The following is a 66,479-nucleotide window of genomic DNA, read 5'->3' as shown; positions in this document are numbered from 1 at the left end:
TGACTAAAATAAAGCGAGATAGTAGTTATTATTTTTTTTTCATCAGACTAAATACATAATATTATGGTGAAGTGCAAACAAAGAAATTATTTTTGATTTTTAAAAAACTACTTAATTATTTAAATGTTTTTAAGAAAGTCATATTATTATGAGCAAGCAAAGCCCATAAGTTAAAAATAATGGAACTTATATAATGTATGTAACTGCTTTCTGTTAATCGTTCTAGGTTATATTGAAAGGAAATCTGTACGTCGCACATATTTATCTAAGATTGTAGAGCCATTTGGTATTTTTTTGGAAGAAGGCAAGATGAAAAATAGCTAACGCCCTCACCGGGAATCGAACTACGTACCTCTGTAATACCAGCCCAGCATGCAGAACCACTACACCACGAAGACACGCTAGGAAGGCGGGAGAAATACCTTATACACTCCCCCTCTTAAAGGGCGACTGGGGATTTTAGAGAACCCAATCGCCAAATTCCGGGTATAGAGAATCTTCATTCAACACGTGTTTTTAGTTCGAGCGCCACTGTAGAGACATTAGGTTATTTGGAAAAGCTGGAGAGATGAAAAATTAGCAACCGCCTTCGCCGGAAATTAAACCACAGTTCTCTGAAATACCGGCTCAGTGTGCTGACCACTACACCAGGAAGGCATGCTAAGAAGACGGGAGAAATACCTTTTAAAGGGCGACTGGGGATTTTAGGGGACCCAAACGCCAAATCCTTGGTGTGGAGATTCATCATCCCCAACCCTTTTAGTTCGGGCTCCACTGTAGAGACATTAGGAAGCAAGAGAGATTGAAAAATTCTAGTGTTTGAATCATCTTTTATTGAATAAAATAGCATTACAAATTTTCATGCAAACAATTACTGGGCATTTTCGTGGTTTTCCCCATGTGTAACGTGTATACGAGCCAGTTTCCCTTAGAAAGTCCTCCACGAAGGCATCCCTTCTCTTAGGAAGATAGCCCTTGAGGCTTTGCCATAATCACACACACACACACGCACATGCAAACAATTAATTAAATGCTTATTAATTGCTATAAATCATAAAAATAAAAAATAAAATAATGTAGGAAACTTTATTCTATCCAGAAATATGATGAATATGAACTTACTGTCTAGAGGCTTGAAATGACGAATGCATTTATAGAAAACTCGAATATTTAATGGAAACACGTAAAGCTGCTACAAACCACAAGGTGATTGCATATGTGGTAGGAAATAGATAAGGTTATTTACAGATGAAATAGAGAAAACCGTCCTCTATATATATATACACGTCTTTAAATGCCGTCATCGTCGTCACGCTTTACTAACGCCCTTCTGCGAATGATTGCGCAGTTCACTCTGTCTAAAGTGCGCAGTTCACTCTGTCCAAAGTGCGCAGTTCACTTGGGATCCAAAGGTCCTTTCTCTATGGCTTGGCCATCTACTCGAGGACTCATTCCCATAATAATGAAATTTAAATTAGGGCGAAACATTTTTGTTACGCTTAAAGCACTCTAAGCACTTATAACTTCAGTTTAAAAAAGAAATAAGCCGAAGCCTCATAGAAAGCTGCGTGGCAAAAGTCTGAGAATTGGCTGTTCTTTTGGAATAATAATACTTGATAGAAAGTGCGGATGACAAATGCTCTGGCAGGATAAATTATCAAATTCCTCAATGGGTTCACAGCAGTGCCAACCAATAACACATCTTCGATTATCCTGAAAACTTAACTTTATTAAAGCAGTTTTCTTTAAGTGACAGATATTTGTTCTTCAAGCTTTTATCGGGAATGATTGCGTCAGCTCGTCATTTAACCGTCACATCCCTGGGAGCATTGTTCATTGTGCGGTGCAAAAGGTAGACGGATATTGTGTCCTTCCGAAGGAGGTAGACCACACACAAACATCCAAACCTTATTCGAACTGGCACTCTGGAATTAACACAAGCAGTTAGTCTTTGTTAACCACTTTATTATCTGGAGCAGAGTTTCTCGAACTGTAGCCTGTAAACCTTAAGAGATCTTCGAGGTCTGCCTCTGGGGTCCTTCTAGATTTCCAAGAAGCCAAAAATAAAATCCAAATAAATTTCATGTGCCACACTATGGGTTAAAATGTTAGAGTGGGGAAATCATACCCGGCAATCATCTACCAACCTTTTCTTCCAAGACTGATATTTTATTCAATTTTTTATCGGTTACTCTGCCTACAGATTTCCCACTCTAGTCGTAGCGACAGAATAGGGATTTAGAACACGTAATGACTATCATGCTTCTTCACATCCTTTAGCTGAACATCTGATGCCACATCTGTAGCCCGCTGAAACTATCTCAATTTATCATAATGCACAGGAGTACCAAATCTTTTTCTTATGTAATTACGACTTCCTTTATAGACCTGGAAACGCACTGAAATGTTAAGTACACCATTAAACTCCACTTTTTGCTTGTCTGTCTGTTCAACAGTATTATAATTGTTTGAAATTCATTTTATTTGATGGATGGACATCAGTAGTTTTTGCTGTTACATAGTGCTGATGATACATATCGCATAATCTGTGTGGGATTAAAATATTATTATCAGTCATGCTAGGGCTATTGAAAGAACGTCTAGCTTGTACTGGTAGCTGTTCTATGAAAAAGTACTCTAGCTAATAGGATATATTGAGATTTGAATTTACTTGGTGTGCACATGAGATTGAACCGAAGCCTCAGTGCGTTCATTGGTATAATTTGTAAACAATTTACTATCTGTTTCTTAATAAATCCTTTGAGCATTGAACGGCACTTAGAAAACGCATAATATTTATAACCTATAAATTTTATTATTTTAAAACTGCAATGGAAATTAAGTTCTTCTTCTTTGAAATCACTTCTATTGCGTTAAATGATCTGCTGCCATGTCCGTTAATGCTGTTTGATGGGATATTATTAGCTGTAATGCGGGGAGTTATTAGTTACATTTTAATTAGAATTTCAATTACATATTTTCTTTATATTTAGGAATATGTGTTTTATTTAATTGAAGAGTTGAGCTTCTGAACTATGAAACGTAGATTAGTGTTTTTAGCATTCTAATGGATGGTGCAGCTTTGCAGTATGTTGTGACTGTTTTAGAATTCTTAAGATTCCAGTTAAAATCTTTCAACGTTAATTAATGAATTATTAAACTTCTACTAATAACGTTATTCTGCTAAGAAGGGTATTTATATATATTTATTTTGATCTAATTTTCAGGGAAATTGGAGAATTTCGTCACTTAATACTGCTATGATATCTTTTTAATACTTTGTTTTTTATTAATAAAAAGTAAAAATCAACCATCTTTGTAACTTATTTTACGCTTCTTCTGACAGAAAAATATAGATATTGGACAAATATCAAGTTCTTCAGCACAGGCGTAAATTGTACTGCCATATATAATTCGCACGACTCGGACATTTTCATTTAAGCGTAGCAAAAATAAGCAGTATTTTAATTTTTTATATTTTCATTACTGCTATTTTAGTATTTTTAATTAATGGTCTGTATAACATTGCATTTTAAATATGTCTCATTTTATAACTGGTAAACTGATATAATTTTGCAGTTAATAATCATAATTATAAATTAAAGTATTTAAGGATGTCAGTTGGTTTTTCTTTTTAACCACGAAACTAAATTGTCAAATACTTATATGTTGATTATAGTCCCAATACAGAACATTTTACATTTCTTTAAGAGTTACGTTTTGTGGAACGTTTGTCAAAACAATTGTTAACATTTTTAATAGCTGTTAATGACAAATTAATGATTTTCTGTCCTTTCCGCAAGCATATCATGGTTTTCAGTGGTAGTACGTATTCCAAAATTGTCTGTAAATGTGTTTCTCTGCAGCGTCGATCCTTTCGTAGTGAAACTGACAGTTTGCTATCACATCTCTTATAAAGGAAACTAGACGCAGAAATAATTAAAAATCAGTCGAAATTTCGAGTTTTTTTCTTTTGCACTTATAAACAATCAGACATAACACATAAAAACCGTATTGAAATCTAGTTTTTAAAGAAGTTATAAGCATTTAAAGGACATAAAACAGCACAACCAAACACCTTTAAATTTCGGAGAAACTGTAAACAGATATATGTTAACAGGTATTTACCGGTTTTATAATGTGTACATATGTAATGATTTTAAAATGCGTAGATGAAAACAGAGGAACTTTTAACAGCTTAGATGTTGCGTAGGTGACTGAGAAGACCGTAGTGGCAAAGTGTAAAGCATGATGACGCAATTTAGCACAACGTATCTTGAAAAATCACTATCTTTATTTTTTCCACGCATGTCAAATCATCCTTTTTCAGACAAGATGTTTCCTAATTATATTTAAATACATAAATTGCATTTTGAATTAGAACGTCATCTTAGGTAAGTAAGCAGCAGCAGCATGGTTTAAAAGCGTCTTGCCAGCAGCAGAGCTATGCGGATAAAGGGAAGAGTATCATAGAACTTTAGAGAAAGAAGGGTGGGAGTCGGAAAAGTTTCAGTTCAGAGTTTTGGTTTACAATTAATTTGATTGGAGAAGAGGCATCTGCAATAAAACATCACGTAAGATAGAAAAATCTGGAACCTGTGAGAACCTTTAGGGGCAGATCACCAAATTTAGAATGTTAATTTTGAGGTTGCCAATTATTTTTTTTTTTTGAAACAGCTATCATATTTTGTTATATCTTACATATATATACATATATATATAATATATATACTTATAAGTCTTTATTATTCAGGTGCGGATGTCAGTACTACTAAATGTTGAATTTAAATTTGGAGGTGAAAATGCTATAAGTACAGAACTAGAGTAAGCAATCTCTCTCTGTTTAGTCATTGCAGAAAAGTGTGATCAACATGGCTTGAACGAAAGCGAAAAATAGAAATTTATATGCTTGTAAAGAAGTGCCAAAAAGTATTGCAAAGCACTGGAAGACACAGGGGTTGGACAAAAATATGGAAACACCTTTAAAAAAACATGTTTCTTTGCTTAATATGGTGTAGGAAACCCGTTGGCATCCAAAACAGCTTGCAGTCTTCTCGGAATGGATAAATACAGTTACTGTATGTTTGCCAAGGGAATATTATACCATTCTACCACAAAACGGTGGCAAGTTCAGATAACGATGTTGGCGGTGGATAACGAGAACGCACTTTCCGTTCCAATGTAGACCACAAAGGTTAGATAATATTCAGGTCTGGTGACTGTGGTGGCCAGGGGAGATGGGACAACTCATCCTCGTGCTCAGAAACCCAGTCCTGGACAATGTGAGCTGTGTGAACAGGGGCTTTGTCGTCTTGGAAGACACCATCACCATCGGGGAACAAAGTTTGTACCATGGGATGAACTTGATCGGCCAAAATGTTCACATAAGTCTTGGCAGTCATGTGCCCTGACACAGTTATCATGGGGCTAGCAGAGAACCACGATATGGCTGCCCAAACCATAACAGAACCACCGCCATGTTTCACTCTTGGCAACAAGCAGTCTGTATTATAGGCTTCAGATGGCGTTCTCCAGACGTAAACTCAGCCAAAAGTGGGAAACAATGTGAAAGAAGACTCGTCAGACCATATTACTCGCTTCCACTGCTCTATAGTCCAGGCTTTATGACTTAAACACCACCTTTTCCTGTTACAGGCATTAGCATCACTGATGAGTGGCTTCTCAATTACAGCACGGCCAGCAATTCCCTGTTTATGAAGCTCCCTTCTAATTGTTTTGGTACTCATAGGGTTCGGTAACACAACATTCATTTCAGCAGTAACTTTTGCAGCTGCGGTCTTCTTATTTTTCGTCACAATTGCCCTTAATGATCGTCTGTCACGATCACTCAGGACACACTTTCGTCCGCGTTGTGATTTAGCAGATGATGTTTTTCCGCTTTTCAAATATGCGGAATAAAACTTCGATACAGTACCTCTTGAAACACTAAACACCTCGGCCACCTTCCTTAAGGAAGCACCTACCATACGTGCTCCAACAATTTACCCACGTTCGAAGTCTGTTAACTCTGACATAATGCAATGACAACCTCACATAACAGTACTCCGACAACAACTGAACTGTTTAGCACATTTACGAAGTTGTATAGGTGGCGTCAGTAGTCAAAAACGCCAGCGCCACCTACATATTTCATTAAAATCAATCCTTCTTTTCAAACATGCATTTCACAAGGTGTTTCCATATTTTTGTCCATCCACTGTAGCTTGAATGTAACAGATGAAGGTAAACATGTAAACACATGGTGTAATGAATTTTGAAAATTTCACTGGATGTAATCAATGAAGTAAATTGTTTCTAATCTTTCACATGATAGTTTATACATTATTATTTCTGCAATATTTATTATTATGAGATTAAAATATTTAAGTTATACAAAAATGATATCTATTGTTTACAAATTTCTACGTAAAAATAATTTCTGTGCTCCATGCGACTCATATCAAAATGCTCCATGCGTCTTATTTTTTGCTAAAAATGAATTATATTTGGAAAACACTATCTTGTTATTTGCTACAGTAAGTATGCGTATGCGTTTTTAGATAGAAATTTATTAACAAGTTTAATAAAAACTAAATCTTTTTTCCAAACTATGCTTGAGTTCCTAAAAATAATTTTAAAATGTTATTATCTATCAGATTCAATAATGGATAAATGAATATTTTTGTGATGACGTTTTAAGTAATTTAATAAAAAAGTTAAAATAAAATACTGAAAATTAAAAAGCAATGAGAATTTAAATTTTTTATTAAAAAAAATTAGTTATCTGTTTGAAAATTTTTAATTTAAATTAAATTCAAATTGTGTGCATATATTTGAAAACTGAAGTAATATATTTTTTAAATAACTTGTATAAAAGTGAAATCTTAAAAATAATTTTTAAAGTCCACTGTTTTCGTAACCGAAAATGTCTAATTTTTTCATCATCATAATTTGGCTAGACATTAATAGAACAGTAAATACTTTTTGTTTTTGATAAATAATTATTTACAATATATCAATTCAATACTGACAAATGACTTGAGCACAATTATCTTCATTCGATTTGTTTGCAGAAAAGTAATACCGATTATAATGTTTCACGTATTAACTTGTGTTTGTAGACATCGTAAATGAAGTCTTTGGTAACAACGTACGAGATTTACTGACTGAGCAAGAATTATAATTAGTTGTTCAGCAAGACAGAATTTACTCAACAGCTGTTCGTGTATAGAGAGAAAATTTAACTTCTTGATAATTTTTAAACAGCTTTCAAAGCAAAATTACCTTAAACTTCTAAATAACTTATTAGGGAAGCTACAATTTCTGTACGCACTTTAGAAACTGCTAAAGTGCCATTTACAAGTGATTTTGTTTAAATGAAAAAATTGAATTAAAATCTACCAATAAAACTTCACAACGGGATTATTTGCTTTTCTCAACCCCATAGACGTCGCAAAATCTTCAGAACAGTTGAAATCTAATATAAGCAGTTCTATCAAACCCCCGCCACTAAGCATTCATTAAATGTGTTAAGAATAACACAATCTAAGGAATTACAGGTACGTTGCCCAAAAATGATCATATCCTCAAATTGAAATAAAATTGAATTTAATGAGCAACTAAAAGCATTTGTACTTCTGCGCATTCCCAGAAGATATACAATTATGGTAGTTATCTTTGGAATATCTGTCACTACAGTGGCAGAAGGTTTCACTCTTTTACGTGTTTACTCCTAGAATACCTGATGATATAAATACTGAGTTCTACAATATTTAATATCAAGGGCGTGTATTCATGGGCATAAAATCTGGTATATTTATTTTTTATTAAGAATTTTGTCTCATCATAAAGTTTTATTCATCAAAATTCGTATAATATAAAGCTAGGTGTTTCTAAATCATAAAGTTACGCGCTGATTTTAAATATATTTCTAAATATATGTAATCATATAATTCTAAATGCTTCTAATCTGGATAGTTATGTGTTAATTCTAAGCAATAGTTACTAAATTAGCATCACTCACATTTAGTAAAATTATGATGAGATAAACTTTTTAACTATAACTTTACATTATTCATAAAACTGAGCGACATTTTGTAACATCCATTTACTGTCTTTGAGTGTTAACAGTGGATGTGCGGTTTGATACTGAAATAAACTATTTTTTTTTCAAGTAGCTTTCCCATGAAGTGTCGTTATTTTGATTGTGTTCTATTTCTTATTCGATAAGCTTTTCACTGATAATATAATCTTATAAACTAATAACTTACATTATTTTCCACATATTTAATCATAACTGCTTCCACATATTTAATCGTTGATTTTCTATTTATTTAAGTAATTAATTTTAATAGTCTATTTAAGTTTCTGTATTTAAGAATAAAATACTCAGTAGCCCATTTTCTGACTTTTTAAAATTTTGCAGCCATAGTTATGTTTCTGTTTCAGGAGATGCAAATAATAAACTATTCCAGATATTAACATTGTTAATTGATTAAATACTTCACTACTGCATAATTTAAATTAGGAACCCAAACATTTTGGAGCATTATTTTTCATAGGATTGATAAGCAACCCTTCCCAAGCAAAGATTGCATATATTATTTTTAAAGTAAAATTATGCTTTCTTTACCTGCTTAATAAACTTCATAAAAATGGTATTATTTGAAAGACATTTTACTTATTACTATAATGTTTTTGTCTGCATTATATATTTCTATTCTAAGATTAAATCAAGAGAAGATTTTCAGAACCTTTTGCTGTATAATTAATAAAAATTATCACTTTCCATTTCTTTAGCGGACACCTAGAACTTTCATAATAAATTTAATTTAAATACTTGTTAAAAATAAGTCTCATTCATTTTAGCAATTGAGAACAAAGAGCACTGTTATCCCATAAAACTCTTCGCAACATTTTAATCATATTTTCGTTTATCAACTCTTGAATCTTTAATTTATAATAAAAAGTTTATTTTACCTCCCCGTATTCAGACATTTTAAGTGTATTTCAAAAATCAGCTTTTTTAAATATGTGTTCCTGGATTTATTTTCCATATAAATAGGACATCTACTTTTGGTTAATTCGTTATTAACTTTTTTTAGATCCAAGTTCCTGGATTTATTTTTCATATAAATAGGACATCAACGTTTGGTTGGTTGGTTGTTTTTTAATTAGTAGTTTATAGTTATATATGATTATCAGAACATATAATCAACCAACCAAGAATACTTCAAGGGGAGTTTGCATTAGTTAGGTATTTGATTTATGTTTCTAACGTCACACTAACTTTTTTTAAAGTTAAAGTATTTCTCCCGCCTTCTTGGCATGCCTTCGTAGTGTGGTAGTCTGCACCCTGAACGCGTACCCAGAAGTCCATGGTTCGATTCCCGGCGAAGGCGTTGCTCATTTTTCGTCTTGCCAGTTTCCAAAAATTACGTAATGTCTCTACAGTGGCGCCCAAACTAAAAGGCTGTTGGATGATGATTCTCCACAACCAGAATTTGGCGATTGGGTCCTCTAAAAACCCCAATCGCTCTATAAAAAGGGGAAGCATATAAGGTATTTATACCGCCTTCTTGGCATGCTTCGTGGTGTAGTAGTCTGCACGCTGAGCGCGTATCCAGAGGTTTGTGGTTCGATTCCCGGCGAAGGCGTTGCTAATTTTTCATCTTGCCTGCTTCCACAAAAACCTAATGTCTCTACATACATACGTTTTATTTATTACTAAAATTATTCTGCTTCATTATTTGTTATTTTACTCTGTCTTACTCTCCTCATTTTGGTGTGTTTTGGAAAACAGATGTTAAGTTTACCAAAAATCGGTTACTTAATGTATCTAAAACGCGTGTTTTCAGTTTCGAAAAATTAAGTACTCTATCATATCAAACTAAATCTTATCTAAATTCTAGAACCTTAACTCCCCTTTCTTCAGATCCTTGAAATTCCTAGAGTATTTCTTGACTGGAGTCCTTCTTTTAGAAATTCCTGAAAGTAGACAATCATGAAATATTACCTTGTCTTCTCCATGGAACCTATTCAATGAATAAAGCAGGAATTCTGGGAACGATAGGTAACATTTTATTTACTTCATTTTCAGAATAGACCTAAACTGTATTTTCTATGAAATGATCTTTTTATAATTCATGATGAGACTCCACCTCTTAACTGAAGAATGTGTAGGATTATTCGCACCTAATGAACAAAGTCTCAATCAACCAGAATCCAAGACCCAATCAGCAAGTACGAGTGGCAAACATTTGAATTCAGTGTCCCATATCTAAAGTACTTTTTACTCCAGCGGGGAAATGCTGTTTGATCCTAAGATTCAAATATAAATTATGTCGCTGGATGGCACCTCGGGATATGTTTTTAAAGAGCTTTTTATTTTTTTTTCTAATTTGTTTACAGTTTATTATTGCATTTTTCATAGAAAATAACATTTATGTATTTGAAACAAAGTTTGCGCAAAATTTATGTATTTGAAACAAAGTTATATTTACTCTTTCGGGTTCAGATTGTTTGTATACTTTGAAAGCTAATATGTATGAATCAAAAACTTGGGTTGAAATAAATTCTTTAGCATAGAATTTATGTGATTCGATTGTTATTCATATTCTGAGAAGGTTAGTTTATTACCTACTTTACTTTAATTCATGCCTGTTCAATTGAAATCTATTGAGTTTAATTAAATTCCAAGCAAGTTAAATTCATTTGATATTTAAATTTTATTACAGTCCACTGATAATATTTAGGATATTTTAATCCATTATCAGCAATGGGATAAGAGCTTTATTTACAAAAGGGCAATATCAGCAATGGGTAGATGCCTCAAGTCTGTAGGGTCAAGAAACTTTCTAATCCTTCTATGTTATTTAAATGTAAAATTTGTGCGTGTTTTAAAATTCGAGGCTATAAAAATGTACAATTAAAAGTTCATGCAAAATTCTAAGATTAATATTTTAGTTTTCAGTACATATTTTTGTTTAACTTACTAAAAAGGAAAATTGCTGAGCTATTAGGTTGTTTTAAGAAACACTTTTATCAGTTAAATCTATTACGCCGAAAATTAATTAGAGAATTTGCTCTTTGAAAGGGGTTTTGTTACTGACTTCCAGTTCTTAAATCGGATCGTGCATATGATAATTTCGTGTAAAGCATGTAATGTAAAATGGCTCATAATTATGTTACACATGAAAAGAACAATGGAAATACAACAGAAATTTGTATCAGAGTTCAGAATGGTTTACATTGCGGTCTGGTTCATTCGGCAAATGCGGACTACATTATTATTAAAAATGTTTTAAAATAAGCATTTATTTCAATTAAATAGTTATGCTTTTTTGAAGACAGATTGATTTAATATAAGCAATACGTTAAGAAATCGTATGTTTTTCCGAATGCTACATTTTGAAAACGGCTATTTGCAAAACCTCATGAAAGATGAGTAAAAAAATTTTGATCTGTTCGGATTGCGAAATTTGCCGCCAGCGAAGATCATAGCAAAGCAAAGTAAAACAAAGCATAGAAACGTAACGATAAACATAGCGCAGTCGTAAGAAAATTTTAGAAAGCATAGGTAAAGACAATTCTGATGACAATTATAAGAAACTATACACGTATTCTAGAGTAAATTCTATTCTTTATAATCAGTCTTATTACCGTGTTCATGGTGTAATACAATGTGTTCATTATTCTAATATTATTTCGATGAGTAATACATGCTGCATTATTTTGATAAATTAATTTTACATAATTCAGCTTTTCTTGCTACCTCTTTAGTGTTTAATATTAGCATTATTTTGCCTTTTTAAGCACTCATAGTTTTCATTTTCCCCATTTTTGCTTATTAGCATAACGTGTTCATTATTTTCTTCGGAATATTTCATGATGTTGGAAAAGTATCAGTCCAACAATATTACTCACGGCACAGTGAATTAAAAGTGTTAAAGATATTTTCTTAAAACCACCAAAGATTTCTTTTTTGCATTTGTCGCAGCAAAACATTTTTTGTTTAACGCCAGTCCTTGGCTTAGAATATTTTTAATGCATAAATATATAAACAAATCCCCATACCATTCTTTCTTCCTAAGGCTTATGTCTCTCATGATATCCGTATTAATGCAATACAGACCTACCTCCCTTTTTGGTTGCAATCGGCTGCACTAAAAGTACATAAATATGCATATATACCCCCTCCGTTATTCGGCTCCGTTAGCTCAGTCTTTTCTTATTCTTATGTGTTGGTAAATTGTGCATTTTTTGCTTTAAAAATGATTGAATTATGTTGTTCTTATCTGACGGTTAAGGTTTTTATGTGTTTAGTTAATCTGCATGTAATATTTGTAGAATAATCAACAGTGTGAAACTTGTTTAAATTGACTAAACCTAATCTTTTTACCATATGAGCCATGTTTGTTTACACTTAAAACTTAGTAGAATAGTGAATGAAGTCTGTGTCTGTACCTTCAATGTCTTTTCACTGAGTGGAACCAAAAGTAAACTTTCAGTTTTGTGCACCGAAAAATATGCTTTCTTGTACGAAGTCTGCGAAAAAAAAAAAAAAAAAAAAAAAAAAATCACAGCAACCTTTTTGGACACGGACATATTCAGTGCAAAAGAAATTAAATCAACAGACTTTTACTTCACCTCTAAAAGTAAGCTTTAAAATTATCGAAATGTTATTTCTATTGAAGACATCTGATGGATTATTGCTTTATCTACTTAAAACTGTTAAGAAAAAATTGTGAAACTTTATGAATTGTTATAATGTTGAATTTCTACAATTTAAATAAACTTTCTAGTTTTATTGTTAAATGTATTCGTATGTAATCTAGAACGTTGTAAACGCCTTAAGCTTTAGATAAATATTTTATTTATTGTGATTACCATATACAGTTATGTAGTATGAATATAAATATGACAATATCTTCCTTCAGTCTCTTTAAATGTCAGCGCCATAAAATTCAGCAGTATTCGTTATGAATACTAATTTATTGTGTATATAATTGTTTATATGTGATTTAAACAACGCAAACAACAAGCTTTAAACAACGCAATTGATTCAAAGCTATAAAGAGAAATAAATATGACGGTTTCAGAAGTTGCACGTACTTTATTTCAAAGATTACAATGGTATTTTATGATTTCATCAAAATACTTCATTCCAACAGGGTATTATTGCCTTTTATGAAATATGTAATGAATAACATGAAATAATATAATTGATTTCATGGAATCATGTTATCTTCTTTCTTCTTCCGCGAAACCTATGGAAAAAGAAATAAAAATTTTAATACCTGTGCCTAGAAGTTGAATTAAAATAAAACCTGCAATCTACTGCTTACTTTAAAAATCTTTCCATCATTCCTTAACTTTTACAGTTCATTTTGTCATATAAAATTCGCAATCGGATAAATTTGATATTAATATGAAAAAATGTAATGTTTTTTAATAAATTGTATTATGAAACCTCAATTATGACAGTAAAAGATGTTAATTTATGCGCAGCAAACCGAAGCAATATCGTACTGAATATTTAAAAAAAGTTTAAAAACATAACAGTGTCATTTAATTACTGTTTTGGAAGATTCTATATAGAGATAAACGGATATTCATCTAATTAGTAACTTTTAACATAATTTGAATGGATATTAAATATGGAAAATCCTTTCCTAACATGTCCGCTCTAACAGTTTTATTTTAGATGTTAAATAGGATGTTAATGTAAATTTGAAGAGACATTTTTCAGAACAGTTTATAGCATTTATGTGCTGTCGCACACAGATAAAGCTGCAAGCATATTTAATCTTTTCATGTGTTGAAAAAAAAGTTTGATATAAAGTATAAAATTAATTCTTTCAAGACAAGAGACATAAAATCATTAGTTAATTAGATGCAGAAGTTAAAAAATATAATCAGAAATTATGCAAATGTAATGTTTTTTTAACTAATTTTTGTTTGAACTAATTTTCATTATGATGAAGATAAAGATTTTATCACAACAGACCTTTCCTCACTTAGATAGTAGAAGCTGAGTTAATACGATTTTTAGTATGGTGATTTCTTTTCTTATTCGTTTTCTAATAAAGCAGATTGAGGCAAAGGAATTTATTTTTCTTCACCTGGCAAGAAACATAATAGCAATTACTTTCGTTCGGAGGGATCCTGTGAAAAATCATTCCAATTTCATTTTAGGTGATTCCAGCATGCATCTGCCAACGAAGTTAATTATATAGCTGATGTAGTCAAAATATATGAGTAGATTAATATATTTAAAATATAATTTATTTAACCCCGTGCGTTTAAAAAATTTCAAGATAATGATGTTGTTAGAATAAATTAGTGTCACATTTACATAATGAAGCTTGGCAGCGCCAAAAACAAACGAGAGTCAAATGATATATTGGCGAGAGAGGGTTCTACCTATGGGTGTTTTATGCAGAAGTCTTAAAAGATTTTGTTACTCCCGCACTTGAGCTTCATTCGTTTTTCCGCTATGTTACCTTCTTTTTTGAAATATACTCTTAATATTATTGCCTAACAGGTAAGCCTGAAGTTGTTTAAACCTTATTAATGAATCTCTTGTAATTTCATTTTTCAGCACTTCAATTTAAATGTTTGTGAAAACTGTTAACTTTGATTTGTGTTCTACTTAAGTTATGCAAATTCTTTAACTTGCTAAATAAAGATTTTATAGTCATTCTAACTTATGAATCTTTTAGAAAGCTGTGCTAAATAGAGGGCAGTGAACTTAAACGCTTCAACTGTGTTAAATGCACGACACATCAGATGTCCAGTTTTCTCATGTGTATTTAAATCAAACATTAAGATTAAACATTCAAATATCCTTTAGTAAATATTAAAATTATTCCGTTGAAAGTGAACCTGCGTTGTATAGCATAGTATATCAGTCCTATATACAAACTTTCAACGTTCGGAGTTGTTTTTGAGTTATGCTAGATATGTACGTACATATGTTGTACAAACGCCACGGAAAATTCTCTTTAGAGTTCATTTTAAAGCAGTTTTATAATTTTTTTGGAGGAAAGAGTCTTTTATTCTGTCCTTACGTACAGCTGTCACGCAAAAACATCGTTAAATTGCATTCGATAGCGGTCAAAATGAATATTTTCATTGAAATATGCTGCCTGAAACGTTTCGCGATTACAATACTTCCTTTTTACTTCGTACAAAGAAGTAAAAAAAGGGGAATTGAGTAAGTATGGTATGTAGAAAAATAAATTTACTGTAGGAGGTTTAAACAGGTGATAGTTCTGAGAAAAACATTCCTTTATTAAGTACGGAGCCATATTATTATTGAATTATCTTTGGGCTGAGCATGAAATGAAATAAAGATAGACTGTCTGCTAGGCTTATTATTTCTTAGGAGTCATTCTGCCTCACGAAATTTGTCTTTAGTGCGGAGGAGAATAAAATTATGAAATTTGCCTTTCTTCGGGCCAAGTAAGATGAAAATACTGTGCATAATTTTAATAGCGGTGTGCTTGCAATTGGTTATGAAAAATGTGGTACACCTTACATTTAACCAGTGTGAGATATAAGATTATGCGAGGTGTTTTTTGTGTCAGAATTAAGTTTTAATTAATAATTAGGGAAAACGTTAAGGAAGAAAGATCTTGGCAAAAGGAAGAGGAGTGGGACAGAGAAAGGAGCGATGTGAGAGGAAGGAAAAGTTTAAGTGAGGAGTTTTGAGGAAGTGTAGAAAAATGAAGAAGAAATAAACAAAAATGTGTAAGATAGGAAGAAATACAAACGGTAGACTGATATAAAAGCGTGTAAGTTATAGAGGATAGAGCCGTCGGATCTCTGTCCCCCATTATTTACACACTTATTGCTGAGATGAACTGCAAAATAGGCGAGATATAGGAAAACGTACTGAATATGGTTCGGCCTTGTGTATAATGGCTGAATTTAATTATTTAATACACACTCAAGACTTTTCCATGTGTTTAAACAGAACAGGAGGGAAAAGCGCTGATGCAGACTACGTTTATTAACAAAAGCAGGGAAACATTAATGAGCGACGTATCCCCCCCCCAAAAAAAATGATGATCAGCTGAAGTGAATAGTTACTAAATGTGCGCTGAAATGCTGTCCGAGACTGTTATTTAGGGTGTAGTGACGAGAAAGAAAGCGATAATTGCCAAATCCCAGTCTTTATAAGACGTTGAGTTTAGTTTCCGTCTACGGGTTGAAAGTGTAACGATCTTTGTAATATTCAGGATTTGTTTCCTTCGAATGCCACTCTCCGGGGGACTACATTTCGACCACTTTTGGAACTGATAAACTTTGGTGTGCTTTGACGTAGGGAACTATCTGATTAGTGTGCTGTTTTCGTATGCTACCAATCAGGATTATTTCTCGATCGGAACTGCGATCTCATAACCAAGAATTTTAAATGTAGCTATAAAGTACTTGTTGAAGATTGCCTATATAAATATTCCTCAGCTCCTATTAGCATTAAATGAATGTGTAATCATTAAAGACGAATTCTCATTTAGACTAGACAATTCCTTTTATGTGTCTATTACGATTTCACATAGTTCATCCTGTCTTCATTGGTATGCCTTGTATTGGACTTAACCTTATTTCAATAATTTTATGTCTTGCTTTATAGTGACCTATGTTTTATGGAAAACCTAAATAAATATTAAAAATGAATATTTGCAAATTTTACGCTTATGTTCTTTATCTCTTTACGGCTTCAGAATTCAGAATTGTTTTATCTCATTAAAACTTAAGGGTTTACAAAACGTTTTTCTATATAGCAGAAAATTTCTTTTTTCTATAGGTTTGTTTTCTTGTCTTCTTTTTCTATGCGTCTGTTTGTATTTAACTCGAATGTTAAATACATTTTGCCATTTCTACAAGCTTTGAAAATAAATATTTTAAACTATTTTTACTTTACATTTTATTTTACATGAGCTTTTAATTTATTTACAATACTTTACATTTTTTGTATTTTATTTATTTAACTTTAAAAAACTGAGAAAAATATAGTGAAGTTATAAGGTATTTCTCCCGCCTTCCTAGCGTGCCTTTGTGGTGTAGTGGTTCTGCAAACTGGGCCGGTATTCCAGAGGTCCGCGGTTCGATGCCCGGTGAAAACGTTTGCTCATTTTTCACCTTTCCTGCTTCCAATTAACCTAATGATTCTACAAAATTACTCCTCATATTAATAAAGGAAAGCAAGTTCTTTATTAAAATCTCTGAGTTGATATATGAGTTTTTGTCAGTATTACGTTGATATTCTAAAAATCCTTAATTTTTTATGCTTATACTCTTGCATTAGTGCATTCAATCAAATACCACTGAAAGGTCATTGTTGAAATTATTACTAACGTGTACCTTAAAGAATTCAATTTAATCGGTATTCAGTTCCAATTTTGATGTATGTAATGTTACTCGAAAAAAAGATGTTATTTAAATGTAATGTGTGCTGTAACTGACTAGAATAGCAATTTCTATCTCATAATTTCATAAAATATTAGATAAATTAAATAATAAATTAGAAATATTAGATAAAAATTGGGCTAATAATATAATTGCTTTATGAATAAACGTAAACGTACTTGTTCTTAGCTCACAGCTTATAAATTCAAGCCTTTTATAGATTTTGCACTTATGATGAAGAAATTTTGTATGAAAACATATAGATCAAATTAAACAATATAGTTTTTATCATCCTTTATTAAGATCATCTTTAGCATTACAGTAAAAATTTCAATGTAACTGGTCTCAAATATTTAATGCATATTTATTACATGGAAATAGACAAGCATTGGCTCTTAATCAGCTGAATAAAAGGAAAAAAAACTTATGACTATGCTGTTATTTTATCTTATGTTTTATTCACAAGCAAGTTCCAATCATCGATACGTCTTCCATGAAAACGTTTTAATCCAAAAATGCAAAACTGCTCTTAGAAAATGTGAAATGAGTTATATGATTTCTTTGGATTCATCGTCTTCCGTCTTGCAGCTGAAAGCTGGAAAGAAAAGTACAATCATTAATGGAAATTTTAAGAAACAGAATAATGAAATTTTCAGAAAATTCTTTAATTTAATCCTTGACAAAAGTAATTAAATTTGCAAAGTCATTTTCCAAGAAAAATTAAGAAACAGGTACTTGATAATATTTGATTTTGGTTTCTAGCTTTTACTTGGTTTTACTAAATATAGAATTAAAGTCAAGTATTATTGTGTGTAGTAAATTATCATAATATGAGTCACCAAGATAAAATGAAAAGAGATGATTTACTAATGAAGATTTCAAAGAAAGTTAGGAAAATTTTAAATTAATTTTCAAAAACCATTTTATTCAACTGCACAGAAAAACTGGAAAACAAACTGTAGGTATAATTGCATCCGGAAGCTAAAGATATTAATTGTTTTTTTCCTGTACAGCAAAAAACTAAAAATGTCAATGATAGTGTTTCGCTGCTCCGTTAACACATACTGCATAAAAAGTAGCCGTAAGCTTAGTAAGTGATAATTACTTCTTGATACAATTCAAATTAATGCTAAACATAGAAATCAATTTTTATCTTTCTATTAAATACGCTCCAGCTGTATTCTAAATCATTAAAGCAGATGCAGTTTCATTTTAAAATTTATGTGTTTGAAACACTATATATTATTTACTTGACTACAAATTCTTGTAAAATAGCAATCATTCTTTCATATCTTAATAAGTGTGTGTGTAAGCCTCGAAGGCTATCTGAGTAAAGGGAAGGCTGCCTTCATGGAGGACTTTCTAAGGGGAACTGGCTCGTATACACGATACACATGATAAAAACCACAAAAACGGCCATTCGGCCAGCCCTTTCGCGGGATCCGAACCTCGGACCGAACTACCAGTGTTCAACTATAACAGTGTTTACCGCTCGCCGCTGGCGTGCCCATATTTTAATAAGAAGCGTAAGATATATAAAATCAATTCTTTCCCATTTAGAAAATTTTGATGTGAACAACACATGACTTGCTTGTATGGCCTATTAAATTATGCATATTTTTTGTTGCATTTCATTTTAAACTTATGCCCTCGAGTTTCATTAGAGATAAATTTCTCATTCAATCAATTCACTTCTAACTTCGCGGCAAAGCAAAAATACATAAAAACTTAAAACACCATCATTGAAAATTGTTAAATACAAAAAAAAAAAAAAAAAAAAAAAAAAAAAAAAAAACATGAAATATCAAATACAGTTAAAAACAGTTAAAAAAAATATGCTTAAAAGCAATTCCGCCAGCGAGCGGGAAGAAAGATTTCTCTGCGCACAAAACTGAAAGTTTATTTTTGGTCACACTCTGCAAAACTGCACCGAAGTTGGCACACGAAGTGACTTAATTCACTATTCTTCTAAGAGCACAAATGTAGGCTTCGTTAGGCTTAATAGCATTTTAATAACGTTTAAATAGTTGATAATTCTTCAACTATTGCATACAGATGCCAAAATTCCTTAACCGGAACAAAACAACAACATTATTCAACCAGTTTTAGAGTAAAAATGAACAGTTTACGAACATATAGGAATAAAAAAATAGCTTACCGAACTTAGTGACAGAGTGGGTGTATATTTATTTATACTTATATTTATATACATATGTATATACTTTTAGTGAGGTCGATTGCAATAAAAAAGGATGGTGAAAAACTACGTGTTGTGGGAGTTCCATATACAAAATTTCAATATTCTGAGGTTACTCGTCTTTGAGTTATGAGAGATACATACATATATAAGTATATGTCATATATACATGTATAAGTATAGACATATTTTCAGTGTCACAGACACGGAACTCGCCTCAGACACGGAGTCGAGTTCTCTCCGTATCTGTGAAAATAACAACTAAATCAGGAGAACGTATAAACAGCCTTATTTGTTTAAAGCACTAACCTGAACAGATATACAAATTGTGATTAGAATTAAATTTCCGATACTTACAGGATTTCAGATAACAGAAATCTGATTTTAAAAAGGTAAGTAGTTTGATGCTGGAGATGTACACTGCTCAAAAAAAAAAAAAAAAAAAAAAATGGGACAGTCGTATATCTCCTGATCTACTGGGCCGATTGACAAAATTCAAATTGCGTTCTTCATGTCTCGAAAGCGCGACTTAGGATATATATTAGATTTATATATAGCACTATTCTAACATAGGTATTTTGACACAAAATAGGACTTTTTCTGAAATAATATACCAATTTTTTTCCATATTTCGATTCTACGACTCAAATTACGCCTAAATATGAAATTTTGTAAATTTTGGAGCGACATTTACGGAGAAATTCACAAATTTATGTTGGCACTTTTTTGTCAGTTTGCGCCAAGTATAGTTCACTTGGGGAACTTCTTAATATATGGCAACCTAGTTTCCTTTCCCGTGATAGGAAAAAAAGTCACCTTCGTTCCTTTTTTCCAAATAATATTCTTTATATTACATTTTTAATTATAACTTATTATTTTAAGTAATTTTTTCTTTTTCGAATTTCGTTTTAATTGTTTAAGTTGCACTTTTTTTTTTTTTCCGAATAACTGTTTTAAAAATTTCTATTTACCTATTCGAACTGCGTAAATAAAGGTGCAGCGTTTATTTTTTTTTCAAATAGTTTTCTTTATATATTTTTTCGTCATAGTTATTGTTTTAGGTAATTTTTAAATTTTTATACTTTTATTTTAATTGGTTGTGTTGCATTGTCTCTTCCGATAATTGTTTTAAAATTTTCTATTTATTCCTTCGAATTGAGCATTTTTAATATATTTATTATTATAAATTTTCCAGAATTTGATTTTATTTATTTGAATTGCGTTTCTTTCGGAGGAATACTTTGTAACCCGGACTACGATGCGTTTGAAAACTGCATATATTAAAAGAGAAAATACAGTAAAGCACAATTAACACGCCTTTCAATGTTCCGTTCAGAAAAGATATATATAAAGAAGAGAGATGTATAAACGACATTTTAACTTAGGATGAATTGCATACACTGCTTTAAACAATTTTATCATTGTGCCCATTGCTTTACACAATTTTATCCTACATTTGGCTTCTTAAATATTATTCATATTTTAGTCAAATATTTTATTTTTGAAATCGTAAGAATCAAATATCATAAGATTAAAAAGTTTTAAATTTAAAAAAAAAATACAAATACTAAATTTTACCCAAAAATTTATTTTACTTCTCTTTTTCTTCAGGCATTCTACTTTATTGCTCTACTTCTTGCTCTTTTTCTTTAGGCATTCCGCAACTATATTAAAAAGCATCCAAATTTTCGAAATATCTTGATATTTTTGACAATCATTTTAAATAAAGTTATCGCCTTCCATTTCTTAAATGCCCACAAACGGCCGAGCGGTAAAGTCGCTGAACACTGGTAGTTCACTCCGGGGTTCGAATCCCGGTAAACGGACTGTTTGCATCGGCGTTTTCGTGTATTTTCTCATGTGTACCGTGTATGCCAGCTGGTTTTCCTTAGAAAGTTCTTCACAAAGGCATCCTTCCTTTTAGGCAGATAGCCCTGCTTTGACGTAACTTAATAATCCAATTCAATCCATTTCATCAATATTTGGTCAGAGCCTTTATCAGTCTTTAGAGGCTAAATATTTCGAAGGTATGAGATGAAAGGAAAGACTGGTTTCCTAAACAGGTTTTGGTTTATTTAATTATGACAAAGCACACTAGGGCTATCTGCCTAAGTAGAGGGATGCCTTCGTGGAGGACTTTCTAAAGGAAACTGGCTCGCATACACGTTACACATGGGGAAAACCACGAAAATGCCCATGCAGCCAGCCCGTTCGCGGCGGGATTCGGACCTCGGACAGAACTACCAGCGTTCAGCGACTTTACCGCTCGGCCGCTGTTTCATCAGGAGGGAAAAAAAAAAGTCTTTAGGTGACATCCACATACATCACTGGATAAACTCCTGAATATTCAAATAATTCGAATGAGAAAATCATGGGATTCTCAATTTATGATACGATATGATGTTCTATAACGTAATTTAAATTTATACAACCATATAGTCTAAAACCAGTCGCTTTTCACTTTAATCTGCAATGATATCGTTTTTGTCTTTTCTGTTAACCACAAGCTCAATTGATGGTATTTGCTGGTGTACACGTCCAAGTGTTTTTTCTTTAAACACCTAAATTCTTTGAAATATCCTGAAAGTATATTCAAAAGCGTCCAACTTTTTGAAACATCTTGGTATGTCTGACAGCCAAATTTCCCTGCAAATTTTTGCTTACTTTTCTCCCTAATTTTCTTCTTTCCTTCTACAGTTATTTTCAGTGCACACACAAGAAAATTAAGATTTTTCGATTGCTAGACTTCCATAAATTTTGCATTCTTGGTAATTTTTAAAAATATCAATTACATGAATTGCGTTTCAGCTGAAGACAGCTTTTCATTTTCTAGTCTTTTTAACTATAAATAAAGTTTAAAGCGAAGTCCAAAGGATAAATATTTTAATTAAAAGATTTTTGCTAAATGACAAAGAAATAAAACAGTCCAGCAGGGTTTATTCTGTACCACCGAGTAACCCTATTCTTATATCGGCTGAAACAATCTAAATCATATTAAAGATTATGTTTTTTTATACAATCTATAACTCGAGAGAAAAATTAGCTTCTTAAAACTTTCTTTCTAAGAGAATTAATATAAAAGTTTAAATTTATATATATATTTTTAAAGCTGGGACTTGAACCAAACTGTAAAATTTTTAAAGTTTAATTTACATGGTGGTTATAATTAAAGTTCCAACTTGAAATGGCCATAAAAGGAAAATTACCGTACCAAATGTTATCAAACTTGGGAATCGTGTAAAGGAGGTTACGAGAATTCATTTTCCGCGGAAAATAAAAAAAAGAGTTCAAAAACTCACCACCAGGGAAAAATGGCGCTGTATACAAGATTGATAAATGAAATAAGACACGAAAACATCTGTTTAAAATATGTTTAATATTTTCCGAAACGTGTTACAAAGCATGTTCAATGTAGCGTCCAGCATTTTCCGAAAGCAAGTTAAATCCTGTTACTGCATTCTCAACAGCAGCTCTTAGCATATCAGAAGGAATGTTACGGACATGTCAGTGTATCACATTTTTCATTTCTGCCAAATTGTTTAGATTATCACCACAAACAGTGCTTTTGAGAAAACCCCATAGCTAAAAGTCGCAGAGGTTGAGGACTGGTGGGAAGAGGGAAAGTGTTGGCCCATAAGACGTTTATTCGTGAAATGTTGCCTAAGTAACTGTGCGACACACGTCAGGTGGGGCCCAGCCCTGCATAAAAATCGTAGTATCTAAAATGCCATGTTACTGCAGTTCATGTATCACGAAACATTTTAACATTGACTCTAAGTGAGCTGCAATCACAGTAGTCCAGCTGTCGACTGCTCTTCAGAGAACAATGGTTCAGTTATAACAGCAGCTGTCATTCAACACTAAACGGTGTGGAATGACTGCTAGGCAATCGAATGCAGTAGGAGAATGCAATGGAACTAGATATATAACATGAGGGATTTCTTTGGCACAAATCGATTAAAAGCGTTTTGAATCAGTATCTTTAAGTTTTAGGGCCAAATTCAGGCTTCAAAAATTACAAATTAGCGATCTGTAAGAAAATGATTTCCAGATTGTACAGACTTGTGCGAGTGATTTGCGATCTCACATTTTCTAATCGCTAATTCGTGGTTTTCACGGACGAATTTCTCACTTACACTGATGGCGCACTCAACGTTTATCGAATTTAACGCCTTTAAATGGTAATTTGCTTACTTCAAAGTTTCTTAAGGGTATACAACATATTAAACCCGCGTAACAAAAGGTTAAGTTAGATTCCGACCCATATTTCGTTTAACAATATTGCATACAGCGCCATTTCCCCCCTGGTGGTGAGGTTTCGAACTTCCTTTTTTTTCCCGGAAAATAAATTTCTATGACCTCCTTTACACGATTACCAAGCTTGATAACATTTGATCCAGTAGTTTTCGTTTTATGACCGTTTCAATGTGGAACTTTAATTATAACCACTCCGTATATTATTAAATTTTCATTTGAAGCTATGCGTTATATGTATACTATACGTAAATTTTTCGCTTTTATGGAAAAATAAAGAATCGAAGCAAATATACTTAGGATAATGGACCAAAACTGAAAAAATTTCTCCTTCTAAGTCCTAGTTCCGACAACAATTCCGTCAAAAATTCCGAATTACTTAAGCTGAAGTAAAAGATTTAGTATATATTCACTGTATGTTAGTAAAGTAATCAGAGTGTAATAAAATAGATTATAGAATTTACGCTGATGCAACATTTTGTCTGACTGCACAACATGTAATGGAAGAGAAGGCTTGTAGAGATTTGTTTTTGACATGCCTCTAAAAGTAGATGTCATACTCCTTTTGTATCTTCAATATCAAAAAACTTTCCTTTGAGAGGCAACTTTAGTTTTGGGGAAAGAAAAAAAATCACAAGAAGACAAATTTGAAAAACATGCAGGAAGATTGAGTACACATACTTATTTTCGGAACACAAGCGGTTCTCCGACTGGTTATTGAATAATGAAAAGATGCATTATCATGCAATACAAAACATTTGGAATACGTTGTCTGACTGAAAACGTAAGATTAAAAGTCATCTGCTTAATTCACAGCCATTTACAAGTCAACTATTGGGGCAATTGCAGAATCGTTTTGATCCTGAGCTTCTAAAACAAACCTTATATCACTGGATTTAAACACTTCTTTAATCTTCCGAGAACGTTCCTTCTTTAGCTCATATTCCAAGAATATTAAGTGAATACAATTATTGCAAAAGAAATTGAATATTCATTTGCACTACGGCTTGGTAGTTTATTAACGAGTTAACAAAACTTAAATTCTGCTTTTTATGTCTAAGTATACAACAATATTTTAAATATTTACAAATGAAATATTAAATTGGAGATTTAATTGGAGCCTCACCAGTTGCCTAGCATTTGAAGATTGTTAAATACTAATTGTTTGTTGCGAAGTCTAACCCAAGCTGCATGGTTGGTTTTCGTAGTTTTCTAGGTTCTCTTTACAAAGGTTCTCTATGAAAGCATCTTACCCAAATAGCTCCCATGTTCTTTCTATGTTCAAATAACCAACTAACCTAGTTTAAGCGCGATTTCCAAATGAAGTTACTAGCAAAACCCGAATACTCATTAAAAATCATGTAGCTTGCCAATCGGAAGTAACATGAAAGATACGGCGCCAATACTTGAATTGCTGTTACGGTACGCTGTTTCTAAATTTAGATGGTCATTCCTTAATTAAATAGCCCACCAGCGGCCGAGCGGTAAAGACGCTGAGCACTGGTAGTTCGGTCTGAAGTTCGAATCCCGCGAACGGGCTGGCTGCTTGGGCGTTTTCGTGGTTTTCCCCATGTGTAACGTGTATACGAGCCAGTTTACCTTAGAAAGTCTTCCACGAAGGCATCCCTCCCTTTAGGCTTATAGCCCTCGTGTGCTTTGCCATAATTAAATAATCTAATCCTTAATTAAATATAATTGATTTGTAACTCCTACTAGAGCTGACGGTAAAAATTGAAGTGCAAATAAATAATATCGTGTGTGATCTTGATTAATATAAAATTAAAAATTTTGCATAGAAAAATATTTGCATTCAGAAAGTTTTTTGAAATATTTGCAATTACTTTATAAGAAGGATTATTAATAACCGTAATGATTACTTATTATATTACTGATGATTAGGATTCAGTTCTTGACAATTACATTCTAAATTTGAATTTTAAGGATATAATGAAAATACGCTGCGAACAAAAATACATTTTAGGATAAAAAATGAGTTGGTTTTTTTATGTGTTAAATACTTGTTATGTGTTAAGCTATGTGTTAAAATATATAATGTGTTAAAACTTCTTAAATTCATTTAATAAACATCGTATCCTCGTTGTTAATTGAATCCAGAATGTTGTGTGTCGTTTATATAATTATTCTTACTTGTCCACAAAAGCTGCTGACTTATCCAGCCATTAAGTAGCTGCAGATCATTTCTACATAACCATTGAACTTCCACTAATTCAGTCTCTAGAGGGTTGTATGTTTATATCATAATTTGACTTATATAAATGATTATTCTAAATCTTATGTTTCTATAAAAATATACTGTGCTTTAAAAATATGGATGGTAGTATCTGCCGCTCTTTCAGCCACTTCAAAAGCAACAGTTTGCTTAGAAATAAATTATGCAGTTAATATCATAAAATTCAAATAAACATTAAACGAAAATTCTCAGTTTTAGACAATTGGATTTAAACGAATTAAAGTAGCAGACGATAAAACTCCGAAGGTAAAAATTTACTCTTAGAAAAATGTACTCTTATTTTTTTAAAAAAAGGAAGAAAGAGAGAAATTTAAAAAATTGTTAAAAAATTTAATAATATCTATAATTTAAAAAAAATAGCTTTTCATATAGTATTAATAAATATTTATTACGCCTTATTGAGGGGAAAAAATTCATATAATTAATTCTCCGTAAAATTTTACTTGAAATTTAAGGTTAAAAATAGCTGTAACAATTCAGTGTAAGAAAAATCCATAGACCACATTTGGCGTTATTATCGCTCAAAAAAAAGATGCCAAATTTCAAAATGCGAAAATATGTAAATTCGTGTATATCTTAAAAAATTTTGAATAAAAAAGTCTAATTTTTTGCATATATGCTTAAAAATACACCTACTTTATGATGATGGTAAAAATTTTATAGGTTATAATTCAAAATTTTTTTCGAAAAATTTATAAAAATTATTTAAAAATAGAAATTTAAAAAACAAAACACAAAAAATGGGTAAATTTTATTTGGAATGAACCTAAATTTCGAAATGCGAGAGAAAAAATCAAAAAAGTTTAATAAAAAAAGAGATATTAATAAATATTTGCCAAATTCAATTAACATTGAGGAGCTAAAATTTTGAGAGCTAATATTTTAAAAATTAGTCGTACGATTTTTACAAAACTTGGTATTCTGGCATAATTTGAGTCGTAGAATCGAAATATGGAAAAAAATTGGTATGTTATTTCAGAAAAAGCCCGATTTTGTGTCAAAATACCTATGTTAGAATAGTGCTGTATATAAATCTAATATATATCCTAAGTCGTGCTTTCGAGACATGAAAAACGCAGTTTGAATTTTGTCGATCGGCCCAGTAGAACGGGAGATATAGCACTGTCCCTTTTTTTTTTTTTTTTTTTTTTTTTGAGCAGTGTACAATGCATCAGCTTAACAAGTGTTGGCTTGCTGGCAAAAAGATCATTGTAAGTAGCACAACTGGGTGCAACAATAATACTAAGGTCAATGTTGCTTCCAAGAGAGCTCTTGTTCGATTCTGTGGTGAAGTCTCTGACGTGACACCCACTTTTACCTGTACCTGCCGAAAGATTTGGTCTAAAATTTCAAGAACTTTCTTCTTATGTCTCATGTACGTCCTTGTGAGAGATAACGAAAAGTTGAGTTGAAAGTACAGTCCAAAAGAAAAATGGGTCAATTAAACAGAAGACAGCCTACAACTTCCCTCACCATAATTTAAATTATTCAGAGCGAAGATTTTAATGACCTTGGTGGAGATTTTAATGGTGAAGAATTTTTATATTCTAAAATTAAATCTTGAGCCACCGTTTTCACAAAAACTAGCTCAGACTACGCAAAGAATAATTACAATTGAAGTTCTCACTACAAAGATTTTCTTCCTCCGAAAGGCTATTTTGGCACTCATTTCCTTCCATACTTCTGAAAAAGAATGTAGTTTAGACAAGGGTACTTTTGACCGTATCAAAAATGTAAACGCGTGACTTACCACGTTTTAGATTCATCGTTTACTAAATCACTTACTTTAACATACCTTTAAGTTTTTCCTCCGCTATCCAACTTTGTATTTTGTGCATTTTACCGCGTCTAAACAACGTAGGCAATGCATAAACACGTACACTGATTGCTATTAATTTAATTTTATGCTAAAACATTATGAATGTTTATGGTCTTGCAACTAAGCCAGTATAAGATAGATTAATATACAAAACTAAGTTTCAGAAACTAGAAATGTTCGTTAACAAAACGTTTCACTCCTGTAATCAACAACATACAACTCTTTGCTTGAGATAAAAACGATATTAGCATGTTTATACCACCTAAACATAACAATTATTTCTAGGTTTAGGGCTGGTGCTCTGTTTTCTTCTCACTCTCGTCATCTGCAATTGCAAAATCCCACTTAAAATCAACTAGCGCATCAACTGACTAACCGCAATATAACGCTGTCTTGTAAGTTTTGAACACATGTCTGTCATTTTTATCCCAACGCTCAACGGTGCAGTTAAGTTCTTAAGGGCCCTGCGCTATTACGAATTTCTTTGTTACAACTTCAAATAAACTATATCTCTGAAAATCTTTTCCTCTGAAATGTTATTCTGAGCCCCTGTATCCAACAATGCCGTTGACGAGATTCCATTTAGCACAATCTGCGTATGTGGTAATAAGTAAATCTTCAAAGTGATTAGTTAGGCAATGTTTAAAGTATATTCTTCGGTATCGTATCTTGAAAATGAATCTTGTGATATGAATTCTGCTTTTTGAAATACTTTTAAAAATCGTTATGGAATTTAATAAATTACTTAAAGCAACAGTAAAAAGTTAAAATCTTTTTTAATTGTTAAATATTGTATTTTTAATGAAGTTTTGCAATATATACTATATATCAACTATTATAAATAAAACATTCGTTATTTTATCACACAGATAAATGACGCTTTTTGTTATATGTATAATTTTATGAGAATAATTTAACCCTTTGCACTTTAGAGTTGAATCTCGGTAACCACTGAATTTGATGCGGTATCTCGTGAGGTAGCTATCAATCACCACTCGCTTGGACTTGATAATCCGAAAGGTAAAGATGTTTATTTAGATTCGGTTTGGACAACATAAAATAGATTAATAAACAAAAGTGTGAATATACAATACTTCATGAGTGTATTCAACAATACATGCGTATAAAACAAACAAACTACTTAATTCTTTTAAATTCAATTATATTTAACTTATAAAATGCAGCATGTAAATGCGTTCATTATCATTAGCACAAATCTTAATTTTTGTAAAGTTATATGCATGACTACAGGAAGAAATATATGAATAGTTTAGTCTCTGTTTAATTGCAGGAACTTTTAATACCTTTAAGACATGTTAATGAAAAATGAATAAAATTAACTATTCTCTTTAAACCTTAATTATGTTTTTCATACATACAATATCATAATATCATTAATATTGGCAGCCTTCGAAGGAACGAATACTTTAATATTTATTAACCATTACAAGGAAATGCAAGAAACACTTTCGGATGCTGAGTCCTCCTTAGCAGCGTAAAAGTAAAAAAAAAAAAAAAGGTACTAAACTACAGGAAATGTGGAGGAAATCAAATAACTTTGTTAAGACGGATGAGAATATCCGTGCTAGTATACAGAAGCTGTACAAAAAATACCAAAATCTAGGTAAAGAGAAATCCAGAAAACAGATAAAGCAAATGTAAAACGGCAGGTTTGAAAAAATGATTTCGTCGAGTTATTTCATATTTCCTGGCAAAATGTGACGGACATGACTAGCTTATCACAAGAATATAAAGAATTTCTTAGGTCACAAAGAGAAGATCGTATAAGTTCGTAAATGAGCGGAGTAGGCAAGGTTTTCGCTTCGAAAATAAGAACTAAATGTACAAAAGAAGACAAAAATGATTTATATAAGAATAAATATTACAAATCTATCGCTGGAATCGATACGACAGTTAAACTGGAAGCCTCATTATCAGCACCTAATATTATCTCATAATCATCATGACGAAGAGGCCATGTTTTCGCCTCCAGCAACGAAAACATTAAATCCTAGATTGAAACACCTTGATCAGACACTCACGTCTACTTGGGGTCGAGAACAGCTCTCTATTAGACAAACAAGTACTTCATATATTGTAACTGCAAATAGCGTTGGCCACAATGTTGAAAAAAATTTCCTTACCTCCAGCTCAGCTACCATCTGTCGAGCTCTGGTGATCAGAAGAAGTAAAATGCCAAAGAAAATTGAAGATTCACTCTTTGAAACCCCTCCTCATTCGGTCTTGCATTGGAATAGTAAAATGTTGTAAATCAAACTTTGGAAGACAGAGTTACAGGTGTAGTGACTGGAAAGGATTTTAAGCATTTTCTTGGCATACCTGCTGTTCTGAAGGACACTGGTAAGAATATGACTGAAGGTAGTTCTTCAAGAAGAGGACCAATTGTGCTTTGCGTGACAATATGATCAGTACATCTTTTGACATCATCTCATCAAATGCAGGACTGATCCAAATGGCATGAACCAGAACTGAAAAGGAAATCAGAAGAGGATTTTTGTGGTAGGCCTGCCGTCATCACATCCACGAACTGATATTCAAAAGAGTGTTTGAGCAGCGTTTTGGCATAGCATAAAGTAGTCTTGATATCCAGATTTTTAGAGAGTTCCTAAGTCTCTCGGCTTCACTTGATAAGAAGTCATACACGACAATGCTGGATGAAGAAAGTTCCTTTCAAGGCTTTCGTGAAAAAACACAAGTGAAAATAGTTAATTAAAATCGAAATGTCCTAAAAACGGAATTCATCCAAGAGAAGACTGCAAAGAGTTATTACAACTTTCTCTCCTGTACTAGGAGGTTGCTTTCAAAGCTAGTTTAGTTTCAAATTCCAGGGGTTCTGCATCAAGCAATGTGGATGGCAAAGGTAATATATGCACTAAAACTTGTCTTCTTTAACCCGTCAGCACACGCGTTGGGGTAAAATCCACCCCACATGTAGTCTTTTCTTAGAAAATAAGGGAAGGTCGTACGTGACCTTTCTAGTACTTTATGTACCTTTCAAGATCAAGGTTAGGAAGTGGTTGTCGAAAGGAAATTTCCCCGTGTCCATGGGATTTTTGTGTTTTCGGAGAAAGCATGTACAACGGGATTGTAGCTACCCCGCGCGTGTACTAACGTTTCACTTCCAGGGAGACATTCATTGAGATGAATGCCTACGAGCGAGAACAGTAACGCCTGCGGGTTCTTCTCGCTAGTGTTGAAACTGATAGCGAAAATGAAAATTCCGATTCTCAGTGCGATAATATTTCTGAAAGTGCTCACGAAACTGTTTCTGACCAGTGATATGATGATTCCCATGATCTTCTTTGACATCATATAATTTTTATGTTTGAATAGATGGAACGGACACGGCCGCACAATATAGTGTCAAGAAAAGCTTTAGAAATTTGAAACATCCAACTGACTGTTTATTGCAAATTATTGATGAATAAATAATGGAAGATTTGGTAAAATCAACAAACATTTACATTTCATCAATAATAAACAAATTCTCTAGAGAATGTAATGCACAAGAGACAAACTTAGCTGAATTGAAGGTGTTGTTTTTCCTATTGTATTACACTGGAGTGCTGAGAGCATCACTCCAGCGTTTGTAAAAATATGTACTTGTTTGTAAAAATATGTTGTCACACTATGTGAGGATTGTTCAATGTGAGAAGATTATTTGAATAATAAACTCAGGTAGGACGGGGGGGGCGGAAAAACTATGTGTTATTTATATTTTTTAATATTCTTATTTAGAATCTATTCTTTGATATGAATAATTGTATGACATTATATTGAGTTTTAAGGAAAAAAAACTAGTAAGAATGAAGCCTTTTCATATTCCTCTAGTACTTTATCAAACCACTCTTTATAATAACACTTATGTTTAACAAATATGTATATATGAAAACGAATTTTTCTAATATAAAAAAATCATATATGTATCTTATATAAGTTAGTAATTTTGCATAAATTTCGATTTTTATGGCTTACTTTAGGTAACCAGTATGGAAATGTTTGTATAACTTAAAGTAAGATTATCTCGAAGTAAAACTGGAAGAAAGGTTTAATAGAATTCACAAAGCTATTAGTCATTTATCCATTCATTGAAATCCTAATTCACTGGGTATCCTAATAATAATCCTAAACACTGGAGTAAAATTTGTCCCGCGCGGGTACTAACGTAGCGCAGTGATGCGCGTGTGCTGAAGGGTTAATTAAGAATTTAATATTCCTCAGCGAGATTTGAAAGGAATAAAACAAAATGAAAATTGTTTTCAGCCTAATATATGCTCGCTTTTGGCACGAGACAACTGTAAGTCAGTGGGTTCCAAAGAATAAATCTTAATACGCTACAACTTCCGAGCAGTTATCCAGCTACAGACGTCAGAAACGTTCTCTCACATTTGATAGGAGACACCTTTGGTATCTGTCAGGAATAAACGTAAGACAGGCTTCTTTAGACGAAGTATTACTCAGGCTGATAAGTAAAATATGATTGAAAATATAGAAACTAAACCTGAAAAAAAAAAAAAAAAAAAAAAAAAACGACATGAAACAATTAGATGGTAGAAACCTAGTTTTTGAAGGCAAACGCCTGAGCCATTTTGTTACTAGTGTACAGAATACTGCAATAATTCTCTAAGAAGCCATGTGAACTCTCCTTCAGTAAGAAAGAGGTATTACTGTTATTGAAAGTTTAACGAATCGGTCAAAGACGATCACAAAAGCAGTTCTTAAGGAGATTTGTGGAACATCATGTAAATGATTTTACCAAGCGATCGAAAAAAAAGATTACATCGCTCAAAGTTGATTAAAGTTGCGTGTCATGCTCCCTATTAATCTTAGTGACTGGTTTTAATATTATTTCAAGTTTATGATGTCTAATTTGGCCAATCAAGGTAATTAACATTGAAAAATCGCATTTTTTGCCTACTTTTATAAAACTGATCAAAATGTACAACTTCTAAATATTATCCAATCTTCTTAAAATTTCACATATAAATCTTTTACATTGCTAAGACTCGCTAAAAATTTTACATTTCATTTTTTGCCTTACAAAATTAAACAACCTAATGAATAGCCTCTGTGTCTGTACCTTAGTTTATATTGTACAATAAATGACGCATGGTTAGTCAGGTTTTATATACTGGTAATATCAATATATTAACATATAAAATGATGTTAGGTACATTGATAACACGAGACATCAGAAGATTAAATTTCTTTTTGGAGGATCAAAAACATGTTTTAATAATAAATGATAAGTATTAGTATATGTTATACTGCAAGTATATATATATTAGTGCACTATGTAATATTAGTATCCATATATGTGTGTGCGTGTGTACTAGTCTATGTACATATTTTGCATTTCCAGGTCGTATTTAGCCTTTTTCTTAATTTTTTAAAAACTCTTTCCAGGCTATGAAATATTTGTACAAATCTTCCAAACTGTAGCATATGTGTCAAAGGTTTTACGAGATAAAGAAAGCCTGTGTAAGTGCAATTCAAAAACCGGTATGTTTACAACGATAATATAAATTATATAAAATAAGTAATAAAACTAAAATTTCGTTCAAAACATCTTACCTTACATTTAATCTAAAATCTGTTTCCCTCTCAAATCTTCATACTGCTTTAGATAATCACGCAGCAAATCGTAAGGATGTTGGTCTCTGTAAGTCGGATATCCTCCTTCGAAGCTTTGGAAAAGAAGAATAGCAAATCTAACTTAAAAAGCCATTGTATATAACAAATGATTTCATATGTATGATAATTAGTAAATAATTATTAACAAGTAATATTTATATTTACTATATTTTCCCAAAATTAATAAACATGAGCTGCACATAAAATTATGTAAATATTTACAGAAGCGATTTGTGGTCTTTTGTATGCATTCGGATTAGTGACTACAGTAAAATTAAGGTAGTTCGGCTCACCCGATAAGTCTGCATCCTTTGCATGGATAATTTTGGGGTAAGTGGGCGCAACCAATATTCCAGTCGACAGTACTTGAAAATTCGGGCCAGATAATTCTCGTCTTTATGCCATTTTCAGTTAGTCATTTGTTCAAACTTCGCATTTACACACCGTTTATTAACGGAACAGGGAAAAAATATTAAATATCCAAAGACCAGCCACTCGATGTCAGAGAAAATGTTAAAACGTTCTTTTGAATTAACAATTAATCAGGCTTTCCAAAATAAAATTATTGAAGCGATTTAGTGTGATAAAATTATTTTTCTCGGGCGTGACAACATTATTCAAAATGTATTGAAATAGAAGTAGGCGAAAAAAATTAAGAATAACAATGAATACCAATATATAAACTATGTTGTTGTTGTTGCTGCTTATCCTCGAAAGATCTGACATAGTATGTCAGATCAGCTCCAGAAGGTTGTTGACCATCAAAAAATCAGCAATAGTGAGGATGTTAAATCCTCCGAATTTGAAATGTGTGAAAAGGGATGTCCCTATCCTTCTAACATTTTAGTGACTACTCTGTAGTCTTTGGAGTGAAAAAACTTTAATCTTGAGATGGTCTCCAGTTAGGTTACCTTTGAATTTGATGTTTAAAGCCTCTATCTCTTCTTTAAGTTTATCCCAGTTGGAGTTTAAAATCATCAAGTAAAATTGGAGGAATATGCCCTGCAGTTTTTTTGGGTTTGACAAAATCATTTTATTATCTTGTTCCGTTTGATCATCAGCATTTAACATTTCTTATTTTTTTTTGGGGCCGGTGCCTCGTATTCATAGTTAGATCTAGTACGCTTATGCGCCAATCTCTCAGGGTAGTAAAACCATCAGCGTCTGTGATGACTTTTTGCTTTTGTTTTTTAATACTAGGTGTTCTAGTAACTGTCGTTTTTTATTTGGTTGAGCTTACGCTTAACTTTTACATTTTTCTTTAGCTCGTTGTGTATTTATTTTTAGTAATACATTTTCAAATAATTTAATCCTATCATTAGTTTTATCATCTGTTTCAGGTTGTGACATCAATTTAGAGTGCTCATTTTCAAGTATTTGCTTAAAAGCGATAACTAGATCATTATTGCCACTACTACCTAACCGACTAAAAGTGCTTTCAGTAAATGCATCATCAATAACAAGTGGAGCGTTTTCCATAACTCCTTTGAAATCAGTAGCCTAGCCCTAACTCAAGTTAGGTGCCGACATCCAGAACATCACAGAAAAACTTACCATCCAGAAGAATCCAAACCACCAGGCCTTCTTTCAGTATTAGCAAGTCACGAACAGCACAATAATCCAAAACGCGATCGTGAAAGACAAAGCCAACATTATAAAAATTAGAAGATTATTATGACCAACGTATAGTATTATTTTAACTCAGAAATCGAACGGCGTATTATTATAACGCGGAATTCTGCGATATTAAAACTTCGAATGCCTGCACAAATTACTCAGAATGTCATATCATTTTTTAACTCAAAATGCACAAAATTTATATCATATTAAGAATTAATATTATAACTCAGAATGCACAAAATTTATATCATTTGAATAATTGTCTAATCGTTGCCACATGTTCTATTCAAATACTATAATAAATCTAGAACGATGTATAAAAGAAATTAAACAAACATAACAAAAAGGAATCAGTTTTTCACAGACGATTCAGTATATCTCATTCAATTAATTCAGTTCTCACTTCGCGACAAGGCGAAAACACATAAAAACTCAAAATATCTATATGAAAAATTGCGAAGTAAACACTTATTTCCTCGAAAAAATTCCAGAAAGGATTAAGCATGATTTAATTCGCAATAATAAATGAAGGCGTTATCGTTGTTGTTGCTAAGCTTAGTCTTGCTAGATTGGCAACAAATCTACTAAATCTGTTTTTTCAAATATAAACAAATATGCCCGCAATGTTATTTAAAAATTAGTCTTAGCTGCATTTAAACAGCTTTTAAATTGCTGATTAATTGTACAAATATTGCTTGCAGATTTACTAAAGGCATAAAAGCCTTAACCGGAAGATAAGAACAACATAATTCAATGATTTTTAAAGCAAAAAATGCACAATTTACAAACATATACAATTTACAAACATATAAGAGTAAAGAAACTGAGATAACTAAGCCGAGTAACAGAGTGGATATATAAATATATTTATATATGTTTGATGCGGCCGATTGCAACCAAAATACGAGGTGCACATCTACATGCTATAGCAGTCCTATATACAAAATTTCAATGTTCTTGAGGCTACTTGTATCTTACTTATGCGAGATATGTACGTACGTACAGACGCCAGGAAAAATTCTCTTCAGAATTCTTTTTAAAGCAGTTTTATAATTATTTTGGAGAAAAAAGTCTCTTATTCTGTCCTTACGTACAGATGTCACGAAAAAACATCGTTAAATTGCATTCGATAGCCGTCAAAACGAACATTTTCGTTGAAATATGCTGCCTGAAAATTTTCGCGATTACAATACTTCCGTTTTACTTCGTACAAGGAAGTAAAAATGTATGTGGCTGGGACGTACTCATTTTATCAATGTGCCGTTTACAGACGAAATATTTTGCTATTAATTTTAAATTCGTCAAAAATTAATGCTTATGCATCCAATTAACAGAAATTTAAAATTATATATTTATCTACTAAATTTCTTTAATCAATTAATCTTTTTTTAAAAAGTTTTATTTATATCTACTGAAATTTTTGAATAAAAATTTAAAACCTCTTAAAATTTGATAATAAAATTTTAAATTTTATTGTTAATTTTTCCATAAATTTTCTACTTATTTTCAGTTTCTGAATGCTTAAGTTCTTTCTTTCTTAGTTTCTCTACAAATATTTATTAGCTATTACAAAGTATGAAATATAAAAATAAAAATATTCCTCATTACTTCTTGCACTCACAGATCATAATGGAAACATACATTTACAACTTTTAAAGCCTAAAAAGTGTTCCTCTGCAATGTTATCGTCATGCGTGATTTGTAGTTTCTTTGTTTTTTACCAGGATATTTTCCATTGCTACGTTTTTAAATTGCGAAATTATTGAACTTCTTTATTTTCGATGACGATGTTTTGTGCTTGCTTTCTATTCTTCCGTGAGGTTTTATACAACCACGTTTTTGCTTTGTAATTTTGCCTGTAACTCTTCTGGCATGTTTATTCACAAAGTTGATACGAACTGTTTACCTTTATGAATATTAGTTCAATGTTTGTAAACACAGAAAATATCAAAATGTTTAATTTGATTGTTTAATTATTCTTTGTCTTCTCAGGTGAAGATGATAAGCAATTAAAAAGGTCTGTAAAGCAATTAAAAATGGTGTAAGGTATTTCTCCCGCCTTCCTAGCGTGCCTTCGTGGTGTAGTGGTCAGCACACTGAGCCGGTAATTCAGAGGTTCGATTCCCGGTGAAGGCTTTGCTAATTTTTCAACTCTTCTGCTTCCAAAAATTACCTAATGTCTCTACAAAGGAATGCTGAATTTTAAGGCTTTTTTTTTTTTTGAAAACAAGTAAGATGTAATTTTTATATATAAAGTGATAATTAACAAGCAAAGGTAGCACGCAAAACGTTAAAGCCCATTTGGACGTAATATAAAATCTAAAAGCTTTCCGAATTTTTAATTTATTTATTTCAGATTTTTACTTCCTTGTACGAACGAAAGGAAATTGTAAACACGAAAAAATCCGGGTATCATATTTCAACGAAAATATCCGTTTTCACCACTATCGAATGCAATGTGGCATGACATCCGTACGTAACGAAGAAATAAAGAATTCGTTTCCCCCCAACGAATTATGAAAATTGATTTAAAATGGGTTCAAATGAGAGTTTTTTGTAGCGTCTGTACGTACGTATGTATGTATTTATCTCGCATAACTCAAAAACGACTAGCCTAAGACCGTTAAAATTTTGTATATAGGACAGTTATAATATGTAGGTGTGCACCTCCCGTTTTGATTGCCATCGGCGGCATCAAAAGTATATATATATATATATATATATATATATATATATCCACTCTGATACTCGGCTCAGTAAACTCATTTTTTATTATTAGATGTTGGTAAATAGTACATTTTTTGCGCTAAAAGTAATTGAATTATGTTGTTCTTATCTTCCGGTTAAGGGTTTTGTGCCTTTAATTAATCTGCATGCAATAGTTGTAGAATTATCAGCAATTTAAAAGTGGTTTACGTACTGCTAAGCTTAATGTTTTAACGCTGCAACCATATTTATTTACATTTGAAACTTAGAAAAATAGTGAACTAAGTCTTTCTGCACCTTCAATGTCTTTTTGCAAAGTGGGATCAAAATTAAACTTTCATTTTTGTGCACCGAAACATTTCCTGAACATGATATTTTATAAATAAAGGTTACAAACAAAATGTTAAAAAAAAAACCCTTGTTTGGGCTTAACTTAAAATCTGAAAACTTTCTGATTTTCAGTTTTTAGTTCCTTTTTTCTTCCTTGTACGAAGTAAAAAGTAAGTATTGTAATCGCGAAAAGTTTCAGGCAGCATATTTCAACGAAAATATCCATTTTGACCGCTATCGAATGCAATTTAACGTATGTATGAAACATCTGTATGAAAGGACAGAATGAAAAACGCTTTTCTCCAAAAGAATTAATAAAACTGCTTTAAAAATGAATTCTAAAGAGAATTTTTCGCGGCGTCTGTACGTACGTACGTATCTCGCATAATTCAAAAACAACTCAGAACGTTGAAATTTTGTATATAGGACTGCTATAACATGTAGATGTGCACCTCGTATTTTGGTTGCCATCGGCCGTACCAAACGTATGTAAATATAAATATATATATATATATATATATATCCTCTCTGTTACCGGGCTCAGTGATCTCAGTTTCTTTACTCATATATATTTGTAAATTGTTCTTTTTTTGCTTTAAAAATGATTGAATTATGTTGTTCTTATCTTCCAGTAAAGGTTTTTATGCCTTTAGTAAATCTGAATGCAATATTTTTAGAATTATCAACAATTTAAGAGTTGTTTAAGTGCCGCTAAGCCTTATAATTTTCTTGATGGCGGCCATCGCTTGTTTGCATTTCAAACAGCAGACTAGTGGATTTGTCGCCAATCTAGAGAAACGTAGCTTCGCAATAGGAAAGATAATGCCTTCATTTATTATTGCGAATTAAATCATGCTTAATCCTTTCGGGAATTTTTTCGTGGAAATAAGTGTTTAAGATTTACTTCGTAATTTTTAATACAGATATTTTGAATTTTTATGTATTTCTACCTTGTCGCGAAGTGAGAAGTGATTTAATTGAATGAGAAATACTCAATCGTTTGTGAAAAACTGTTTCTTTTTTGTTTTGTTTGGTTAATTATTTTTATACACCATTCTAGCTTTATTATAGTATTTGAATAGAACATGTGGCAACGATTAGATAATTCTATTCTTTAAATGATATAAATTTTGTGCATTCTGAGTTATAATATGAACGAAATATAATATTGTTAAGTGAATCTAGCGCCAGAGTGTCGCTATGGTAAACAAATACAGTGAATTTTAAAGAATTAATTTATTCTATTGTGGTTTATGCGCTGTTGGCGAAGTAGATTTAATTCAATCCAATAAGTAGATTTTAAATGAAATGCAAGAAAAAATGCGTATACATTAATATTCCGTACAAGGACGTCATGTGGTGTACACATCAGATTTTATGAAAAATTTATTTTCAATTTAAAAATCCGGCTTTAGTCGTTCCATCAAAAAAAAATAAGTAACTGGCTAAAAGCGATAGATTGCATTCTGCATGATTAGTAAAATATTTATTTTACATCTCATGCGCGAATGATCCGAAGCAAAATATACACGAGTATGTATTAAATATTTATGCTTTATTTTCTGCTGGCCGAATTGCCTATTTTTGCGTAGAAACTCTACTTTTAATTGTAAAAATTGGTTTTTTGATGACTTTAACTGTATTCGGGGTTTATATTTTTTCTATACTTATTTTTTATTGAAGGTATTTTGATTATTTATGTATTTTTGCCTTGACGCGAACTGAGAACTGAATTTATTGAATGAGAAATATATCTGTAATAAAATTAGAGAAAATAAGTTTATATGAAATGAAAAAAAGCATGCGTATAATTTAATATTCCGTAAAAGGAAGTTCTGTGGTGTACACATCAGATTTTTTAATATTTCTCTTAATACTCTGAAATTTAATGGCGTTTGAAATATTAGTCTTGAGACAGCAATGAGTTAATATTCTGGTTCGAAATTTGCAATTAATGTTTATCAATTTAAAATCCAAAAATTATCAATAAGGTTAATTGGGGTTTTAATTTAAAATGCTTGAAATAAGTTTAATTGGGGTTTTTAAGGGGTAACCTAATGTTATTGATTTTCCTGAGCCACGACTCTAAATTACGTTTTTCCAGTATGCTCTAATATAGGCATAGTTATATCGGTAAACAGTGCGCCGATTTTTTAACTAGCTTATTATTAGTACAACTCAGTCAATTGTTCAGTTGTGTTTTTGTCCGTACTACACGCAAATTTTGCAAATTATTGAGGTGATTTCTGAGATTAGAGGGAACAGAACTAAACCAGCTAGGTAGTTTTAAGAGTCTATCATAATCCTTAAGCAATTTGTAAGATTTATAAAGTTCTTGTATGTCTGTAGCTACAGTATATTCGCTGATGAAACGTATTTGACTATTAAGTTTGTTTCTAAAAGGCAGCTTATTAGTTGCATTTTTAACATTTTCTTTGAGAAAGAATTTCATCTTTATATGTTTTATCCTGGTTGTATCACCAAATCCTGATTCTGGAGAATCATCGTCGACAACCCTTTAGTTCTGGACCCAGTGTAGACACATTAGGTATTTTGGAAGCAGGAGAGATGAAAAATGAGCAACGACTTCGCCGGTACTCGAACAAGGGCCCCTCGAATACGCGCCTAGCGTGCTCACCACTACACTACGAAGGCTTGCTAAGAAGGTGTGATAAATGCCTTATAACTGCATCGAATATATCTTTTAACTCTGTGGGTCTCATAAGCTGAATTTCTGTTCTACATTTAGTAATTAGGATCAAATGAGTCTTGGTTCCCCAAAAAACCTTGTAGAGAATATTACCTAAAATATCAAATTAATGATTTTTAGGTAATTGTAACTGACTCAAGAGTCATTGCAGAATTCGGTTTCTTCCCTAGGGGTTTAAATCTTGAAACACGTGTACTAAAATTGCTTTAAAACACGTATTCACTTCGTTTACATCATATGTTTCCAAGTCTAATTTAACACTAACTAGTGTAATGTAAATTACTTAGTGTAAATTAACTTCTTCAGTAGCAAACAGGACTGCATTAAGGCTGTGTAATGTTTTTGTCAATTTTACTGACTTCTTCATTATATAAATATAGTTTCCCTTGCTCCTTAACTTACCTATTTCCAATGTTCAATACTTAAAATAAAATTAAAAAAAGAAAACTAAACTCAGTAGCTCAACAGCTCTAGTGGGGACACGGTCTGCAGTGCCCTTTTTCCTGCTTTCTTGACCTTTGAGGCCCGGAGTGGTCAGCTTGTCGCAGGAACACCCGTGTTTAGTTCCCAAGCGAACTTGGTAACTCATTTTATCAACCCACTTAAGGAATGAAAGGCTGAGTCAACCTTGCCAGCCCGGGGATCGAACCCCGGACCTGTGGGATACCGGACCAAATAAGTATATATATTAAAATATAATATATATATTTATTTGCCAGTATAAGCACTTGAAAAGGATTTTACTTACATGTCCTGGCCCCCAATTGCTGAAATAAAAACTAATAAAAACATGAAACTCTGATAAACGGAATCCTACAAAATGAATCTGTTGTCAATCCACGAGGTAACAAATTCGGTTTTAACTTTTTTAATTCAGGTGTTAAGATGTAACCCAAAGGCAACTAAATTTCAAATTTCAGTGGAAAATTATTACACTACTTCGAATTTAAGCCAAATACTTTATTTAGAATTTTAAGATGCAAAATTAAGGAGCAGGTTAATTTAAAGCAAATAGTTTTACATTCGTTTTCAGGTTTTGAAATCTTGGAAAGAAATCCACGAAGAAAATTTAAAATAGTCTTTGATTTCAAGATTTTTTACTCTTCTTTGATGATAATAAATGGATCTGCTTTGTAACATATGTTTCAATTTACCAGTTTTTAAACTACACCGCAAATTAAATTCTAAGCAACGCAGATGTTTTCTTTCTTTAAATAAAGCTATGTAAATAAAGACTAGTTAGTATCCATCTTTCATACAAATAAATTTACAGTTTAATCTTGGTGAAATTTGGCGCACTTGACCATCAAAGCAAGAGAAAGCTCGCTGTCTACATACGAGTTCTCCGAAACCACCCCAAGGGGTTCGCCCTTTTTATATACATAACTTTTGAGTTAATTGTGTGAACGTTTGATTCAAATTCAGCCATTTAAAGGCTTTGTGTCTTTAAAAAATACTCTACAGAACGTGAAATATTTATGTTTCAAGTTTAATCTGAAAGCACGACAATAGGAAAGAAGTATGTGGTTACTCGGGAGAAAGCAATATATCTATTTGTCTTTCGAATTTAATAGACAAACTCAGGAATTTAAAAAACATCAAATTGAAATGTTTTCTAAGTTTATTATTGTTCAGCCAAGCATAAGAAATTTATTTTATGCTATAAAGTACTTGTTCCGGTTTCCTAGCGTGCCTTCGTGGTGTAGTGGTTCTGCACGCTGGGACGGTATTCCGGAGGTCCGTGGTTCGATTCCCGGCGAAGGCGTTGCATATTTTTCATCTTGCCAGCTTCCAAAAGATACCTAATATCGCTACATTGTTTCAAATTTATTCAGTTTTTAATTAACAAACTAAACCTTCATTATATCGCGAAAATGATGATTTAAACTAACTGGGTTAGTCAGCATATTTAAGAACTGAAGACTTACTTGCGGCTGGATCTAAGGGCGTACGGACGACAGGGGCAACGGCCATATGTATTCCTCGTTTCCTTTTTGTTAACGGTGTACATATATCCGTTTACACACGTTTTGGCGCAATCCTCTTCCGAATTTTGAGCGGAACACAACAGAGTAAGAGTAAATAGCAGAGCGAAAGCAGTCAAATTCCACATTCTACAATCGAACAATGTCGATTAAAGTAACAAGAGTAGAAACGAATCGAGGATTTTTGCGATACATGATTTGGTTGAGCTATTTATACTGAACGAGAACTGCGCATCTGTAAATAATTTATTCTCTCATGATCTTGAATTACTGCTTCTACTAAGCACGTTACTTTCATTTATATTAACAAACAGCTTTCTTCCATATTATTTCAAATACGTATGTCCATCTTTATAGATGCTGTATTTCATCGCAATGGAAACTCGCATAAACTGAGAAATAACTGCTTTATATATTGATTTTAAGACAAAAATAAATTCGGGGTTTATTGAATTCATTGTAGGAGGATTGTATCTTTATGAATAAATATATTATTTTGTGAAAGTACTAATGACAAAATACGCTTGCCTTCAATTTTTCTGAATATTTTTAAATCAAATAAAAGAACTGCATATCAAGCAAAGTAAATTAGGGAGCAGAAATATATTTTTTGGGTAAAAAAGGAGACTGGAGAAGGCATTTGTTCAATCGCTTTTAAGATTCGATGCAGATATGCTAGTAAATATATTTATCAAAATAAGCTTGAAAATACAGCGCATTAATAATGGGCATTATTTTGATAAACCAACGGATGTTGAAAGATAATTAGAATAAAGCTTTTCGATATTTTATTTGTTAGAATTGAGTTTAGCATCAAATGTCCTAAATGCCTAGTACCGCCGAAAATAGGCTGATATCCCAGTTGTCAACAGTCAAACTAGAAACGCCCAGTGTAGGAAATAATGTAACTTTGCAAGAGTTAATGCAAATGTCTAAAATATCTCAATAATTAATAGAGTTTACCTTTAACCGTAAGCGGAATATCATTTATTTAAAATCAGTTAATGGAAGATTTTGCCTTAATTATTTTATTTCAACAAATTTTATGTAGTACAAATAATCAGTATTTTCATAACGCAAAATTCGAAGTATGTCGATAGAATCAAGCAAATTAAAAATTTATTACATGCATAAACACACAGTCCATTTTTATTTTGACTAAAATAAAGCTATGATAGTAGTTATGTTTTTATTTATCAGACAAAACACATAATATTCTGGTGAAGTGCAAACAAAGAAATTACTTTTTATTTTAAAAATCTAAACATCTTAATTATTTACCTTTTTTAAGAAAGTCATATTATTATGAGCAAACAAAGCCTCAAATTAAAAATAATGGAACTTATATAATGTAACTGCTTTCTGTAAATCGTTCTAGACTATATTGAAAGCTAATCTGTACGTCGCACATATTTATCTATGTTAACGGTTAACGGAATAACTTCTTAAAATTTATGCACACTTTATTATCATTTTATTTATTATTCAAATAATTGAGAAAATGAAAACTGTAAACTAATAACAACAGGCTTGACCTAGAAACAATGACAAGCAATTAAATTGTAGAGTTCCTAACTTTGTAAGTGCTAATTTACAGTTGAACATGAAGAATTTTAAGAACTGCTAAGCTAATAATCGCTTAAGTTCGTATGACAAGAAACAATAAGATGGAAGGATAACTAACTCTTTATTATTCAAATAAGATTTAACAGAACTCCGTCTTGGAGTGTACAATAAAAGCCGATACTTAGGCTTGAACTTAGGCTAAGAACTAAACTAAAACTAATCTAAACTAAAGAGATATAGCCTAAGCTATCAAGATTTTAACCGAGTTGGCCCACTAACGCTAATTGACTGCAAAGTTATCAAGGGCCTGAGTACGGGCGGAGCGTAATAACAGCTTTGCGAGAGAGAAGCCGAAAAGGCAGACGCGCGCAAATCAGAAACTCTGATTCACTCTAACTCAACAAGTAGAACTTCGCGGTTAAATACCGTTGTTTCTCATTATGTATTCAGAGTAATTCTAAAACTAGTTCTGGCCGGAAGTAGTAAGTTGAAGTTAAGAATTTGACAGGAAAGGAACTTTAACTTAAAATTTAACTGTTAATAAAATTAACATAATCCCTACAAAATAATTGGATTTTTGAATATATGGCGTCCAAATACTAAAGGATCTTCCCTTAATCAAATTTGTTTGTAAACAGCATAAGTAAAACGAAATTTAAATAAACGATCTTTACTTAATATGTTTCACAAACAATAATCACTTAACACATGGACTGTATTCCTTCATTTTTATTTCATTAGACTAATTATAAATAATATGTCAGCGATGCGAAATAATTGATACAAAATAAGCGAGTCATTCTACATGGCTGTCACAAACACAATTCTATCAATCAATTATCTTGTTGCCACACATAAAGTTTAAAACTAAAGGAAGAAAAACAAAAAGAAATTTACGCTGTTTGCAACAATAAAATGAAGCAAACGATACTCACATAAACATCCTGGCCCTCGTTGAAATCCCAGGGGATTTCAACAGTTGGAGCATTTTGAAACTTCTTAGTCTGTAATAAAAGATAAACATAAGAAAAATAATACAAAATATTATATGCGAAGCAGTTCATAGTTTTTAGTCTGAACAGGAAGAGGACACAATTTCACGACTGGTCGTTTTATGACACCATGACCAGTTTTAATACTAACAACTCTGACTCTATGATCTGAGCCCGGATGAACAGCAATTATTCTCCCTAACCTCCATTTAAGAGGCGGAAGATTGTCTTTTTTGATGAGGGCTAAGTCATTGACTTCTAAATTGTTTTGACTTTTTTGCCATTTAAGTCTTTGCTGAAGCTGATACAGGTATTCTCGACTCCATCTTTTCCAGAAGTGCTGAAAAATAAACTGTCTCACATGCCATCCGTCAAGGTGATTGAAGGAACTATAATTTAGGTCTGGTTCAGGTATGGCAGTTAAAGACGTACCTATTAGGAAATGACCAGGTTTAATGCAGTTAAATCATTTGGATCAGGCGATGTTGGACACAATGGCCTAGAGTTGAGACAAGCCTCAACCTGCGCTATCAAGGTCTGAAATTCTGGATAGGTCAGCACAGTATCACCAATAGTACATTTTAGATGTAATTTCATTGACTTTACTGCCGATTCCCATAGTCCACCAAATTGGGGAGATGATGGCGGGTTGAATATCCATTTTATTTCCTCTAAAGACAAAATATTTGTGAATTTCTTGATTTTGCTTACATTGCAAAAAACATTTTCTGATTTCTTTGTCTGCACTTTTAAAGTTAGTACCGCAGTCACTATAAATCTCAAATGGTTTCCCTCTTCTTGCAATAAATCGTTTCAATGCACTTAAAAATGCCTTTGTTGACAAATCTTCTACCACTTCAAGATGTACTGCCTTTATTACAAAACACACAAATAAGTATACGTAACATTTAAATGATTTTTGTCCCCGTCCTGCACGATGTTTAATCATGAGAGGTCCAGAAAAATCTATTCCAGTTCGATGAAATGTTCCCGATTGTGTTACTCTAGATTCCGGTAGATCAGCCATTATTTGACTTGCAGTTTAGCTCTAAGTTTGCAACACGTGATACAAGATCTTACTACTTTTCGGATAGCAGATCTAGCAGCTATGATCCAAAATTACTGTCTAATTAAAGATAGAAGAAGTTCTGGTGCTGCATGCAGATATTTGACATGAAAGTGTCTAATTATAATTTCTGTCAGATTGTGTTACAATCTGACAGAAATCATAATCACAATCTGACAGGTTGAGGCTTGCGCAGGTTGAGGCTTGTCTCAACTCTAGGCCATTGTGTCCAACATCGGCTGATCCAAATGATTTAACTGAATTAAACCTGGTCATTTCCTAATAGGAACGTCTTTAACTGCCATACCTGAACCAGACCTAAATTATAGTTCCTTCAATCACCTTGACGGATGGCATGTGAGATAGTTTATTTTTCAGCACTTCTGGAAAAGATGGAGTCGAGAATACCTGTATCAGCTTTAGCAAAGACCTAAATGGCAAAAAAGTCAAAACAATTTAGAAGTCAATGAATTAGTCCTCATCAAAGAAGACAATCTTCCGCCTCTTAACCCCTTAACTGCCGCGGGCGTATATATACGCCTTGCTCAGCCGATGCGTTAACTGCCCGGGCGTATATATACGCCCTTACAAAATACTATCAGTTGCTTTGCGCTGCTACCCGTTGAAACGGGGCGTTGAGCAAGGCGTATATATACGCCCGCGGCAGGTAAGGGGTTAAATGGAGGATAGGGAGAATAATTGCTGCTCATCTGGGCTCAGATCATACAGTCAGAGTTGTTAGTATTAAAACTGGTCATGGTGCCATAAAACGACCATTCGTGAAATTGTGTCCTCTTCCTGTTCAGACTAAAAACTATGAACTGCTTCGCATATAATATTTTGTATTATTTTTCTTATGTTTATCTTTTATTACAGACTAAGAAGTTTCAAAATGCTCCAACTGTTGAAATGCCCTGGGATTTCAACGAGGGCCAGGATGTTTATGTGAGTATCGTTTGCTTCATTTTATTGTTGCAAACAGCGTAAATTTCTTTTTGTTTTTCTTCCTTTAGTTTTGAACTTTATGTATAGCAAGAAGATAATTAATACAAACTAAGGAGGTTGCTGTTTGTAGGTAAGTCCTTTCCCAACTGCAAATATTGAATTTTTTTAAAAGAGGGAAATCGCTGTATTATTCGGACAATACAGAAAGTTGCAACTCGAATTTCATTACTTGATAAAAAAGACGTATTTCTTTATAGATATGCTACTTTAGAATTTGATATGAATCTTAATATCCAAGCAAATATGCGTTCTAACTTTGGAAATGAAGATATATTTGATATAATAGCAAGTTCCTGTACAGGTTCAAAAACTACAAATGAGACTGTTTTACGTGCGTCTGGTAATACCTCTTCATCTATAAAAATATTTTTAGACAAGGCAATCTCACTGCACTTTAACCAAGAAGGGCCATTCCACCACAATTGATGAGATAATAGTTCTGCAGGAAATAACCCCCGTGAAGCACAATCAGCTGGATTTTCTTTTCCATCAACGTGACTCCAGTTCTCAGGTGGTAAGATGGATTGAATTTCCGAAACTCTATTGGATACGAATACTTGCCATTTTTTAGGATCTGACCTTAGCCATGACAACACGATTTGTGAATCACTCCAAGCTTGCACTAAATCAATATTTATAACTAATGCAGCTTTTACAGACTGAATTAAGCGTGCCAATAACACTGCTGCACCTAATTCCAGTCTTGGAATCGTAATAGATTTTAATGGTGCTACACGAGTTTTAGCTGTTACAAGTTTAATATTAATGTCAGAGTTATTGCAAGGTTTGATATAAATAACTGCTGCATAACCCCTTTCAGACGCATCACAAAATCCGTGAAGTTCACATCGAAAATAATCAGGTAGCAGAATTTTCCTAGGTATATTTATAGAATTCAAAAGTTTAATTCTCTACATAGATTTCTCCAATTTCGACCAATCTCTTCTGTTACAGGATCATCCCATGATATTTGTAATTTCCACAATTGCTGAAGGATCATTTTAGCGAGAATTACAAACGGAGCTATCCACCCCAATGGATCGAATAGCTTTGCTACGAATGACAAAATAATCCTTTTAGTCGGAGCAGTTGCAGTTCCATATGTAACTGTTTTCCCAAACGATAAAACTTTTATTTGTTTATACGGGCTATCTCTCCATAATATTCTCTGAATTTTTCATGAATCTCTATGTTTTTCTATCTTTATCTTTTTCATGAACCTTTATCTGTCTGTACATCATTTTAATATCAGCGGTTATTGCAATGTTATGAAGTCTAAATCTTAGTAAAATACAAATTAAGTCATCTTGTATTTATGGGCCTATCATTAGCGTACCATTTAAAGAAACATCTGTGGTTGTTTTAGCACTCGCATAGAAAACAACTCTCAATTTGTTGTTAAGCTAGAGTCCTTCAACACGAAGTTATGTGGGATATAATAGTGTTTATTCTCTAATTCATATTCTGTACCTGGCACTAATTCTACGTGTTTTAGTGAAAAGTACACTTTCATAAACTGAATATTCTGGTTGTAAATTTCTTTCATAGATAACAGCCTCTTCTCCAAGTATTGAAATCTTCTGTGCGCCATTTCACGGGAGTCATTTAAAATATCTCTATTATGTTTGAATGGTAATGCAAATGAATAACGACCTGATGTGTCTCTAAAAGCGAGTTTTTAAAATGTTCTTCACAAAGTTTTTCTTCATTTGTTAAAGGTTGTACATTTGGAAACTCTTCTAACTCCCAGAAAGAATTTACTATACTAGTGTTTGTATTCAAATGATTTACATATACTGGCTCAAAATTTGTAGATTCAAAATTTGTAGTACCCGGAATTATCTATCCCAACCTCGAATTTAGAGCAAATGGTAGATCAGGACCACGTTTGACAATTTCTGCCGTCATTAAATGCATAAATACATTTACTCCAAATAAAATGTCAACTGGTTGTGACTTGTAAAATAATGGATCAGCTTATTGTAAATCACTGAAGTTATCGAAGAGGATTGTAGGCAAAGATACATAGGGAATGTTATCTGTCACTTTGTCCAGTACAAACGCTGATGTTGATACACGAATATCACTTTTAAAATGAGAAGTGAATACTAAATCGACTTCCCCATTACTTATAGTATTAAATTCTCCTAGACATGATACAGAAATGGAATTATCGTTCACTCGTAATCCTAATTTCTTCACACAATCCCTTGAAATAAATGAACTCTGAGATCCAGTGTCACATAAACATCTACACTTCACAAACTGTTGTTCAGAATTTTGAACTTTTATTAAAGCAGTACACAATAAAATGTGACTGGTTTGATTACCTTTTGCATTCGAATCATAATGAGAGGCACAAACAGTGGCTGAAACGTCCTTAGGACTCGTTAATTCATCTCTTTTAGGGATAGATTGCGTAGGCGGAGATATATTGTTTAACTGAGTTTTATTCTTTGAATTATTTACAATGTGCAAAATACTGTGATGCTTCTTAAAGCAATGTTGACATGTATTTAAACTCTTGCATTTTTTGAGCAAGTGCATATTAGATAAACAATTAAAACTTTAACGATTAGATTTTACAAATTCTATTCTTTGCCGAACCGATAAATTTAGAAATTTCAAACATGTGGCTAAACTATGATCTTCTTTACAATAACCACAACCCAAAGTAGCACAGAACATTATTCTTATTTTGAAACACAGATTTAGGTACCTTATTACTTGTTGGTTTGCTATTTTGAAGTATTCTTGCATAGTTTTTTAGGAATTCAATTACAGTCGTAAGTTTTGAAATCTCATTAGATTTTAACTAACGTTCCCACCATAATTTTGTAGAAGGGTCTAATTTTTGCAAAATTAAATAAGTCATTAAAGTGTAACCAAAATTATCAATGGTTTGATTCAATAATTCTAAAGAACGAATTACTTCATTAATATTGTCAACTAAATTTAAAATAGCAAATGCTGATTCATTTTGAATAGTTGGTAAGCTTAGAAAACGTTTAATATATGCAAAAATTTGTTCTCTCTCATTTGAATATCTTTCGTCTAACAGATTCCATGCTATTTCAAAATTACAATCCGAAATTTGAATGGTTTGAATATTGCGATATGCTTCACCTTTCAACGAAGCCTTCAAATACTGCAATTTTTAAGCATTAGATAAATTTGTATTATTTCTTACACAAGCACTGGAAAGATCTTTAAAAGCTATCCATTCTGTAATATTACCACCAAAAGTCGGTAATGTTAACTTGGGTAATTTAATATTGTCAAGAACCTGTTTTGAAATTACACTATTAGAATTATTTTTACTATTTTGATTTTTTAATATTTTTTCACCTTTAAATTTAACAAATAAATTTTATCTGTGTACTCCTGAACATTATCTATTTCGTTTTCTAATTCTTTAGTATCTGTAATTAAACTTTCGATTTCAGAATCAAGCTTCCTTAACTCAGTTTCCTTTTGTTTCAATAATACGACACATTCCTCTAGTTCTATTAAATTAATTTCTTCTGCAGTTAAAATAGTTTCAATTTTCTTTACATAATTAGTAACACTCCTGCGTAAAACAGCTCTTTTTGTTTTAAAAGTTATACGTTCACTCATAATTGATCAATTCAAAAACAGAAATGTTTTCTTAAATCACTTAGCACTATTATTAAAACGAAATCGAAATACTTCTATGCTGTATTACAACATTGTTCTTAAAATCAGTTATAAACGAATTTTTAGTAGAATATAAATGTTCAAAATCCACTTAACTCACAAAGTGGAGTAATTTATCACCAACCATATGCATATTTGCGTTGTTACAATGCGCTTAGAACAGTCACTATCTTCACTAGCACTCCGGCTAGACTTTTGACCAATTGTAAATGATCTTTACTTAATATTGTTAAGAAATGTACAGGCGCGGTAAGATAGCTTCCTCTCAAAGCAGTTTTAGGGTTGCCATAAAATGTGCAAGGAAGGCAGGGTCCCCACATTTGGCAAGAAATCATCCATTTGGCGACAAAATTGGCTATACACTATGGACGGTTAGAGAATCTTCTGGAACGAATTTTTACCGGTTTATTCCAAAATGTTCCCGAACACAAGCTGAAAGCTATATAAACCATGCTGGTCTACAGTCAATAAGTGTGTTTCTCATCGGGAGTGTGTGAGACCCTCGTCTAGCGAGTCAATCCCTGCGGAGTTGATCGAGTTGACAGCCGGGCAACGAGTGCCCAGTGGGTCGTCGAGTGCACCGAAGGAATCTCTTAGTGTATCGCAGTTAGTGCATCGTCCAGAGAGCGTGTTGAGCTCCGGGAACGACTGAACCGAAAAGTCGAGAGCTGTGCTCGCATGTCGTTGAGTGCATCGCGAGTTGTAGCGTGGAGAGCCTCGAGAGTACGTGGAGTTCCGAGAACGACCAAGCAGAGTCGGGAGCTGTACTCCGGAAAGCAGAGTCGGGTGCTTCGAAGGAAGATGTCTCCACCGTGATAGCCTGATAACCAGAAGGCTGTGTCGCTGATAGTGTCAGCGTGTTTATAGTAGTTCATCAACGACTGTAAAACGTGTTTAGGAGCTGTCCTGATTGATATTGGTAAATAAAGTGTGTTTCGATACTCCATCAGATAGTGTCGTCATTATTTACTCCAAATCCACATGAACCCCGTACGAACGTGAAGCAGAAAATAACGCAACAACTGGTGTCAGAAGAATAAAAAGAAAATCTGATGTGTACACCACATGACTTCATTGTACGGAATATTAAATTATACGCATTTTTTCTTGCATTTCATTTAAATTTATTGGATTGAATTAAATCTATTTCGCCGACATTGCATAAACCACAATAGAATAAATGCATTCTTTAAAAGTCACTCTAGTTTTTGTTTACCATAGCGACACTCTGGCGCCAGATTCACTTAGCAGTATTATATTTCGTTCATTTTATAACTCATAATGCACAAAATTTATATCACTTAAAGAATAGAATTAACTAATCGTTGCCACATGTTCTATTCAAACACTATAATAAAGCTAGGATGATGTATAAAAGAAATTAAGCAATCAACACAAAAAAGAAAACGTTTTTCGAAGACGATTGAGTATTTCTCATTCAATTAATTCAGTTCTCACTTCGCGAGAAGGAGAAAATACATAAAAACTCAAAGAATCAATATTAAAAATTACGAAGTAAATCTTAAACACTTATTTCCTCGAAAAAATACCAGAAAGGATTAAGCATGATTTAATTGGCAATAATAAATGAAGGCGTTATCTTTGTTATTGCGAAACTAAGTTTCTCTAGATTGGCAAAAAATCTACTAGTCTGCTGTCTCAAATGTAAACAAGCAACATCCGCCATAAAAAAAAAAGACTTAGCGGCACTTAAACAACTTTAAAATTGTTGATAATTCTAAACATATAGCATACAGATTTACTAAAGGCATAAAAACCGTAACCGGAAGATAAAAATAACATAATTCAATCATTTTTAAAGCAAAAAATATACAATTTACAAATATATATGAGTAAAGAAACTGAGATTACTGAGCCGGGTAACAGAGTGGATATATATATAAATATATTTATATACGTTTGGTGCGGCCGATTGCAACCAAAATACGAGGTGCACATTTACATGTTATAGCAGTCCTATATACAAATTTTCAACATTCTGAAATTACTTGTTTTTGAGTTATCCGAGATACGTACGTACGTACATACGTTCGTACAGACGCCACGAAAAATTCTCTTCAGAATAATTTTAAAGCAGTTTTATAATTTTTTTGGTGGAAACGTGTCTTTTATTCTGTCCTTACGTACAGATATCACGAAAAAACATCGCTAAATTGCATTGGATAGCGGTCAAAATAGATATTTTCGTTAAAATATGCTGCCTGAAACTTTTCGCGATTACAATATTTCCTTTTTACTTCGTACAAGGAAGTAAAAAAACGCAACAATTGGTATCAGAAGTGGGATTTGTAAGTGAATGCCAGTGACCCGTCCGGACGGAAAGAGATGAAAGCCGAAATGAAAGAGATGAAAGCCGGACAGAAAGAGATGAAAGCTGGATATCAAGAGATCAAGGCTGAATTGAAAGCCGGACTGAAGGAGATGAAAGCTACACTGGAACAGGTGACAGGTGACGGAGGACGAGGGCGCCTGATGTTTAACATAGGTAAACAGGCATATGCCCCGCGTCCTCCACTATCTAGTGGCAACTTCCCTGGAGCCTCATCAGGCTGCCTCGGGAGTATATTTGAATCTTAATGAGAAAGTTACATGGCCATACAAGGGCGGTTGACATAGTCTACATTACAAGTGATGTGTATGACATTTGAAAGTTTTAGGATTACAGTGGTTACAGAAAATCTAAAAAAAAAAGGGGGGGGTGGAGGTGGCATAATAATGTAAGACATAATACACATAACAACACACTTATAATACACAGAACATACTCACAGACTACTAAGTAGAGTACTAATAATGCATTCATGTGATGCTGTTAGAACATATAATGCTGGGCAGATGTAATACTATGTGACATATAAAAACGTGTAATAAAACTGGTAAGATCACAGGATGCAGAGCAGAGATAAAGCTGCGATACTAGTGAAAACACATGGTGCATGCCAGATATAAAGCACGCGCGTATACTAATTAAAACACATGATGCAGGGCAGTTTTAAGACAGATAATAACATAAGTTGCAAATAATTATTAGCAATGAACTTTTGGTTTACATATGAAACAGATGGTAGTATATGAGTAATAATACTTATGGGGAGACAATGAACCTAGGCTAACACATGATAGGAGTACATGATGCAGAGCAAATATGTTAATAGTATATACACGTTATGAAGAGCAAATATAGAGCTAAATAAAAGACATGATTCAGGACAACTATAATACTGATAAAAACACATGACTTTGGGCAGAGATGATGCTATTTAAAAGCACATGATGCAGGACAGAGATAATACTAATGAGAAACACATGATGCAAGCATGAATATGATACACATGGTACAGGGCATATGTTATACTAATAGAAACTCATGATGCAAAGCAGATATAATACAAATAGGAGCATATGATACAAATAAATATTAGGGTACTTTATGCAGACCAAGTATGATGCTGGTATATACACATGATGCAGAGCAAATATAGAGCTAATTAGAAACGTGACGTAGGGCAGATATAATACTAATAGAAATACATGAAAAAACATTATGCAGTGCAGTTTAAGTTCTAATGAACACGTATGATGCAAATCAGGTATGAGAAAAAAAAAAGAGCCACATGCCGCTGAGCAGGTATAGTACGATTAAAATCATTTGATGCAGGACAGATATGATACTAATGAATATACATGATGCAGAACAAATATAGAGCTAATTAAGTGATATGGTGCTGAGTAGATGCAGTACAGGTGAAGAACGAGTAAATACACTTGGTACAAAGTAAATATGATGCCGATAAATATACATGGTGCAGAGCTGATATGATACTAATAGCAAAGCAGATATAATACGAATAAAACACATTGTGCAAATAAATATTAAGGTAGACAAAGATACATATGATAGTATATGAGTAATAAGTGCTAATAGAAACATATGATACAGAGAGCTGATATGATGCTTATAGGAAGGCATGCTACAGAGTCGTTATAATACTGACAAAAGCACATAATACTGTGCTTGTATAGAACTAATAAGGACACATGACAGCGTTAAAGTTCATTAAATATTTGCTATTGTGCAAGAGTTCTCAAACCAGTTTAAGTTCTGTTTAGGTATAAGATATAAGGTATGCGTGTGTAAATTGTAGTTTCCTGGATAAATGCAGTGGAAAACCTTATGTTGATTAAATGGGCTGGCAGATATCCTGACCTAGTGCCGCGATAAATTTTATAATTTTACATATTGCATTAATGCTTCCCTTGTGCTTAATTATCAGTCGGTGGTAGGCAGTTATGTTGCTCGTGGGCATGAAAAGATGCATGATATCTGTCAGAGGGCACCTGAATAGGTAGTGGTCTGGCGTTCCGTCTTCTCCACAGACACAGATGTCTGTATTTGATATCTCATGTCGATGAAAATAAGACGGGAACGGCCCGTGACCTGTTATGTAGTTTACCAAAGGAGCAATGGCGATAAGGCGGTCAGTTGATACCTTTGAAATACGCTCATAGGTGCGCCTCCCTGTTTCCGCATTAGTCCATTCTTCTTGCCATTGTCGTATTGCTTGTCCCTGCAAATGACGCTTTAGATAGGATGGTGGGGCAGGAATATTTATTTCTTGTGCTTCGAGATTGCTTGCAGCATCCTTAGCCAAACGGTCAGCTGCTTCATTTCCCTGGTTGCCATCGTGGGCTTTGACCCAGACCATGGTAATTTTAGTGTGACAATTATGCTGCAGGATGTCTTGCAAGTTAATGATGCTCGGCGATACATGGTGTTGATTTTCTATTGCATTTATTGCTGAAAGGCTGTCCGTGTATATGGTAGCTGCCTGTATATTGTTGTTGAGTATATGTTGTACCGCTGCTGTGAGAGCAGTAACTTCCGCCTGAAAGACGCTGTTTTCCGGTTTCAGATGTCCTTTCCATGTGTATTCGGTGTTGGAACCATCATAGTGTATAAAGGCACTACCTACTCCATGTTCATGCTTCGAGCCATCCGTGTATATCTTCGTGAGGGTGTCTCGATGAAGGCAGTTGGATTTAACTGTGCGTATGCCTGTCCCTTTTATTGAGGGATGTGTACGCAATACGTCGCCCCGATGCTCATATTGGACTGGGCTATAGGTAGTGTTTCCAAATGTCGCATCTCGGCGCAAGTGGATCAGTTGGGCATATGCAGATTCCATTAAGGCTTTGATATGCAGTGGTATGATACCAGCTAGTACCTGTGCTGCATTTGTGGCTGTAGTTCGATATGCTTTGCATAGGTTTATCGCAAAAGGTCTTTGCAAGGCTGATAGTTGACGGATTTTCCTGGCTCCCATTGGGTTTGCCCAGATTGGGGCTGCATATAATGCGATTTTCTCTGCAACTGTGAGATATAACAATTTCTGAAAATGGGGGCTCTGACCCCAATTCTTGCCCTGAAATTGGCGCGCTGTTCTCGCTATTCGAGATGTTTTAACACGAAGGTCTTGTATATGAGGAATAAAGGTTAGACCGGAGTCCCATGTTACTCCTAGATATTTAAGATTTTTAACGAACTTAATATTTCTCCCGTTTAATTTAATACAGGGCCGTCGTGTTGGATTTGTTCCTGGCCTTGGAATGATCAACGCTGTTGACTTTTCTGTCGATATTTGAAGCTTAAGTCGAGTGCAGTAGTCAGCAAAAAGTGTGCAGACTTCTGTGCCGTTTTTCTCCAGTTCGTTGCGTGTGCGTCCTCGCACCAGGACTGCAGCATCATCTGCGTAGGCGACAACTCGCGTGTGTGCGGGCCAGTCTGCAGCGAGCACTTCGTTAAATGTGATGTTCCATAGGAGGGGCCCCGCGCAAGAGCCTTGCGGGCAACCTCTCACTTGGGCTTTGGATGAAACACCTGCATCGTGGGACATTATTAACATACGATCTTGTAAGTAGCTTGTGATTGTTAGATAAAGGTTGGTCGGGCATTTTGCATTGCGTAAAGCTTGTTTGATTGCTGGCCACCACAGAGTATCAAATGCGCTGGCCAGGTCAATCGAAATGAAAGCCGTATGCATATTATCATTTCTATTCTTCTGGATGTAATCCTTGATTGTTGAAAGGGCTTGAACGGTGGAAGATCCTATGCGGAAACCGAATTGTCTGACACTTAGATATTTGGTCTTGTGCAGATGATGACGAAGTCGATTGACAATCAGCTTTTCATACACTTTGCCCAGTGCAGACAACAAGCAGATTGGCCTGTAAGACCGCGGTTCAGCTGGATTTTTGAATTTTTTCAAGAACAAGACTACCTGTCTCTTCTTAAATACGGTTGGGAAGAGCTTTGCCTGAAGTAATTTATTGAAGAATTTAGTGAAGAAATCTGGATTGGCTTTATATGCAACTTTAATTATTGAATAGTCCAGGCCATCCGGTCCTGGGGCTTTTTTCAGGGGTAGGTAGCGAAATACATGAGCGATTTCTTTTGCTGAGAAAGCATAATCATCTGGCGTATCTGGGATAGTTGTATTGTTTCGCACTGCACGTTGTTCCAGTGTATCTTCATGCGGATTGTCCTTTGCAAAAATTTCGTCAAGAAGGGTGGCAGCTGTAAACCCCGCTGGGTTTGTTGAAAGACTAGCTGTTGGAACCTGTGCATGAATTTGTGCTGGTTTGAATACCTTCTGTGTTGCAATCTTATGTAAGATCCCGTAGGGATTCGTATTGTTGTTACAGAAGGTGCGCCAGCTTGTCACTTTTGCAGCGAGAATATTCTTCTAATATTTAGCCCGCTCTTGCCGGTATGTAGTCAGAATCTGTGCTTTGGTCTCTCCGTCCACGTTGCCTTTTAGTCTGCGGCGCAAAGCTCTGCATTTTTGTCTTTGTTGCCTTAGTTCGCCGGTCCACAAAGAGATTCCTTGTAATTTCTTGGTTGTACGGAGGGGTAAAATTTGTTGACATATTTCATTAAGTTCCTCTAGAAGTCCTTGTGCAAGGGAATCAAGGTGTTCTGAGTTGTTGCAAGATTCTAGCTGCAATTCTTTTGCTTGCAGGAGACGAGTAAAGGCCTGGGTCAATTGTCTAACCTTGTTACCTGGCAGCCTATAGCGTTTAATTATAGAAATGGTGGTATCTGTTTGTATAGTAAATTCTACGTATTTATGATCTGAACAACTTTCAGAGTCTGAGACATGCCATGAATGTATGTTGTTAGCAATATCATAAGTTGAGATCGTTAAGTCTGGCCATCCTTGATTGTACGAATTATCGAATGTAGGTGGTGCATTCGTTGTATTGTGCAATTGTAAATTGTTTGCCGCAATATAATCTTCAAGCTCCTGCCCTTTTGGATTTGTGGTACTATACCCCCATATAATATGATGGGCATTAAAGTCGCCTCCTATGACTTGAGCTGTGTTTGGAAATTTTCTACTTGTTTCGCTTATGTGGGCGACAGTGCTGCCAATTGCATCTGTTGGTGGTGAATACACCGAAGTAAGGATAAATTGCATATTTTCAAAAATGATTAGAATGGCGACATAATCCCTATGCAGCTTGATGACTTGTGGTGTCCATGCGGGGTTGCAGCAGGCAATTGCTACTCTAGGAGCAAGATCTGCCGTCGGGGACTCCTTTTGGTATATTTTCCATGCAATAGGTAAGCTAGCGACGTGACCTTCTCTACAGTATGGTTCCTGCATGATTACGAGGTCTATGTCGTTGGAAATAACTTGCGTGAGGACATGAGATGTTGCTGCCTCAGCCCTTTGAAGATTGATTTGCAGGCATTTGATGATACTTGTGCTTAGTATACCTATGTTCCTGCTTGATGGAGGTATAGTATGTGGAGAGAGAATCTGCATATGATTATTGCTATTATTAGATTGGATTACAGGCGTGTTGTTGTTAGCATTAGTAGCAGATAGACTATTCATAGATAGTGCTGCGTTTGATCCGTTCGACGTATCTCGTGTATGTTGGACAGGCAACATCATATGCTGGATGGTCGCAAGCTTTATTGTCTCGGTTGCGGTAGTTACTGTCTGCACAGTTGATGCATGTGGCTCGTCTGGCTTGACAGTCTTTGATTGCATGATTCCCCGAGCAGTATGCACAATAGATTTTATTTTGGCATCCCTGCTGGGTATGGCCAAATGCTTGACAGCGGTAGCACCTCTTAGTGTTGAAGTACTCTGAGATTCGATGTGCCCGCCAGCCGATGAGTAGTTTTCTGGAGCGCATGAGTTGTTGGAAGGCATCGGGATTACATTCGACAATCCACTTGACTGTGTTACTCCTTTCTTTGAGCCTGTACAGGATTTTGGCATTATTCTTGTTAATATGGAGTTCTAAACTGATGACTCGTCCAAGTTCCTCCTGTGTAACGCTTAATGGGATATTGTGTATAGCAACCCTGGGAAGCCTTGTGCTTGGGATCTTGGTTTGCAAGAATTCTTTAGCCTTTTCAGTCTGCAGTTTTTCCGAGAGTGCGTGAATGTCCTCCTTTGTGTGGCAATCCACTGCAAGTCCTTCCTGCGGGATGTATCTTAATGCTGCTACTTGAACTCCCAATGTTGGTAACGGAAATTCAGCAGTCAATTTTTCTTTTAACACTTTCCTGGATGTTGTGGACGGGTCTTTAGGGTAGATCAGCAAGGTGTGTTTAGGCTTTTGCGCCGTTACACTTGCGTAGGACTTTCGATTGTCTGTTGCCTTTTGCGCTAGATTAGGTGCAGCTGTGATGTGTTGCTGTTGACTTGCTAGTTCACACGCGAAAATACTGGATGTGTTGACTGCTTTATCGACGGTATCCGGAGGTGGGATATACTCAGATACTCCCAAAGCCAGAATTCGGAAGGCTTCAACCGTGTCTATCAGTTGCTTTCGCAAGCCTAGGGGTAGAATAATTTTGCCACCTCGAAAGGAAGTTGCGATCTTTTTAATTTCGTCAGTGAGTTTATCAATCTTCTCAGTATAGCTTATGTCCGAGGTAATGAATGTTTGCAAAGCAAATTCTCTCGAGTAAGTGGAGGAATCTGTGTCACTCATCGTATGGGAAAGGATCTAAGTTTTCTGTACAGTACTGCGTTTGGTGCTGAATTTTTAGATTTCTATCTGGAATACAGGAAAAAGTAAAATTTTCTTACCTTGGCAGCAGTATTTCATCTGTCCTTCATCTGTATAAAGGTATTCCATAGTAATCCAAAGGCACATAGACACTGAAACACAACACTGCACTGTAATAGGAAGTCAAACTACGCAATTTTGCAGCTTGAAAATTCTAAGTTAATAAATGTCGAAAAAATTATATCTTTGGAACCAGTGGGCCGATCACGACCAAAATTTGAAACTGCTGCTTCTGAAGATAGATGATGAAGATTGCCGTTTATTCCAGCATGATACAGCAGTTAGGAAATTAATTAGCAGGCAGCTAATAAAGTGTCCACTTCATAAAAGGAAAGCCGTTGCGAATGTCCTTGACGAAAGCGCGCTACCCCGAGGGGGGGGGACGGTGGCACCTAACGGTCGAAAATGCAGCGTGAGCGAAAAAAGCGCTAAATTAAATGAGTAATTTCTGCATAATTATTCAACCAATTATCCAATCTTGATAAAACTTATATCAAAATACTGCTGAGATGATTCTCTATCCGGCTATGTAAAAATCCGGCTGCTACGACGTCCGTCGGTGTATCCACGGGCTGCGAAGTTGAGGAACACGGCGAAAATGGCTCCAAGTCGTGAATGATAGTGTTAAAAACTTTGAAGTTCCATAAAAAAACGACTAAATGTCGTAATGACACAAGTTTTATATAAGTGTACTCCTGATGATGTTAGCTACACGTAGCAACTAATTTTACAGCGGTACGTTGAGAACTTCCGCTGATATTAGGCAAAACGGCGGAGCGACAAATACACGTCCTGACAGCCCGGCAGAAGAAAAAGACAGTCCTACACTGGAACAGAATAACGCCCTGCGAGAAGAATTAAATGTCGGCCAAGAAAAGGTGCGAGAGCAACTCCGACAGGTGAAAGGTTCCCGAACACAAGCCGAAAGCTATATAAACCGCGCTGGTCTGCAGTCAATAAGTGTGTCTCTCATCGGGAGTGGGTGACCCTAGTCTAGCGAGTCAATCCCTAGCCTAGCGAGTCAGCGAGTGTCTCAGTCTAGCGAGTCCGTCTAGCGAGTCGATCGAGTTGACAGCCGGGCAACGAGTGCCGAGTGAATCGTCGAGTGCACCGAAGGAGTCTCTTAGTGTATCGCAGTTAGGGCATCGTCCAGAGAGCGTGCTGAGTTCCGGGAACGCATGAACCTAAAAGTCGGGAGCTGTGTTCGCATGTCATTGAGTGCATCGTGAGTTGTAGCGTGAAGAGCCTCGAGAGTACGTGGAGTTCCGAGAACGACCAAGCAGAGTCGGGAGCTGTACTCCCGAAAGCAGAGTCCGGTGCTTTGCAGGAAGATGTCTCCACCGTGATAGCCTGATAACCTGAAGGCTGTGTCGCTGATCAGCCTTCAAACGTCAGCTTGTTTATAGGAGTTCATCGACTACTGTAAAACATGTTTTGGAGCTGTCCTGATTGATATTGGTAAATAAAGTGTGTTCCGATACTCCATCAAATAGTGTCGTTATTATTCATTCCAAATCCACATGAACCCCGTACGAACGTGAAGAAGAAAATAACGCAACAACTGGTGTCAGAAGAATAAGAAGGAAAAAAATCAACAACTGGTGTCAGATGAATAAAAAGAAAAAAACTCAACAATATGTTTCACAAACAATAATCATTTAACACATGGACTGTATTCTTTCACTTTTATTTCATTAGACTAATTATAAATAAGATGTCAGCGATGCGAAATAATTGATACAAAATAAACGAGCCATTCTACATGGCTGTCACAAACACAATTCTATCAATCAATTATCTTGTTGCCACACATAAAGTTCAAAACTAAAGGAAGAAAAACAAAACGAAATTTACGCTGTTTGCAACAATAAAATGAAGCAAACGATACTCACATAAAAAAAAAAACGAAATTTAAAAACATTATTTCATGTTCCTTAAAGAAAGTGTCTAAGATATTTCATAAAAGGTAAGGGACGCAATTATTCTCTAACGAGATATGTAACATGTAGTGTTTGAATCATCGTTTTTTGAATACAATCGTTTTAAAAATTTTCATGCAAACAATCAATTAAATGTTTATAAATTACTATCAATCATAAAAATAATATAATGAAGTTTAAACTATTGCGAAACATTTTTGTTGCTTTTAAAGCACTCTTTTATGCACTTATAACTTCAGTTTGAAAAAAAAATTAAGCTCTCATAGAAAGCTGTGTGGCAAAAGTCTGGGAATTGACTGTTCTTTTGGAATAATAATACTTGATAGAAAGTGCGGATGATAAATGCTCTGGTAGGATAAATTATCAAATTCCTCAATGGGTTCACAGCAGTGCCAATCAATAACACATCTTCGATTATTCTTAAAATACGTAACTTTATTAATGCAGTTTTCTTTAAGTGATAGATATTTGTTCTTCAAGGTTCTATCGGGAATGATTGCGTCAGCTCTTCATTTAGCCGTCACATCGCTGAGAGCGTTGTTCATTGTGCGGTGCAAGAGGTAGACGGATATTGTATCCTTCCGAAGGAGGTAGACCACACACAAACATCCATACTTACCTTTATTCGAACTGGCGGCCTAGAATTAACACAAGCAGTTAGTCTTTGTTAACCACTTTATCATATGGAGCAGAGTTTTTCGAACTGTAGTCTGTAAACCACAAGGGATCTTCGAGGTCTGCCTTTTGGGTCCTCCTAGATTTCCAAGAAGACAAAAAATAAAATCCAAATAAATTGCATGCACCACACTATGGGTGAAAATCTTAGAGTTGGGAAATTACACCCGGCAATCATCTAGCAACCTTTTCTTCCAAGACTGATATTTTATGCAATTTTTTATCGGTTACCCTGCCTACAGATTTTCCACTCTAGTCTTAGCGACAGAAGAGGGATTTAGAACACGTAATGACTATCATGCTTCTTCACATCCTTTAGCTGAACATCTGATGCCACATCTGTAGTCCAGCTTAAGCCATCTCAATTTATCACAATGCACAGAAGTACCAAATCTTTTTCTTATGTAATTACGACTTCCTTTATAAACCTGGAGACGCACTGAAATGTTAAGTACACCAGTAAACTCCACTTGTTGAAACTCGGGCATGATTTTGTAGTTTCCATTTGCGTTTTCTGAGATAAAAATGGAAGAAAGTTTAGTTTCCTCTTATTTTAAAATCCAAGATTGTCGGACTCAGAAATTTAAGTTGAAATATTTTCCTATGCTTAAACAGAAGTAAGTTATAAGAAATTATATTCATTCTTGACTCTTTGCTTGTCTGTTTGTTCAACAGTTTTATAGTTGTTTGAAATTTCTTTTATTTGATGGACATCAGTAGTTGTTGCTGTTACATAGTGCTGATGATACATATCGCCTAATTTGTGTGCGATTAGAATATTAATATCAGTCATACAAGGACTATTAAAAAAAACGTCTAGCTTGTACTGGTAGTTGTTCAAAGAAACACGTACTCTCGCTAATATGATATATTGTAATTTGAATTTACTTGGTGTGCACATGAATTTGAAACGAAGCCTCAGTGCGTTCATTGGTATAATTTTTTTTTTTTTTAATTAAAAGAAACTCAACAAGTTCCCCATGAACCACATAGTATCACATGGGGCTTACAGAAGTAAGTATGAAACACAATGCAATATAAACAAGAGGAAATTGAAATAAAATCAAGGATGATTACAAAGTTTTACAATGAATTGACAAAAAATGTTAAAAGCACTTCTCTCGGAAATAAATTGGTAAAACTCTGGAGGCCAGTTAATATTAAAATTTTTAAGTCCCAGTTTGAAGACTTTTCTTTCGCTCTCATATTTAGGACATAGAAGAAGCACATGTTCTACATTCTCCTCGCCACCGAGGCCACAGTCACAGACAGACTCAGGACTCAACTTAAATCTGTTCAAATAACTTTTAAAATTCCCATGTCCAGTAAGAAACTGGGTTAATTTGTAATTTGTAAAGAAATGATGACACGACAATCTCATTTTAATAGAAGGGAAATATCTCCTAGTTAAACTCCCTTTATTTGAATTAATGAATTCGTGATTCCACGGCTCTACAATGCTTTCATACATGACCTTCTTATAGAAGGAATTAGGGATATTGACAAAAGTGTCAATTTCCCGCTTAGTCGCAGTCTTAGCAAGGAAATCGGCTAGTTCGTTCCTAACAACACCTGTATGACCACGAACAAATGAAAATTTAACCGAAATATTTTTATCCTTTAGATTCTTCAGTTCTTTTTGAATCTCGATAATGATATTATTAGAAGAAGAAATACATTTTAAGATCTCCAAGGATGAAAGGGAATCAGTACAAATGAGATAGTCTGAAACAACACTATTTTGTTTAGAGACTCATTTGACGGCGAAGTTTATGCACAAAAGTTCAGCTATGAAAACGGTACATTCATCTCTGATTCTAAATTGAAAGTGCTCAAATTCAAGACCATTTTTGAAGACAACAAATGCGAGACCAACCTTGCCATCAGTATAGCAAGTTACAGGCGAATCACCCACAATTTTATTGCTAAACTGAATAAAATTAATAGCATTTCTTTCTGAAGGATGAGGGAGACCAGATAGAGGTAAAATACAATCATGCTGAGAGACAGTAGAAGCAGAAATATTTTCCTTATAAGCAATAGAATGAAGAATGGCAATGTCTATTGGAGGAAAGCCAGAAATTGCATAAACAGACTCATAGCTTACGGTACGATATCCACATATGACCCGCATAAGTATCCGTCTTTGAACACGTCGTAAATATCTATAATTTATCTTCTTCTTGAACGATATACCCCAAGCTCTAGAGCCATACATAATGAAGGGTGCAATTCCATGTTTATAGATGAGCGAATGAACGTTGCAATTAATACCGTATGTGTTACGTGCAATACGACTTAATCCACGCTGTAATCTATCACATTTCTCTGATACATAAGTTAAGTGTTGTTTACAGGAAAATTTACAGTCAAGAAAAACCCCAAGATATTTCATTTGCTTTACCACAGTCAAAGGGGTGCCATCGAGAGATAACTGAAATGCATCATAATAGATGTTTCGCTTTTCAATAATCATAACCCTGGTTTTATCAGGATTAAAATCTAATTTAAAACCTTTTGACCAGTTGGAGGCGAAATTTAAAGTCTCTTGTGCCTGTAAAAAAGTAGCAGAAAGGTCCCTACTCTAGAAGCAAAACAAAACATCATCTGCAAAGGCTATAGTATCACAACAAGCAAGATTTGCCAGTTTTAATAGGAGATCATTAATAATAATATTCCAAAACGTAGGTCCTGAAACAGAACCTTGAGGGCAACCCCTTTCAAGGTGACGGATTGCAGAAGCCAAGCCCAATTGCAATTTGACCGCCCGATCATTTAAAAAATCAGCAGCAAGTGAAAAAATATACATTGGAAGTTCTACTTTTTTTTAGCAGATTGAGAATACAAGGCCACCACGCATAGTCGAAGCCGCCCTTAATATCCAAAAAGACCAAAATAGTGTGCAAGTTTTTCTTTTTTCCTCTCTGAGCAATTTTATTCAAGCGTAAAAGAGCGTCTTCAGAACTTTTTTGAGGTGTAAAACCATACTGATTACCAGAAAAAAGATCTCCATGACGGAGATACCAGCAAATTCTGTTAATAAAAAGTTTTTCCAAGCACTTACCCAAAACAGGAAGTAAGCTTATACATCTAAGGTTATCTAGGTGAGGAATCCTAGACTCATTTCCTTTAGGAATAAGAATTACTTGAGCATGTTTCCAAACACGTGGGAAAATGCCAACACTTAGGCAAACGTTAAAAAGTTTATGGAGAAATCGAGGAAACATTAAATGAAACTGTTTAATAATCTCATTCGAAATAGAGTCAGGACCAGGTGATTTATTTGGTTCCAGCATAGAAATAACTGTATTAACTTCATCACAAGTAAACATAGAATCTACAAAAGAAGAATAAGCAGTACGCGCAGCTTGACGGTATTCCTTATGCAAATCATCATTAGTTTTCTCTAGATCCGAGGGGAAAGATTTCTGAAGCACAGCAGTAATTGTCTCTTCTAAAGAGTTGGTTGTCTCTCCAGTGGAAAGACAAATACCAGTTATT

General features: G+C 33.8%; 1 long non-coding RNA gene across 2 annotated transcripts; it reads right to left on the bottom strand.

The window, feature by feature from the left end:
- Positions 1 to 17,694: 17,694 nt before the first annotated feature.
- Positions 17,695 to 43,122, bottom strand: LOC118202511 (uncharacterized). Of its 2 annotated transcripts, none has more exons than XR_015042893.1 (3): positions 42,886 to 43,122; positions 33,532 to 33,644; positions 17,695 to 18,010 (listed from the first exon to the last, which is right to left on the bottom strand). It is a non-coding gene; the product is annotated as an uncharacterized LOC118202511 (long non-coding RNA). The 2 variants fall into 2 exon arrangements; XR_015042894.1 differs by having other exon boundaries at positions 33,537 to 33,644.
- Between the last annotated feature and the right edge of the window lie 23,357 nt (positions 43,123 to 66,479).

The sequence above is a fragment of the Stegodyphus dumicola genome, chromosome 8 (genome assembly GCF_044657685.1).
Source record: "Stegodyphus dumicola isolate Sdum_Otavi_A_Nest chromosome 8, ASM4465768v1".
NCBI classification, from domain to species: domain Eukaryota; kingdom Metazoa; phylum Arthropoda; class Arachnida; order Araneae; family Eresidae; genus Stegodyphus; species Stegodyphus dumicola.
Note: the sequence above shows the minus strand (reverse complement) of the source record. Positions and strands in the feature narration are given on the sequence as shown.